This window comes from Triticum aestivum, chromosome 5B, assembly GCF_018294505.1.
Source record: "Triticum aestivum cultivar Chinese Spring chromosome 5B, IWGSC CS RefSeq v2.1, whole genome shotgun sequence".
Classification (NCBI taxonomy): Eukaryota; Viridiplantae; Streptophyta; class Magnoliopsida; order Poales; family Poaceae; genus Triticum; species Triticum aestivum.
Genome location: NC_057807.1, coordinates 312,832,081 through 312,904,169, shown reverse-complemented (window position 1 = coordinate 312,904,169; position 72,089 = coordinate 312,832,081). Strand labels below are relative to the sequence as shown.

Here is a 72,089-nt window from a genome sequence, read left to right as displayed (position 1 = left end):
TTGTTGTACACACCTTTTGGGAGAAGCTTATTTGATTAGAATTTGCTAGAATACTCTATGTGCTTCACTTATATCTTTTGAGCTTGATAGTTTTTGCTCTAGTGCTTCACTTATATGTTTTAGAGCACGGTGGTGTCTTAATTTTGAAGAAATTGTTAGTCTCTCATGCTTCACTTATTTCTTTTTGAGAGTCTTTTAGAACAGCATGGTATTTGCTATGGTCATAAAGTTGGTCCTAGAATGATGAGCATCCAAGTTGGGTATAATAAAAACTATCATAGAAAAAGAATTGGATGTTATAATCAACTTGATGCTTGATAATTGTGTTGAGATATAAAGGTAGTAATGTTATGGTAATGCTAGTGGGTAATTATGAAACTGAGAAATACTTTTGTTGAAGTTGGCAAGTCCCGTAGCGTGCACGTATGGTAAAAGTTGTGTGACAAATTTGTTGCATGAGGTGCTCTTTTGAGTGTCTTCCTTATGAGTGGCAGTCGGGGACGAGCGGTGGTCTTTTCCTACCAATCTATCCCTCTTGGGGCATGCGTAGTAGTACTTTGCTTCGAGGGCTAAGTAGGCTTTTGCAATAAGTATATGAGTTCTCTTTTGACTAATGTGAGTCCATGGACATAGGCACATTCATCCTTTTTACGTTGCAAGCCTTTATTATTACCACGCAACTTTCGCCGGTATCATAAACCCCTTATTTACCTTCCTCAAAACAGCCACCATACCTACCTATTATGGCATTTCCATAGCCATTTCGAAATATATTGCCATGCAACTTTTCACCGTTCCATTTATTATGACACGCTCCATTATTGTCATATTGCTCTTTGCATGATCATGTAGTTGACATCGTATTTGTGGCAAGGCCAGCTTCATAATTTTCATACGTGTCGCTCTTGATTTATTGCATATCCCGGTACACCGCTGAAGGCATTCATATAGAGTCATATCTTGTTCTAACTTTGAGTTGTAATTCTTGAGTTGTAAATCCATAAAAGTGTGATGATCTTCATTATTAGAGCATTGTCCTGGTGAGAAAAGGATGATGAAGGCTATGATTCCCCCACAAGTCGGGATGAGACTTTGGACTTTACAAAAAGGAAAAAAATGAGAAAAGAAAAAAATGAAAGAAAAACTGAGAAAGGCCATGAAAGAAAAAAAAGAAAGGCCAAAGAAAAAAAAGAAAAAATGAGAGAAAAAGAGAGAAGGGACAATGCTACTATCTCTTTTTCCACACTTGTGCTTCAAAGTAGCACCATGATCTTCATGATAGATAGTCTCCTATGTTGTCACTTTCATATACTTAGTGGGAATTTTTCATTATAGAACTTGGCTTGTATATTCCAATGATGGGCTTCCTCAAAATGCCCGAGGTCTTCGTGATCAAGCAAGTTGGATGCACACCCACTTAGTTTCTTTTGTTTAGCTTTCATATATTTATAGCTCTAGTGCATCCATTGCATGGCAATCCCTACTCACTCACATTGATATCTATTGATGGGCACCTCTATATAGCCCGTTGATACGCCTAGTTGATGTGAGATTATCTTCTCCCTTTTTGTCCTCACAACCACCACCATATACCACCATAGTGTTATGTCCATGGCTTACGCTCATGTATTGCGTAAGAGTTGAAAAAAGCTGAAGCGCGTTAAAAAGTATGAAACAATTGCTCGGCTCGTCGTCGGGGCTGTGCATAATGGGAGTACTTTGTGTAATGAAAATGAAACATGGCCTAACTATATGATTTTGTAGGGATAAGCTTTCTTTGGCTATGTTATTTTGATAGGACATGATTATTTGTTAGTATGCTTCGAAGCATTATTATTTTTATGTTTTATAAGCTTTTATTTTGAATCATTTGGATCTGAACATTCATGCCACAATAAAGAAAATTACATTGAGAATTATGCTAGGTAGCATTCCACATCAAAATTTTGTTTTTTATCATTTACCTACTCGAGGATGAGCAGGAATTAAGCTTGGGGATGCTTGATACGTCTCCAATGTATCTATAATTTTTGATTGTTTCATGCTATTATATTACCCCTTTTGGATGTTTATGGGCTTTATTTTACACATTTATATCATTTTTGGGACTAACCTACTAACCGGAGGCCCAGCCCATATTGCTGTTTTTTTTCCTATTTCAGTATTTCGAAGAAAAGGAATATCAAACGGAGTCCAGACGGAATGAAACCTTCGGGAGCGTGATTTTTGGAACGAATGTGATCCGGAGAGCTTGGAATGCAAGTAAAGAAGCTCCCGAGGACCCCACGAGATAGGGGGCCGCGCCCCCCTGTAGGGCGCGCCCCCTGTCTAATGGGCCCCTCAGGCGGCCACCGACGTACTTATTCCTCCTATATATACCTACGTACCCCAAAAACATCCAGGGGCACCACGAAACACAATTTCCACCGCCGTAACCTTCTGTATCCGCGAGATCTCATCTTGGAGCCTTCGTCGGCACTCTGCCGGAGGGGGAATCGACCATGGAGGGCCTCTACATCAACATCCTTGCCCCTCCGATGAGTTGTGAGTAGTTTACCACAGACCTATGGGTCCATAGTTATTAGCTAGATGGCTTCTTCTCTCTTTTTGGATCTCAATACAATGTTCTCCCCCTCTCTTGTGGAGATCTATCCGATGTAAACTCTTTTTGCGGTGTGTTTGTCGAGATCCGATGAATTGTGGGTTTATGATCAAGTTTATCTACGAATAATATTTGAATCTTCTCTGAATTCTTTTATGTATGATTGAGTTATCTTTGCAAGTCTCTTCGAATTATCAGTTTGGTTTGCCCTACTAGATTGGTTTTTCTTTCCATGGGAGAAGTTCTTAGCTTTGGGTTCAATCTTGTGGTGTCCTTACCCAGTGACAGAAAGGGTTGCAAGGCACGTATTGTATTGTTGCCATCGAGGATAACAAGATGGGGTTTATATCATATTGCGTGAGTTTATCCCTCTGCATCATGTCATCTTGCTTAATGCGTTGCTCTGTTCTTATGAACTTAATACTCTAGATGCAGGCAGGAGTCGGTCGATGTGTGGAGTAATAGTAGTAGATGCAGGCAGGAGTCGGTCTACTTGTTATGGACGTGATGCCTGTGTACATGATCATGCCTAGATAATCACATAACTATGCGCTTTTCTATAAATTGCTCGACAGTAATTTGTTCACCCACCGTAATACTTATGCTATCTTGAGAGAAGCCTCTAGTGAAACCTATGGCCCCTGGGTGTATCTCTTATCATATTTGCTTTCCATCTACTTTTATTTGCATCTTTACTTTTTGCATCTATATTATAAAATACCAAAAAAATATTTATCTTATCATACTATCTTTATTAGATCTCACTTTCGCAAGTGGCCGTGAAGGGATTGACAACCCCTTTATTGCGTTGGTTGCGAGTTCTCAGTTTGTTTGTGTTGGTGCATGGGACTTTTGAGGAGCCTCCTACTGGATTGATACCTTGGTTCTCAAAACTGAGGGAAATACTTACGCTACACTTGCTGCATCACCCTCTCCTCTTCGAGGAAAACCAACGCAAGCTCAAGACGTAGCACGCACCACCCTCTCAGAGTTCGCCTCCTTCTTGGGGTCCACTGCCTTCTAGGAGGCGGCCCTTTGGCACCAGCTGGCCCCAAGGGCCAGCCTTGCGACCAGTCGGGCTGAGGGGTTTGGCCAGCCCCGATGTCTTAAAAAGTCTTGAAGTGCTGGTGAGGCTACCCAGGGTGTATTCCGCTGTCAGTAGTCCCCGAAGCTGGTGAGGTTCTACGGCTTTGGGCAGCCGGAGAGCCTCAGTAGTTTCCCTCTCAAGTGGTCTTCCGCCTTCTGCTCCGTCCGGCTGGAAGGAGTCGGACGCCAGGAGCCAGACGTGGTTGTGGCCGCTTGGTGGAATTCGAACCGGCTGACGGGAGTCAAGGCGGTACCGCCCCCCAAGCACGCCACACATGGCGTCCGCAGGCCAGACCGGCCTGCCAGCCCACGCATGCGACGGGACATCGCTGCAGGATGGGGACCGCCGCTACAGGTCATCGGCCCGTGCGTGGATCCACTACGGCCAAGGCGGACGGTTGCCCTCCCATGGCGCCGTAACTGCGCCTTAACGCGCGGTAAACACGCGATCATGCGGGGTGTGGGGCGTAGTTAATCCCACGCTCGCACGTCGCCTAGGCTGGCTATAAAGAGGGGGGGAGGGAGAGGAGGAGGGGCATGATACGTCTCCAACGTATCTATAATTTTTGATTGCTCCATGCTACTTTATCTATTGTTTTGGACTATAATGGGCTTTATTTTCCACTTTTATATTATTTTTGGGACTAACCTATTAACCGGAGGCCCAACCCAGAATTGCTGTTTTTTTGCCTTTTTCAGTATTTTGAAGAAACAGAATATCAAACGAAGTCCAAACGGAATGAAACTTTTGGGAACGTGATCTTCTCACCGAACGTGATCCAAGAGACTTGGACCCTACTCCAAGAAGCGCCAGAGGCGGTCACGAGGGTGGAGGGCGCGCCCCCTGCCTCGTGGGCCCCCTGATGCTCCACCGACGTACTCCTTCCTCCTATATATATACCTACGTACCCCCAATAGACCAGATACGGAGCCAAAAACCTAATTCCACCGCCACAACTTCCTGTATCCACGAGATCCCATCTTGGGGCCTGTTCCAGAGCTCCGCCGGAGGGGGCATCTACCACGGAGGGCTTCTACATCAACACCATAGCCCTCCGATGAAGTCTGAGTAGTTTACTTCAGACCTTCGAATCCATAGCTAGTAGCTAGATGGCTTCTTCTCTCTTTTTGGATCTCAATACAATGTTCTCCCCCTCTCTCCTGGAGATCTATTCGATGTAATCTTCTTTTTGCGGTGTGTTTGTTGAGACCGATGAATTGTGGGTTTATGATCCAACTTATCTATGAATAATATTTGAATCTTCTCTGAATTCTTTTATGTATGATTGAGTTGTCTTTGCAAGTCTCTTCGAATTATCTGTTTGGTTTGGCCAACTAGATTGGTAGTTCTTGCAATGGGAGAAGTGCTTAGCTTTGGGTTCAATCTTGCGGTGTCCTTACCCAGTGACAGAAAGGGTTGCAAGGCACGTATTGTATTGTTGCCATCGAGGATAAAAATATGGGGTATTTATCATATTGCATGAATTTATTCCTCTACATCATGTCATCTTGCTTAAGGCGTTACTCTGTTTTTAACTTAATATTCTAGATGCATGCTGGATAGCGGTCGATGAGTGGAGTAATAGTAGTAGATGCAGAATCGTTTCAGTCTACTTGTCTCAGACGTGATGCCTATATACATGATCATACCTAGATAACCTCATAACTATGCTCAATTCTATCAATTGCTCAACAGTAATTTGTTCACCCATCGTAGAATATTTATGCTCTTGAGAGAAGCCACTAGTGAAACCTATGGCCCCCGGGTCTATTCTCATCATATCAATCTCCATCACTTTATTTATTTGCTTTGCTTTTACTTTTTACTTTGCATCTTTATACCAAAAATACCAAAAATATTATCTCTATCATATCTCACTCTCGTAAGTGACCGTGAAGGGATTGACAACCCCTAATCGCGTTGGTTGCGAGTAGCTATCGTTTTGTGCAGGTACGAGGGACTTGCGCGTGACCTCCTACTGGATTGATACCTTGGTTCTCAAAAACTGGGGAAATACTTACGCTACTGTGTTGCATCATCCTCTCCTCTTCAGGGAAAACCAACGCAAGCTCGAGACGTAGCAAGAAGGATTTTTGGCGCCGTTGCCGGGGAGGCTTACGCAAAAGTCAACATACCAAGTACCCATCACAATCCCTATCTCTCGCATTACATTATTTGCCATTTGCCTCTTGTTTTCCTCTCCCCCACTTCACCCTTGTCGTTTTATTCGCCCTCTGTTTCCCAATCTCCTCCTCTCTTTCCTTTGCCTTTTTCCTCGCCCTTTTGTTTGCTCGTGTGTTAGTTTGCTTGCTTGACGTGATGGCTCAAGATGCTACCAAATTGTGTGACTTCACCAATACCAATAATAATGATTTCCTTAGCACTCCGATTGCTCCTCTTGCCAATGCTGAATCTTGTGAAATCAATACTGCTTTGTTGAATCTTGTTATGGAAGCGCCGGCCTTCCTAGTGAAGATGTTGCTACTCATCTGAATAGCTTCGTTGATTTATGTGATATGCAAAAGAAAAAAGATGTCGATAATGATGTCGTTAAATTGAAGCTATTTCGTTTTTCACTTAGAGATCGTGCTAAAGCGTGGTTTTCATCTTTGCCTAAAAACAGTATTGATTCTTGGAACAAGTGCAAATATGCTTTTATCTCTAAGTATTTTCCTCCTGCTAAGATTATCTCTCTAGAAACGATATTATGAATTTTAAGCAACTTGATCATGAACATGTTGCACAAGCTTGGGAGAGAATGAAATTAATGCTACGTAATTGTCCTACTCATGGTTTGAAATTGTGGATGATTATACAAAATGTTTATGCTGGATTGAATTTTGCTTCTAGAAAGCTTTTAGATTCGGCCGCGGGAGGCGCTTTTATGGAATTCACTTTAGGAGATGCTACTAAACTCCTAGATAATATTATGGTTAAGTATTCTCAATGGCATACTGAAAGATCTACTAATAAAAAGGTGCATGCTATAGAAGAAATCAATGTTTTGAGTGAAAAGATGGATGAACTTAAGAATTTATTTGCTAAGAGTGTTTCTTCTGATCCCAATAATATGCCTTTATCTACTTTGCTTGAGAATAATAATGAATCTATGGATGTGAATTTTATTGGTAGGAATAGTTTTGGTAACAATGCGTATAGAGGGAATTTTAATTCTAGGCCTTATCCTAGTAATCCTTCTAACAATTATGGAAATTCCTACAACAACTCTTATGAAAATTTTAATAAGATGCCCTATGAATTTGAGAGTAGTGTTAAAGAGTTATGAATTCACAAAAGAATTTTAATGCTTTGCTTGAAGAGAAATTGCTTAAAGTTGATGATTTGGCTAGGAACGTTGATAGAATTTCTCTCGAGATTGATTCTTTAAAGCTTAGATCTATTCCTCCTAAGCATGATATCAATGAGTCTCTCAAAGCCATGAGAATTTCCATTGATGAGTGCAAGGAAAGAACCGCTAGGATGGGTGCTTCCAAAGATGCCTTTATTAAAGCGTGTTCTTCCAATTCCTATGAAAATCAAGATGAAGATCTAAAAGTTATTGATGTGTCCCCTATTAAATCTTTGTTTTGCAATATGAATCTTGATGAATCTGAATATGATCTTCCTTTACCTAGAAGGCGTTCTAAGAATTCGGAGTTTCTAGATCTTGATGATGAAATTGATGAAAGTGGGATTGAAATAAATAAAAACCGTGATGTTGCTAAACCCACTATTTTGGATCTCAAGGAATTTAATTATGAAAATTGCTCTTTGATTGGTTGTATCTCCTTGTTGCAATCCGTGCTAGATTCTCCTCATGCTTATAGTCAAAATAAGGCCTTTACCGAACACATTGTTGATGCGTTGATGCAATCTTATGAAGAAAAACTTGAGTTGAAAGTTTCTATCCCTAGGAAACTCTATGATGAGTGGGAACCTACTATAAAAATTAAAATTAAAAATTATGAGTTTCATGCTTTGTGTGATTTGGGTGCTAGTGTCTCTACTATTCCCAAAACTTTATGCAATTTGCTAGATTTCCGTGATTTTGATGATTGCTCTCTAAACTTGCATCTTGCAGATTCCACTATTAAAAAACCTATGGGAAGAATTAATGATGTTCTTATTGTTGCAAATAGGAATTATGTGCCCGTAGATTTTATCGTTCTTGATATAGATTGCAATCCTTCATGTCCTATTATTTTGGTAGACCTTTCCTTGGAACGATTGGTGCAATTATTGATATGAAGGAAGGGAATATTAGATTCCAATTTCCTTTAAAGAGAGGCATGGAACACTTCCCTAGAAAGAAAATAAAATTACCATATGAATCTATCATGAGAGCCACTTATGGATTGCCTACCAAAGATGGCAATACCTAGATCTATCCTTGCTTTTATGCCTAGCTAGGGGCGTTAAACGATAGCGCTTGTTGGGAGGCAACCCAATTTTATTTTGTGTTTTTTGTTTTTGCTTATGTTTAGGAATAAATAATCCATCTACCTTCTGTTTGGATGTGGTTTTATGTTTTAATTAGTGTTTGTGCCAAGTAGGACCTATAGGATAACCTACGATGATAGTTGATTTGATTCTGCTGAAAAACAGAAACTTTGAGCGCATGAATTTAGTTATGATAAATCACAGGAGCGTGCTTTTGCGTTGATTCTTTTTGCTTCTGATCAATAAAAAAAATTCCAGGATTTCCTATTTTGGTAGAATTTTTAGAGTTCGAGAAGTTTGCATTAGTTACAGATTACTAAAGACTATTCTGTTTTTGACAGATTCTGTTTTGCGTGTGTTGTTTGCTTATTTTGATGAATCTATGGCTAGTAAAATAGTTCATGATCCATAGAGAAGTTGGAATACAGTAGGTTTAACAACAATATAAATAAATAATGAGTTCATTACAGTATCTTGAAGTAGTCTTTTCTTTTCTTTCTCTAACAGAGCTCACGAGATTTCTGTTGAGTTTTGTGTTGTGAAGTTTTCAAGTTTTGGGTGAATTCTTTTGATGGATTATGGAACAAGGAGTGGCAAGAGCTTAAGCTTGGGGATGCCCATGGCACCCCCAAGATAATCCAAGGAAACCAAAAAGTCAAAGCTTGGGGATGCCCCGGAAGGCATCCCCTCTTTCGTCCGCTTCCATCGGTAATTTACTTGGAGCTATATTTTTATTCACCAACATGATATGTGTTTTGCTTGGAGCGTCTTGTATTATTTGTGTCTTTGCTTGTTAGTTTACCACAATCATCCTTGATGTACACACCTTTTGAGAGAGCCATACATGAATTGAAATTTGTTAGAATACTCTATGTGCTTCACTTATATCTTTTGAGCTTGATAGTTTGCTCATAGTGCTTCACTTATATCTTTTTGAGCGTGATCATTTTTGCTCTAGTGCTTCACTTAGATCTTTTAGAGCACGGTTGAGGGAGTCCTGGACTAGGGGGTGTCCGAATAGCCGAACTATCATCATCGGCCGGACTCCAAGACTATGAAGATACAAGATTGAAGACTCCGTCCCGTGTCCGGATGGGACTTTCCTTGGCGTGGAAGGCAAGCTTGGCAATACGGATATGGAGATCTCCTACCATTGTAACCGACTCTGTGTAACCCTAGCCCTCTCCGGTGTCTATATAAACCGGAGGGTTTTAGTCCGTAGGACGAACAACAATCATACCATAGGCTAGCTTCTAGGGTTTAGCCTCCTTGATCTCGTGGTAGATCCACTCTTGTACTACCCATATCATCAATATCAATCAAGCAGGAGTAGGGTTTTACCTCCATCGAGAGGGACCGAACCTGGGTAAAAACATCGTGTCCCTTGTCTCCTGTTACCATCCGCCTAGACGCACAGTTCGGGACCCCCTACCCAAGATCCGCTGGTTTTGACACCGACAACGGTGGTGGATTTGTTTTAAAGAAACTTGATCTCTCATGCTTCACTTAGATTATTTTGAGAGTCATTAATAGCATGGTAATTTGCTTAATGTTAATATACTTGGTATTCAAGATGTGTGAAACTTTCTTTTGAGTGCGTCGAATACTAAGATAAGTTTGATGCTTGATAATTGTTTTGAGATATGGAGGTGATAATATCAAAGTCGTGCTAGTTGAATAGTTGTGAATTTGAGAAATGCTTGTGTTGAAGTTAGCAAATCCCGCAGCATGCACGTATGGTTAAAGTTGTGTAACAAATTTGAAACATGAAGTGTACCTGGCTTGTGCATCCTTATGAATGACGGTCGGGGACGAGCGATGGTCTTTTCCTACCAATCTATCCCCCTAGAAGCATGCGCATAGTACTTGATTTTTGATGACTTCTAAATTTTTGCAATAAGTATATGAGTTCTTTTGACTAATGTTGAGTCCATGGATTATACGCACTTTTACCTTTCCGCCTTTGCTAGCCTCTTCGGTACCATGCATTGCACTTTCTCACATTGAGAGTTGGTGCAAACTTCGCCGGTGCATCCAAACCCCGTGATATGATACGCTCTTTCACACATAAACCTCCCTATATCTTCCTCAAAATCGCCACCATACCTACCTATTATGGCATTTCCATAGCCATTCCGATATATATTGCCATGCAACTTTCCACCGTTCCGTTCATCATCATCATGACATACTCTACTTTTGTCATATTGCCATTGCATGATCATGTAGTTGACATCGTATTTGTGGCAAAGCCACCATGCATTATTTTTCATACATGTCACTCTTGATTCGTTGCACCATCCCGGTACACCGCCGGAGGCATTTATATAGAATTATATCTTGTTCTAGTATCGAGTTGTAATCCTTATGTCGTAATCAATAGAAGTGTGATGATCACCATTATTAGAGCATTGCCCAAAAAAGGCCAAAAAGAAAAAAAGAAAGGCACATAAAAATATATATATAAAGGGCAATGCTACTATCTCTTTTTCCACACTTGTGCTTCAAAGTAGCACCTTGTTCTTCATGTAGTGATTCTCATATATTGTGCTTCAAAGTAGCACCATGTTTTTCATATAGTGAGTTTCATAAGTTGTCTTGTTCATACTAGTGGGAATTTTTCATTATAGAACTTGGCTTGTATATTCCTATGATGCGCTTCCTCAAAATGCCCTAGGTCTTCATGAGCAAGCAAGTTGGATGCACGCCCACTAGTTTTCTTTTGTTGAGCATTCATAGCTCTAGTGCATCCGTTGCATGGCAATCCCTACTCCTTGCATTAACATCAATCGATGGGCATCTCCATAGCTCATTGATTAGCCTCGTTGATGTGAGACTTTCTCCCTTTTTGTCTTCTCCACACAATCCCCATCATCATATTCTATTCCACCCATAGTGCTATATCCATGGCTCACGCTCATGTATTGCGTGAAGGTTGAAAAAGTTTGAGATTATTTAAGTATGAAACAATTGCTTGGCTTGTCATCGGGGGTATAGAAGTTGGGAACATCTTTGTGTGACGAAAATGAAGCATAGCCTAACTATATGATTTTGTAGGGATGAACTTTCTTTTGCGATGCTATTTTGAGAAGACATGATTACTTTGATTAGTATGCTTGAAGTATTATTATTTCTATGTCAATATGAACTTTTGTCTTGAATCTTTCGGATCTAAATATTCATACCATGATTAAGAAGATTTACATTGAAATTATGCCAAAGTATCACTCCGCATCAAAAATTCTCTTTTTATCATTTACCTACTCGAGGACGAGCAGGAATTAAGCTTGGGGATGCCTGATATGTCTCCAACGTATCTATAATTTTTGATTGCTCCATGCTACTTTATCTATTGTTTTGGACTATAATGGGCTTTATTTTCCACTTTTATATTATTTTTGGGACTAACCTGTTAACCGGAGGCCCAGCCCAGAATTGCTGTTTTTTGCCTTTTTCAGTATTTCGAAGAAACAGAATATCAAACGGAGTCCAAACGGAATGAAACCTTCGTAATGTGATCTTCTCACCGAACGTGATCCAGAAGACTTGGACCCTACTCCAAGAAGTGCCAGAGGCGGTCACGAGGGTGGAGGGCGCGCCCCCCTGCCTCGTGGGCCCCCTGACGCTCCACCGACGTACTCCTTCCTCCTATATATACCTACGTACCCCCAATAGACGAGATACGGAGCCAAAAACCTAATTCCACCGCCGTAACTTCCTGTATCCAAGAGATCCCATCTTGGGGCCTGTTCCGGAGCTCCGCCGAAGGGGGCATCTACCACGAAGGGATTCTACATCAACACCATAGCCCCTCCAATGAAGTGTGAGTAGTTTACTTCAGACCTTCGGGTCCATAGCTAGTAGCTAGATGGCTTCTTCTCTCTTTTTTGGATCTCAATACAATGTTCTCCCCCTCTCTCGTGGAGATCTATTCGATGTAATCTTCTTTTTGCGGTGTGTTTGTTGAGACCGATGAATTGTGGGTTTATGATCCAACTTATCTATGAATAATATTTGAATCTTCTCTGAATTCTTTTATGTATGATTGAGTTATCTTTGCAAGTCTCTTCGAATTATCCGTTTGGTTTGGCCAACTAGATTGGTAGTTCTTGCAATGGGAGAAGTGCTTAGCTTTGGGTTCAATCTTGCGGTGTCCTTACCCAGTGACAGAAAGGGTTGCAAGGCACGTATTGTATTGTTGCCATCGAGGATAACAAGATGGGGTATTTATCATATTGCATGAATTTATTCCTCTACATCATGTCATCTTGCTTAAGGCATTACTCTGTTTTTAACTTAATACTCTAGATGCATGCTGGGAAGATGAGTGGAGTAATAGTAGTAGATGCAGAATCGTTTCGGTCTACTTGTCTCGGACGTGATGCCTATATACATGATCATACCTAGATAACCTCATAACTATGCTCAATTCTATCAATTGCTCAACAGTAATTTGTTCACCCACCGTAGAATACTTATGCTCTTGAGAGAAGCCACTAGTGAAACATATGGCTCCCGGGTCTATTCTCATCATATCAATCTCCATGACTTTATTTATTTGCTTTGCTTTTACTTTTTACTTTGCATCTTTATACCAAAAATACCAAAAATATTATCTCTATCAGATCTCACTCTCGTAAGTGACCGTGAAGGGATTGACAACCCCTAATCGCGTTGGTTGCGAGTAGCTATCGTTTTGTGCAGGTACGAGGGACTTGCGCGTGACCTCCTACTGGATTGATACCTTGGTTCTCAAAAACTGAGAGAAATACTTACGCTACTGTGCTGCATCATCCTCTCCTCTTCGGGGAAAACCAACGCAAGCTCAAGACGTAGCAGGGCACAACGCTCACGCGCCCACTCCTCACTTTCTCCCTTTCTCCGTTGCCATTGTCGTGCTGCTCCGTTGTGCTGCCGTCAAAGCACCATCGCGGCTGCCCCTCTCGAGGTCGTCGCCTTGCCGCGATCGTTGCCCCGTCAAAGCGACCGCTCTGCCGCGACCACCACTGCAACTTTGCTACCGTGCGTCGCCGTCGTCATCATCCCCATCGCTGTGACGTCCTTCTCCCTTTCTTCTCTGATGAGCTCTCCCTTGCCGCCCGGCGTCATGGCAAAGAGTGGCTGGATGGGATCCACCATTCATCAAGACCACGTCGACTTCCTCCATGCGACGCAGAGGATACCTCGCTCCGACAACGTGGAGGTACGTGTGGCACCCCGGCTTAGAGCGACCGGTTTACCTCGCATTGCCAGCCCAGAGACCTTGTACTCTGGCAACACACAACAACTTGGTGCAGAAAAACAACCGCTTTATTCATGCTAGCGGAGCATAATTTATATTACAACAGTTAGCGAGGCCAAGCGGCACACACGGTGCGGCTGAACAATATGTACATTATTTAGTGAACATAAAGGGGGCCTCGATCATGACAACTACGCGGCAGCGAAACAACGTTGTAGCGGAACTCCATAGCACAGGGACACCGATGTGGACACGATCTAGACTCGGACAGCACTCCTTTCCAACTAAGACTTTCCTGAAATCTGGCATGACACGCCAGGTCAGTACATTGAATGTACTTGCAAGCTCACAACAAGCATAAACATAATGACAAACAATATCATGATATTTAACCATTTAACAACAATGCAACAATATATCCAACATGCTGTGAATATGCTCAACAGGTACTCGTCTCATGGACTGGCTTACCGAACGTGATCACTTCCAGACCACAAATGTGATGATCTCAAAAACAAACCCGTGATCCTTACGGCGATCACAACCCGACCAATACATGGCCCGTGATCCTTACGGCGATCACAACCCGACCAATACATGGCCCAACTCAACATGATGGCCTTACTGCCATCCTAAGTTCAAACTTAGTGTGCAAATTTATTAAGTGTTGACCCATGGTGTACCCTACTTTCGAGCGTGTCCGTAACCGTGGACTCGGCTATCGATAGATTAATACACTATGCAGAGGTTAGTACACTGTACCCACACTATGGAACCCCTGGCCTCGCACTCCCATTCGGGTGGACCAATGGCATTCCGACGAAACCACTTCATTGTCATGACACTCTCCCGGACACTCCGACTCAGTCCCCATCGGGCTAGTCCTGGGTGGCCCCGTGTCTACCTCCAGACACCTCGACCACCGTCGTGGCCACGATCCACTCTGGGACCCGGTACCAAAACTTAACTTAACAATGGGCTCACAAGGTTATGTCGGCTTACTGGGCCAGGGTACAGCACGCCCATAACCTTCCCTAGATGCAGGCACCGACCAGAGGCATGACAATGAAATGCATTAAGGCCGTCCCATACCAGCAAATGTGGTTGCACTGGGAAAGACTCGTTTTAGCGGCACCATGACCCGGTCAACAACATATTCAAGTTGAGTTACATCAGGTTCAACTTAAAGTGAAAATAACCGGTGTCATAATGCCATGCTATGCATCACTAACACAAGCATCACATAACCATGCAAATAACTAAATCAACCACGCTCCCACGGAGCCATCATCAACTCAAGATACTTCTCTGGTTAAGATCAAACCTCACTTAAACCAGAATCATTTCTAGCAATCTCATCATTTTTTATCATGCAAGAATAATAATTAAACTAATTATTAAACTCCATGACCATATCATTTATTCATTACTCATAACTAAGTTCTTCTTAGCTTATCAACAAGATTTACTTCAAACTTTCTGTAAATTAAGCATTTTAACATGACAAGCATCTAACAGAATATAATTATCATATAAATAATTTAAATGCATGAATATTCATAAGTTCAAGTAGGAAAATCACAAATATTGAAGTGGCACTATGAAAATGTTGTTGTGGCTTGCCTTAGTACTGATGAGGTTCACAAATCTCCTAGTGATCCTCAAGACAAGCTTGCTCTTCTGAAAATAATCAAAACCACAAAAAGAAAACATCAAGAAACCTTCTGAAAATTACCAGAAAATCTAGATAGCGAGGAAAAATCCCATCTTTTGGGTGCTGCTAGATTTTTGGACAGAGAACACAATGCAAAAAGAATCAATGCATTTGGACACGTAGATAAAAAGTTATGGCTGTTTGAAGTTTCCTGGATTTAAATGAATTTGAAATAAAAATAAACAAACTGGGGGGTAACGTCGAAGGCGTAAACGTCCAGGGCGCCGTCACTCATACCGCTTCACGCGCATAATGAGTGGCTGACTAGCGGGCCCCGCTAGTCAGGCCAGAAGGACGGGAGAGGGAAACAGAGGGAGGCGGCGCTTCGCCGGAGCACACGCCGGCGGCGTGGGTTCTTGGGGTCAAACGAGAGGGGGGATTGAAAGAGAAGAAGGTTGCGCACCTGCCCATACCCGTAGCATAGCTAGAGGTGACCGGACAGCGTCGGAATCGTCCTCTCCAGCGGAGGCAGAGGGCGGAGGTTGCCGGAGATGAAGACGACGGCGGCTCAGGGCGGCTCCAGGGGCTCCAGTGGGGTGGAACAGCCTCACCGAAGAGTGGCGGAGGCCCTGGTAAGGTCGCCCTGGCCTGGGAGGGGTCGAAGCTGCGGGGACGATCTGGAGGGGATCGCCGGCGAGCTCGGGCTTCGGGACGGCAGCCCGCGGCCTGCCCGACCGGGCTGTGGCTTCTACTGGCTCGAGGAGGGTGTGGGAGTAGTTGCGGGTGCTCCAAGAGGCTGGGGGTGGTGCCTTTTATAGGCGGGTGGCAAGGAGGGTTCGGGCTCCACCGGAGGACACCTGTCCCCGGCGCCCGGCGACGAACGGCACCAGAGAGAGAGGGGGAAGACGACAGAGGTCATGCAGGAATTGTTTGCGGGCGTGGGCGAGCACAGGAGCGAGGGGGAAAGCGACAAGCACAGTGCGCCGCGCACTGTGCCGTTGGCCAGACCGTGCCCGTGCTCGCTGCGGCGAGCTCCGGCGTCGGCGAGCGCCAGGGGGAGTTAAGGGGGTGGAGACGAGGATGGTGGCGAGGTGTGGCATGCTTGGGCCGGCTGGGCAGCGAGCACGCGCTCAACAGAGCGCTGGGCGGCACGCAGAGCACGTGTTTTGCATGCCAGCATGCTCGGACGAACGCGGTTACCGCGTGAACCGTGACATCAGGCCACCCTAAGCGCTAACCAAGATGTCTGGCGTGTAGTCCTTAGTAGATTGAAGTGTTACCACGTTTTGGCTTGAATCCAGGTGCAGTAGAAATGAATTTGTACTGCTGGCAAGTTTCTGGACAATAACTTTGGAGATTTACTGTGGTCAAACCATTGGGAGTTAAGGGCTGAGCTTTGGGGTTTCACTTACACTTACTAAGGTAAATAGGCACAGGAAAAACCAGCTACAATGGAGCTAGTAAAAAGGTAGTTGCTGTAGAAACTACCATTTCTGTCCAGAAATGAATTTATTTTCTGTAGCCAAAATATTCCAAAGAATGGTGAAATATTTTTGCTCAGAAAGGTGCCCTAGGGTCCAAAGAATAATTGGGATTTTTCTCAGGATTTTTGGGGCAAGAAAAATTAGGGTTGCTTTGGAGCACAAAGGGCTAACTAGGGTTTTGGAGGGCAAAATGAATATTTTTCATTTAAGAAAAATATTCCAAGAAATATTTTGAGATGATCCTGAGGTGAAATGATGGTTTTGAGGAGGAGAGGGAGCACTTGAGTGAAAATCAAGGGGTACCCAAGTGGTTTAGTCCAAATGAAATGATTCAAAAACTCCAAATTCAAAACCAACTCAACTGAAAACCAGGCAAAGAAAAGAGGGCAAAAACCAGGCTGTCACAGTACGCATCCCCGGGCCGGAGGTCTTGCTGCAGCTGAAGCCGGATGAGTGCGTGGTTTTCCACACCCACTTCATCCGTGGCTTCACGCTCCCGGCCTCCGTCTTCTTTCGGGAGTTTCTCCATCACTTCCAACTGCAGCCGCACCAGCTCACGCCCAACACGGTGGTGTGCATCTCCGCCTTCGTCTCCCTCTGCGAGGGATACCTCGGCGTGCAGCAGACTATCGACATGTGGGGTAGATTCTTCTACCTCAAGCTCGGTACGGCGGCGAAGGACGAGCCAGCTCCGTGCGGGGCATGCGCGGCCGTGAGGCGCTCAGGAATTGGCACATGCTTCCCCCTGATTCCTCTGCACGAGTCGGCCAAGCTCTGGCAGAGGTCGTTCTTCTATGTCCGGTATCTCTGGAATGTAGACTAGGGCAACTTGCTGCCTTACGTGCCAGGGCCGCCTGCTGGATCGCGCGGCAACTGGCAGCATCAGCCGCCCCAAGAAGCCACTGCCTCCGAACATCGTCAGCGTCCTTGTCCGGCTGGAGGAGATGACCAGTCGAGAGGGCCTTTAGTTGGCCGACCTGGTGGCCAACTTCATCATGTGGAGGGTGTCGCTGCTCCAGCTCCGACCGCACCTCATCTGCAAGATGAGCGGCCGCCCAGATCTATGCCGGATGTCAACGAAGGAGATGTCGAGGGGAGGTGGCCCTCCATGTCAACGACATAACCAACTGCAAGCCCTATAGCCGGGCCAACCCTCCTCCTGCGGTACGTGTCGGATCTGACTGCTCCATTCTTTACATTTCTTATTCTTCCGACTTGACCTGTCGGCTCTTGTGGCAGCGCTTCCTGGGCCAAGTCCCGCCGTCTCCTGGTCACGAGTGGATGTCAGACCGTGAGGACAGCGACATTGAGGACCCCGATCTAGGGGCGGCCGCCAGGGAGGAAGGCGGCGACAAAGAGGTCGCTGAAGGAGGCGGCAAAGGAGATGACGGTGCCGAGGCAGGTGGCTCCGTAGGAGGCGGAGGAGGATTGGGCGGCCCCGGAGCAGGTGGCTCCGGAGGAGGCGGAGGAGGAGTCGATGACGTCCGGTCTTGGCCGGACGATGATGAAGATGATGACAAGCAGCACGCGCCCGAGGGGTGAACAGAGAGAGGAGCCGACACTTCAGCGCCGCAGCCGGCGGCCGCACCTGTCAGGCACAAGTGCCGCTAGGGGGGCAGGTGCGGCAGACACCCGGCCAAGAAGACCAAGAGGGCGAACGACACCAAGCAGGCGGAGGCCGCCAAGCGACAGGAGGCCCAGAAGGCGGCGGCCAGCCGAAAGGGGCCCAAGCCCTTGCCGCTCACGTCCGGGTAAGTATGCCCGCCTTTTCTGACATTATACTTTTCTTCTTTCTTAGGGTATTTCTTGATTTTTGCTTTCCTGTTGAACAGCGCGGCCTGCACCACCTCGCGGGCTTCGTCCGCCTCGGTGATGGACCCGGTGGACGGCTCGGCGGACACTCGGCGTACGGATCTGGATGCCGCCCTCCGGGAGGCGCGGGAGAAGAATGCGCGGGTGGCGCGGGAGGTGCAGGAGGCGGAGGACAAAGCGCGGGCCGACGTGCAGGCAGAGGCGGCGGTATAGGCGAAGGCCTAGGCCGCGGCGGAGGCGGAGGTGGAGCGGAATGCCCAGGCGGAGGCGGAGGCAGAGGCGGCGAGGAGGGCCTAGGCGGATCCGGCTGGTGGCGGGGTCCCGGAGACCATTTCCCTCGACCGGCCGGAGGCGGAGGCGACGCAGAACCAAACACCGCCTGAAGCAGCCAGAGCTGATTAGTCGGCGCTAGAGCCGCAGGTCCTCGATATCGTAGTTCCTGAGGTGGAGGGGAACCAGCGCGAGCCGGCTGGTGGCGGGCGAGGAGACAGCGAACCTGTCCAGCCGGAGGTTCCACCAGCCAGCACTGACCAGCCGACAGGTTGGGCCTTGACGGTGCGCGCTCTTGCGCGCCGGCGCACAGTGCGGCCAGTGTCCGAGCCCAGGCAGTAGGTGGATGCCGCGTCCTCGAGCTCGCAGAGGGCCGGCGCCGGGGCTACCAGCGCCGTCTCATCGGTCCGGGTGGTGGAAGCCGGCCCCGCCGCCTTGAACTTGGCGGTGCGGGAAATGGAGGACCGGTTCCTTGCCCAGCACGCCTCCATCCTGAAGGTGAGGGACGATATGCTGGTGACGCGGACTGTCGTCCGGGTATGCATTTCTCCTTTTCGCTTCTTCTTCTTGTAGTTTTCCTTTTCGTGGGGGTGCGCTAGCGCACCCACTGGGTGTAGCCCCCCGAGTTCCGTGCCGACTGCTGAGCAGGCGGGTTGCAACTCTAAGGCGTTTTGTTCATTTGTTGAAATGCTTGCAACTGTTGCAGGACCTCCACAACATGCGGGTGACCGCGTACAACGCGCAGAAGCAAACGCTCGCCACCCGGACATTCGAGCTGGCTCAGAGCCGAAGTAAGTAGGCCATACTTTAGTGGGGGCGCGCCAGCGAACCCAATGGGTGTAGCCCCCGAGATTCGGGCCGACTCCTGAGCAGTAGTCGGGCCAGATCTTCTCTGGCAACTTGTTTTAGTTTCTGTTGACGTAGATAGTTGATGCCGCCTGCTAATTTTCTCTTTGCAGCGGCCAATGCCCAGCTGGTCTAGGGCGCGGCCGACCTTGAGGGCCAACTCCTGGCCATGAGGTAGGAGCGCGACCAGGCGGCTTCTGAGCGTGACTGGCTGGAGAAAGAGCTGGTGGAGCAGGCCCTGCGGCACATGGAGCGGGTCCAGAGGCTGGAGGCGGACGAGGCGGCACTCAAGGCCGAGTTCGAGACTAAGCGCTCGGGCTGGGTTGAGAGGGAGAAGCTCCTTGATGACGGCTACTCCGTGATCGAGGACATGCTGGACGGTGAGCCCTTTTTTGTTCCGCTCCGCCTTCTTTCCGCCGACTGCTACCGGGGGGCCATCTTCTAATGCCGCTATCTTCTTTTGCGCAGAGTTCCTTCCGGGTTACTCCATTGTCGTCTGCATGGCCATCGAGGCTGAGCGCGAGGCGAATCAGCGTGAGGGCAAGGAGATTCCTCAAAACCGGCCTCGGACCATGGGTGAGCAGCTCACGGCCATCAGGATGTGCCTGGAGCCAACGCGCCGCCTGCTCCACTGGCTTCAGCGCGCCGGGCCTCAGGTCTTTGAGGCCTTATGGCCGGGTAGTCCGATTCCACGGACTCCCAGTTGGACGGACGACTGGCTGGAGGTGGCGGTCCAGCGACTTGATGCCTCGAAGACCTTCGCTGCGGGTGCTGGCGCCGCCAAGGCGTTGGAGTTCGTCAGGGCCTGGTACCCTGGCGTGCGCATGGCACAGCTGATGACTTTCCGCCAGGAGGCGCTGCCGGAGCTGGCGGCGGAGAGCCAGAACATCACCATCCAGGCGTCTGCCATTGCCGACTACGCCGATGCCAACGCCTTCTTCCCGTAGCGGGCAGACGACGATGTTGTCGTTCCCCCTTCCTAGTTCGGTCTGGACCCCTCGGACGGAGAGGACTCGGCGGGGGAGATTGCCTCCAGCGACGAGGGCGACGAGGACGTCGAGGACGAGGACGACAACTACATTGCTCCAGATGGCGGAGCGACCGGCCGGAATTAGCCCGACCCGGCGCCGACTGGCGACCTACCGGAGACTTTGTCAGCCGCCGCTGACAGCCGAGCCGATCCCCAGCAGCCGGAGGCCCCACCAGCCGGAGCTACGCCCGCTTCCAACCAGCCCGTTCAGCCCTCGGGGCCGTCCGCCTAGACGACCTGTTTATCTTCTTTCAAGTTTTTTTTTCTGTCTTTGTGCTTGAAAATCAATGTTAATTATGCGCAGTTCCACCCACTGGGGGTGTACGTTTAAACTTGATGAATGCTGGCCTTTGCAATGTATATAAGTTTAAATCCTCACATTGTTGCATGTGTTGTCGGGTTCTTGTTCGAATTTGCTTTTGTCTCTTTGGATTTTTTTCTCTGTCGTGTTCTCTTGGCCGCCTCCCTGCCAGCCGGACAGCCGCTCTGTGGTCTGTGGCTGGGTCAGGGACTTGGTCGTTTTTCAGAATGGTCAAGTTACTTCAGCCGCGTAGAGCGTAGCTAATCGAGCAAGAAGCCGGCCTGCCGGCTACTGAGCAGCCGGACGAGGGTGGCGAGGAGCCGGCTAGGCCTAAGTTGGCGTTCTCCTTAGTCAGATTTCGTGTGGACAGCGTTTCTGGTCTCTAGCTCTACGCCAGCCGGACAGTCGCGCTGCGAGATATGACTTGGAGCGAAGAGAGAGCTTTGGCGTCGGCACACTACTAGTCGGCTCCGGCTGGTACAAACATAGGCCAAGGCGGCGCCCCCAGGCCGGCTGATCGGAACCCGGACGGGGCATGAATAGGAAAAACTGAAATCATGGCATAATCTTAACTCATAGATAAAAATGTAGCCCCCAAGTGCACCTCGGGGGACCTGAGGTCTTTTACTTAATACAAAAGTTATCGTGGTACATACGCTTGAATCAACTGTAAAATGGGCGGAGCAGATTTGCATTCCATGGCCGCTTCGTCTCCTCGCCGACTGTGCATCGCTTGCATGCCCTAGGCTTCTGAGCGTCAATGAGGTAGTACGAGTCGTTGCCCAGGGCCTTGCTGATGATGAAGGGGCCTTCCCAAGATGCCACGAGCTTGCGCTGTCCGGCTGATCGCTGGATCAGGCGGAGCACGATGTCGCCTTCGCGGAAAGAGCGTGGTCTGACCTTCTTGTTGTGGTAGCGGTGTAGGCTCTACTGGTAGATGGCGAACCGGCTGCACGCTAGCAGTCGGGCCTCTTCCAGCAGGTCGACACCGTCTTCTCGCGCCTCTTCTGCTTCCGCCTCCGTGTACATGGTGACCCGAGGAGAATCAAACTTGATATATGTGGGGATGATAGCCTCGGCACCATACACAAGGAAGAAGGGTGTGAAGCCGGTTGATCTGTTGGCGTGGTTCGAAGGCTCCAGAGGACGGCCGGCAGCTTGTCGATCCAGCAGCCAGCTGACCGCTCTAGCGACTCGATCAGGCGGGGCTTGATGCCAGACAAGATGAGGTCGTTCGCTCGCTCTACTTGGACATTTGACTGCGGGTGGGCAATGGACGCTAAGACCAGTCGGATGCCTTGGTTTGCGCAGAAACGGGCCAATGCGCCTTTGGCAAAGTTGGCGCCGTTGTCGATGATGATATTGTGGGGAATGCCATATCGGACGTTGATGTCGGCGATGAATGTGACAGCAGTTGGACCTTTCAGCTTCTTGATTGGCTTGGCCTCTATCCACTTGGTGAATTTGTCCACGGCAACCAGCAGATGGGTCATGCCATCTCGGGCTGTCTTGAACGGGCCCACCATATCCAAACCTCACACGGCGAATGGCCAGGTGATGGGGATGGTCTTGAGGGCGGAGGGCGGCAGTTATTGCTTGGTGCTGAACTTCTGGCACCCTTTGCACTTCTTGACCAACTCTTTGGTGTCGTCCAAAGCAGTCGGCCAGAAGAAGCCATGGCGGAAAGCTTTGGCTATAGGGGACCTGGAGGCAGCATGGTGGCCACATTCGCCTTGATGGATATCTCTGAGGATTTCCATGCCCTTCTCCGGTTCCATGCAGCGCTGATAGACGCCGGTCACGCTCCGCCTGGAGAGCTCTTGGTTGACGATGGTGTAGGCGCCTGCTCGGCGCTGGATCTGTCGGTCTAACACTTGGTCGGTTGGTAGCGTGCGGTTCACTAGATAGTCGCGGATGGGCTGCGCCCAAGATGGGGCCGCCACCACTATGAATACAGCGACTGGTACAAGGGAGGCCGGGTTGGGAGGTGGCGGGCTGGGGCCGACCGCTCTTAATGGTGCTGATGAAGTCCCCGGGGCCGGCTGCAACAGCCCCCAGGCCGCCTGCTCGGGCTTTTGGACCGGGTGCTAGTGCTGCAGCCCCCGGGGCGCCTGGTGAAGTCCCCGCGCCGACTGCTGAAGTCCTCGCGCCAGATCCGACTGCTCTGGGGGCAGCCGGCATGAAGATGGAGTCAAACTCCGGCGAGAGCTTGATAGACGGCTTGCGGAGGCACTCGAGGGAGACACCGGCTGGTATTGCTTGCCGGGTGGAGCCAATGCGGGCGAGGGTGTCCGCTGCATCGTTGTCGGCTCGTGGTATGTGAATGAACTCGCATCCATCGAAGTGCCCGCTCATATGTTGGACGAGGAAGCGGTAGCTCGCCATGTTGGCATCCTAGTCACCGGTGACTGCTCGACCACCAAGTCCGAGTCGCCGTAGCATAGGGTGCGGCGGATGCTGATTTCTTTGGCCAGTCGGAGCCCGAAGATGAGTTCCTCGTACTCGGCTACGTTGTTGGAGGCGGTGAAGTGGATCTGTAGTGTATACTTCAGCTTGTCGCCCTTGGGAGAAGTGAGGACGATGCCGGCTCCCAAGCCGGTGCGCATCTTTGAGCCATCAAAGTGCATCCGCCAATGCATAGAATCCGGCGCTGGTGGCAAGTACTAGGACTCGGCCCAGTCGACAAGGAAATTGGCCAGCGCTTGGGACTTGATGGCGATGGGGGGCTGGTAGAGGATGGTGTAGCGAGCCAACTCAATGGCCCACTTGGCCACCCAGCCCGAGGCGTCTCTGTTGCCCATGATCTCGGCAAGGGGGGCGATGCAGACAACCATGATGAAGTGCTCTTGGAAATATTGCTTCAACTTCTTTGTGGAAAAGTACACGCCGTAGCACATCTTCTCGTAATGGGGGTAGTTCTGCTTGGAGGCGGACAAGACCTTGCTCAAGTAGTACACCGGCCTCTGGACTGACTGGACCTTGTCGTCTTCTGGGCACTCGACGACGATCACCATGCTGATGACTCGGTTGGTGGCGGCGATGTAGAGGAGCATGGGCTCTATAGCAGCCGGAGCCGCCAAGATAGGTGGCGTGGGCATCATGCGCTTTAGCTGGAGGAAGGCGGCGTCCGCCTGGTCGTTCCACTTGAAGCAAGTGGTTTTCTTCATGAGCTGGTACAGAGGAAGTGCCTTCTCGCCCAGCCGACTGATGAAGCGGCTGAGGGATGCCAGGCACCCGGTGAACTTCTGGACATCACGCAGCTTGGTGGGTTTCTCCATCCGCTCGATGGCCTTGATCTTCACGGGTTGCACTCGATGCCGCGTTCTGAGACAAGGAAGCCAAGGAGCTGGCCGGCTAGTACACTGAAGACACATTTCTCCGGGTTGAGCTTGATGTTGAAACATCGCAGGTTCTCAAAGGTCTCCTTGAGGTCTTCCATCAGGGTGCCATGCTTCTCCGTCTTCACCACAATGTCGTCCACATAGACATGGGCATTGCGTCCGAGTTGCTTCAACAAGAACTTCTGCATACAACGTTGGAAGGTGGCGCCGACATTTCTCAAGCCGAATGTCATGGTAATGTAGCAGAAAGCGTCGAATGGTGTGATGAAGGCGGTCTTCAGGCGATCAGCCGGATCCAGCTTGATCTGGTGGTAGCCAGAATAGACGTCAAGGAAAGACAGCAGCTCGCATCCGGCTGTGGAGTCAATCACTTGATCTATCTGTGGCAGAGCAAACAGATCTTTGGGGAAGGCTTTGTTGAGACTGGTGTAATCAATGCACATATGCCAGTTGTTCTTCTTCTTCAAGACAAGAACCGGGTTGGCAAGCCAGTCCAGGTGGAACACTTCCATGATAAAGCCGGCTACCAGGAGCCGGGCAATCTCTTCTCCAACAATCCTTCTCTTCTCTTCTGACAGGCGGCGGAGGGTTTGCTTGACCGGCTTGGCATCCGGCCTCACATGCAGTTTGTGCTCGGCGAAATCCGTCGGGACACCCGGCATGTCTTTGGGGGACCATGCGAAGATGTCTTGATGCTCATGGAGGAATTCGACGAGCTCGCCTTCCTATTTGCTGTCGAGGTTGGTACCTATGACAGCAAACCTCTCTGGATGCGCCGGGTCTAGGGGGATCTGCTTGCTCTCTTTGGCTGGCTAGAAGGAGGCCCCTGCTTCCGCCTCCTTGGGATCAGTCGGCACGGCCGGCTTCTCGCTGGCCATGGCCACCATCCGGTCAAGGAGGCTCTTTTCTTGAGCGACGACGAGGGACTCGACCAGCCGGCTGGTGGCGGCGGCACAATCTTGCGACTTCTGGTAGTCGCCGGCAATGGTGATAATGCCCTTGGTGCCCGACATCTTGGCCTTCAGGTATGCATAGTGTGGGACCATCATGAACTTGGCCAGGGCGGGGCGGTCCAAGAGTGCGTGGTAGGGGTTGTCTAGGTCGACCACCTCGAACCAGACTGGCTCGCGGCGGAAGTGGTCCCTATCGCCAAAGAGGACATCAATCTTGATCTTGCCGATTGGAGAGAAGGAAAGACCAGGAACTATGCCATGGAAGACGGTTCGGCTTGGCTGAAGCTGCTTGGCCTTGATGCCCAAATGCTCCATGGTCTCGCGGTACACGATGTTGATGCTACTGCCGCCATCTATCAGAACTCAGCTGAAACGGTAGGTCCACCTCTCTGTTGCAAAGGTTGCTTCTAGCACCAGGGCATATGAACCCGGAATGGGCATCACGGCTGGATGGTCAGCTTGGCTCCAGGTGATGGGCCTCTCGGACCAGTGCATGCAGGTGGGAACCTCTGAGTTGACAGCGTTGACCTCTCGGTGCTGCTGCCGCTTGCTGTGCTTGTCGCCGGCTTCACTTGTGAAGACGATGCAGGTGGCGTGTTCGTCAGGGAACTCGTCTTGGATGGCCCTATCTAACATAGGCAACGTCATGGGCCACGTGGCTAGAGTAGCGCGTCTCCGTACTGTGGCCACGTTCCGCCCGGGATTTGGGGGTGGCAGGCCGCACTATAGCCTCGCCCTGTCTTGTCGTAGCAGGTGGGCGCAAACTTTGAAGGGGCAAAGGGCCTCCTGGTAGGAGTCGGCCCAGGCCCTCGCCGCCTTCTCGGGTGCGCTGCCTCTCGGAGTCCGCCTCCTTCTTGGGGTCCGCCGCCTTCTAGGAGGCGGCCCTTTGGCACCAGCCGGCCCCAAGGGCCGGCCTTGCGACCAGTCGGGCTGAGGGGCTTGGCCAGCCCCGATGTCTTAAAAAGTCTTGAAGTGCTGGTGAGGCTACCCAGGGTCTATTCCCCCATCATAATAGCTAAGGACACAAGATGTAAACAAACATGAACATGACATGGCAATGAAAATATGAGAGGTCATACCAAGTCACCCACGCCTAGGCCACTCATGGGACGGACTTCGACGCTCTCAAGCGCTGCACAATACTTGTTGCACTCTTGTTGAATGAACTCCCATCTCTTTTGGATTGAGTAGATGCCTCAGGTGCTCGCAAACTTGTAGGCGCAAACTTCCTTCGCTCATGGAAGGTTTTATGAACTCTCGTCCAAAAGACAATCCTTTTTGCTCGGCACCTTTCGTGGAATATTGTCCTATCTCCATTCAACTCTTGCAACTCAAAGTGTCCTCCTCTTTGGTGTATGACCCTGTGTGAATGCTTTGCTTCCTCCCTTGTGCGTCAGCCTTTTGGGTGAGCTCATCGATAAACATCAATGGCTCATCCGCAATGTCGACCTCTTCTTCCTCATATTCACAATACATGTCATCATCTTCATGCCATGAGTTGCCATGGTCGTTGACCTCCTCTTCTTCATGGGCACTGAATTGGTCGTCAGCATATTGGTCGCGGCCGTCTTGGCTTTGGATCTCGTCACAATTGAAAGCATGGCCATGGCCGTCGACGTGGAAGGCCTCGCCACGACCTTCGTAGATGACGTTCTCCAAGAATTGGGTGTAGTCAGGGTCGTCGACCGTCGGCGTCGGCGGTGGCATTTCATCGAACAACTTGTGGGCACCGGCAAGGTTGGCCGTAGGAATCGACCGGGGCTGCTTCCTTTGTATCCTATCAGACGACTGGCCAGCACCACTGAACCAAGGCGTCACGTTGAGGTTGATGACGGACACCACCGGGGTGGTGGGGTGGCCACTGGCCAGCATGATCACACTACTGTCTAGAGACATGGAGAACTAGGTCTCGCAATGTAGCAGCGGCGGATGAAACCCCTGTGCGTCTTCGGTGTGACAGACGTGCTCGGGGACTGGTACTGTGGAGGGCGGACGACCGACGAGCCTATGCTAGCCACGGCCATGGCAGCGACCGAGAGAATGGCCCTTTGACATAGGCATAAACATAGTGTCGGTCTCATAGGACTTTACGGTCGTCAATATGTTATTTTATTTATTTACTCTTTTTCCGAACTTGTTTCTGTTGGTTGTGTGCATCCTTACCTATGCAGAGGCCAGATGTCATTTCATATGAATGTGTTCATTTGATGCTACATTTTCAGTGGTGGTCCACCTCCTCCGTTTCAAAGGTCAAAAGAGTGAATTTGGCCACGACGAGGGATCACTCACCGTGCTCCTGCGTTTTTGTTCAGTTCTGCAGCGTGGGGACAAGAAATCCTTTCTTTTTCCTCAGCTTTGGCTACGTAAATTAGACTTACACCAAACTGGAAACTGCATTGCTGACCAACAACAGAAAGCGTCTCTACTCTGTACTCTACAATGTAAAGCAACGCTATGGGTAGAGAGCTTCAACTGCTCTGTCCGGCACCATCCTTTATCTTCGGTCAGCCCACTGTCCAGCCCTGCTGTATGTAGACAACAGACCCTTGCTTTTACTCAGCTTTTTTTTTTGAAGGGCTTTTACTCAGCTTTGGCTTACACTGTACTCCCTTTGGTCCCACAAATGGCTTGCCCCAGCCTGGGAAACAAATTGAGTTCAGCTTTAACGTGCCCTGTTTCCCGACGTCAAAGTTGGCTCGCCGCAGGGTGGTCCGTTTCCAGTCCAGCGAGCATCTGTAGCTAGTACGTATATGCTTCGCGTACAAAGCATACTACCTAATACCTATTGATCACTGATTAAACTTTTTTGTCTTCTGAATGCTCAAAACTATGTATGCACAAGATAAGCTACACAAATTCGCTCAAGAGCAGTGCTGAAAATAAGCTAGAACGTCGAACTACCTAGATTCAAGACTTGGACCTGTCCCTAGGGAGACGATTAAATCTGGTTGTGCGTCCACGATGCACAACCATGGAGTTCAACAAGTCAGGAGAACAGAATGTTAAGAGTCAAAAGTGCGATAAATATTACTGGCATGCTTAGATAAAACAGTCTTGAGAATATCAGGTCCAAATGATGCTTAGATAACTAAGTCTTGAGAATATCAAGTCCAAATGATGCTTAGATAAAATACAAATATAGGAGCTGGCGACATTGCTTAGATAGTCCAATAAATAAGGTAATGGGAGCTTCTTCCTCTTGCGTTGAGAGTGAAGGTGCACATGGCATTAGTGAGCCCAGAGGTGATAGGATTCCAGCTGACTTCAAACAAAAACTGTGCTGATTCCGCATCTCAGAAGTCAGGAACCTGATTCACATAAATTGCAGATATAAGCCACAAAAATTGCTGGGGATCAAACCATTATCACACCATGAACATATTGGAAGGCCATCAGACAAAAGCTAAACTCATAAGCATAAGGAAATTTTAAGCTTATATATGTAGATGGTGTTACACAAACTGAAATAGGCATGAGTTCTCACTTTTCCAATAAAAGATATTCTGAGAGTTTGCACGATTTCAGCTGAACTGAGAAGTGCTGAGTATTATGAGAAGACTATTGTATCAATTGGGCTGTCTGTTAAGCTGAAAAAACTACCGTGTACCAGTAGATTGCTATTCAGAAAATTAAGTCATGTCTATGTACAAGCAAAACTGCTTGATACTCCCTCCGTCCGAAAATACTTGTCCTCGAAATGAATGTATCTAGACTTACTTTTAGTTATAGATACATCTATTTTATCAATTTTTAGGACAAGTATTTCCGGACGGAGGGAGTAGCATTTAATGATTTCAAGCAACCAAAACTTCACAATATAAGGTACTTCCATGAAAAAAATACTATTTAAGCGCTAATGAGACGATGAACAAAGGTAAGATTTCTTGACTCTTCTAAGTGACCAAATTTTAGTCATTCAATAAAAGAATGACCAAATTTTAGGAAACACACCGTTATGGTTATTTCCAGCTCTATCCTTTTCCAGGCAGAGTTTAGCTAATGGTTAATGGCTGCGATCACTTGGCAGAACAAGTAGAAATGTTTATTTTATTCGTTCTTGTTAAGGACTGTAACAAATAGCAATATTTGATTCATTCAACAAATCAACCTGCATGCATCACATATGTTTTACAAATTATATCTATCTAACCCACAACTATCATGAGAAATTAAGAATAAATGCAAGCACAAGTATTGTTCAAAAATAGTTAGCAATCATGATGCAACCATAAAACATGCCGAGTTGTATAACTCTCAACGACTGGCAGATTTCATGCACATGAATCCCACTCCTACATACTAATTCGCTATGTATGTTGTAACTGTGCTAGGGCCATTAATGAAGTATTTGTTCGTACAATACCCATAACACACAAGGTCTATTCTTTTGGCACAAGGAAAACACAAATAAAAGGTCTAACTCCAAACAATCAACAAAGCATATAAAATTCATAAAATTCCCATTATGTAAACCCATTTTACCTTCAATTCACTTAACAATTAATGACCCCTCTTTTCAAAATAATAAAGCAACCAACCTGCATTTTAGAATTCTAGAGGTCGACTATAAGCCAACATCTAACAATGACAAGCGGCCTGCCCCAGCCACTGTAAGTAACTAAAAGAGTAAATAGCATAAAACTACCATAATTCATGTTAGCGTTCCGAAAAACTACCACTTTTTGGAAATTTCCCAAAACGTACCACAAAATTGGTTCTTGATTTCAAACTCCATCGAATTGCGAAAGCTTTGGCTACGAAATATGACAGACCAGGATAGCAATGAGCATGTGTACAGTGTAGCTAGATACTATGATCCATACAGAGAAAGAAAGTATACATATGCATTAGACCTTCTACGACCAGAATATATCGAAACCTAGAGGAATCGAGAAAGAGATCGTGGAGAAAGAGATTGTGACTAGAAATTCTAAAACAGACATGTATTTGGAATGATTGCTCTACAAGCGTTGCCACCAGCATATATCGAACAACTCAAGGCAGCCACATAGGAAATGATCTGAGGAAATAAGCACATGATGAAGCAACATCAATGAGTCGCATCTTGAAGAGGGAAGGAGGTTTTACCAATCACCAGAAAGTCGTCAGTATTCTGGAGCGAGGAAGGCAGGCGGCCACGCGAGGAAGTAGGCGTAGATCGGGTGGCCGTACTCCTTGCCATGTTTGGTGTGCAGGCGCTCGATCTTGGCGGTGTCCAGATGTAAGGAGTAGCGCCCATATCCTATGGTTCTGATGAACACCTTCCCGGTACGCCCCGCGTCCATGTCGCTGGGCCAAACACTGAAGATCCTGTGGGCAAGGTCATTGGGTAGGCCTGGCACTGCGTCCCACACCACACGCATGTTGAGCATCTCCCTCTCCAGAAACCACCCATTGTCGCTCCCTCTGGCCTCCCCGCGGACCCAGAGCTGCAGCTGCCTCGAACGACTCCCCACGGCCAGGAGGCAGAGCCGGCCGTCCTCCGGCGTCTCCCCGACGCGGTACGTGCAGAAATGGTCTGACAGTACAGCTGGCGCCAGCAGGTAGGACAAGTGCAGTGTCGCAGGGTCCAGCACGAGCATGCGGTAGGAGTTGCAGATGTGCCAGTAGATCTTTCCGGCGGCGTGCACGCAGCGCGACTCGAATAACCAGGGGTCGAAATCGACCTCTAGCTCCATGGTCCGCGGGTGGGCGCGCCAGCTGCATCGGCCGTCGTCGACGGACGCGACCCAGGCGCGCGGGTGCCCGCCGTCGATGGCGAAGCAGACGACCTCGAAGCAGAGCTTGCTTGGGTGCGCGCGGGAGAGAAGTGCGGAGCCGACGTAGTACCTGGAGCGGCGCCAGCGGTGGTCGTCGGGTACCGTGTCGCGCGGTGGCGGCGGGAGGAGCACGCGGCGGCGGGTGGCCGGGTCGAGGACGAGGAAGCGCGGGATGGTCCCCTTGGGGAGCGACGCGAACGGTTCGAGAAGCAGGAGGCCTTGGTGGCAGTCGTGGAGCACGTAGCGGGAGGCCCCCGGAGCGAAGTCGAGGGAGAGGTTCGGGGAGGAGGCGTCCAAGGGAGCGAAGACGGCGGGGGTGTCAATTTCCTTGGACGGCTTGGGCATGGGCGGCGGCGAACCGGTGGCGGTGGGGTGGAAGAAGTAGCCGAGGAGAGGAGCGGTGCGGGGGAGGCAGCGTGCGGCGACGCGGCGCCAGTGGTGGCAGACGAGGGCGGCACGGAGAAGGTCGGCGAGGGCGAGGCGACGGAGAATGTTGCGGAGGGTGTCCACGGTGAGGGCATCGACCGTCGTCCCCGACTTTGCAGCCCCCGTCTGTGGCTCCTCCACCGGCGGTGGCGTCGGGAGAGATGGTCCGGCCATGGTTTGGCTTTGCAAGGAAGGTGCAGTAGCAGGGACGGAGGGAGGTGTTTTGCTGTACCGACGAAAAGAGCGGAGTACATTTGGATCAGGCTTTGGGAAGGAAAAGCAGCCTACAGCTACAGTACTGTTGACCAGACCACTTACCTCTATATTTTGAACTTGACACAGCACTAACCTTGGGTAAACTCTCTTCGAAATATGAAATTTGAAATGCGCTGCTTAATTCTTGTGATAGCGTATATAGAATTATTCTGATTCAACCTAAAACAAGAATTGTTCTAGTTCACATCCATATCGCTAAGCTTTTTCGTTAGAATTCAATACAGCCTGTGACCAAAATTATTTACTGACACGAGGGTTTTTATCTATTTTACCGTTAGTTGTGTCCACACTCCTTCATTTTGCCACTACAAGTCTCAAACAACCAAAAGTGTCATCATTTCGTTAAATGTGCGCTAAAAATGCAACTCGCCCATCGGCCGCCAGATGATGGAGTGAAATGACCAAATACCCCAGGTCTTTAAACGGTAATAGCAACGACTTAACAGAGATGGCATTTTCAAGTACTTGAACTTCTAGTGCCAAAATTTAGCCATGCTATGGCACATAATAAAAACCCTAACATAACTGTGGCATTCAAAAACCTGCATTGACAAGTACATTTTGCTCAAAACTAATTTCATCATCATTTCAACGGAGCATGTGTTAATGATCCTGATTCAGTTAAACGATTCACTACATCATTGGACATTCCTTCCTATCACTAGATATATCGCTCTGCTTATATAGGAGGACCATGCAGCACATCAACCGACATAAAACCTGCGTTAGTTAGGTACGTCAGAATTATTATTACTAAACCGAATATCATAAAATCGGTCAATATAGAAAAAAGCTTTGCTGCAACTCGGGACTATTGGTTTTATACTCACTTTTCATATTACACCCCCAAGTACAAACAGTACAGACATGTCCTCGTAGCACCAAAATTTACTACTTTACATGTAAAGCAGCGGAAAGAATGAAAATCCCCCTAGCTCACTTCCATACCATGACTCCGAAGTCCAGAGCATCTATTACCTCAAGAGAGACGAAGCTCGGAACTTTTCTTGCAGCAAAACTTAAAATGATGTGGGGGTGCGAGGCAAAAGAACGGGTACCTGCGTAGACCCTCGTTGTCTAACATAATGGTCAGTTCCTGCTACAAATCAAACCAGTGACGAACGAACACTTAGACCATCTGGGAATCTGCAACCCTTCCCTGCAAATCACCCATGCTTGATGATATATACACTCTTGATCAGGCACCCCCTATGCTGAAAACTCTGGAAAACTTCCTTTACCAACACTTTGAGGTATCCAACAAATGACTGCTCTCTTTGTTCATCCTATGGTGGCTACTCGCAAGAATATACTGCCTGTGGTCAATAGTTAGCCCAGTTCATCTGAGCATGTTGCGGCTGCTGATAACCATTGGCAGGCGGCCCAACCATTTCAACAGCTCCAGCAATTGTCTGTGATGGCTGGAGAAGAGGATGAACGGCAGCTCCAGCAAGAGTCTGTGCTGGGTGGTACATCCCTCCGTAGGCACCATGACCAGCTTGGGCAGGGGCAAATGCCAGGTGCTGCCCCTGTGGAGGCAGGCCATAGAAGGAGCTAGATTGGAGAGCAGATAGGTCCCGTCCGGGTGCAGGAATCCAGACAGTGGAGCCTTCACTCTGTCAAGATGTACCAAGCAGTGAGAAACAAGTGTATTTGCTAAGTAACACTAAGAAGACAAAATGCCTACTGCATATGTTTATGAACTTTATCCTGGTTTTACAGTAGTACTAGCAAGTATTTGCAAGGAACTTAGTTATTGTGCAACTGCATCACAATTCAAGCTAATAAGCCATAAATTTAGGAAGTGAAGCCATTAAAAGGGCAAACATTAACAGCAGAATTGCTCTTAGCAGCCCAATATGCGAATAACCACACATGAAGTTTCCATATACTACATCTCCAAGCAGGTACTAACTAAAATAATCCCAAAACAGATCTTATATCTTCTACTCGTCAATGGCAAGGAAATTCCAAGAATTGAGATATTATAAAGAAAGTTAAGTGCGATTTCACAGACATGCATAAACGTTTACCTGCTGTCCGGCAATATATATGTTATTTTCTTTGAACTGTGATCCACTGACATCACCGTTCTCTGCCGAAGTTCCGCTTGGCACCACATTGTTATTTGTATAGACTGATGGATTAGAACCATATGTTCCATAGGCACCAGGCGTTACAGCATATGTCTGGCTTCCAGTGTTGGCACCAGGTTTGTATGCTGTGGCTGAGTATTTGACTGGGGGTGCAACAGCTGAACTTACAGGTGGATACATGCTTCCAGGTGAAGGAGCTTGAGGAAACGCAGCATTGCCCATGAAATGGTGAAGGGCATGTGGTGGAACATAGAAAGGAGAGATATACTGATTGTATGGGATAAAGCTAGGTTGATAATGGGGTACATGTACACCCACAGGCTGGCGGAACATTGGAAGAGGTTGTTGCGGAATAGAAATAGAGCTTGGAACAGCTCCAGGAGTTGGAGTGGCAAGTGGAGTGGGTCCAGACGAAGACAGCATCACTGAGTTGAGTTCCTGTGGTAGTTAAAAGAGAATAGTCAAAAGGATATACTGAAAAAGGAAACTATAGATGTTTAGAGGAAACATAAAAAAGCTGACAAGGAAATACTGGAAATTATTTACTGGGTTCAGCTGTTAAAAACAAACTGAAGTCTGCAGGTTGAGATTCGTTTTCAAATTTTGTCGCCATAGAGAAACAACATCAATATTTGACCTATCAAACTATTGAGGATGAAAAGCAATCAAGGAAATGGATGAAAAACATGGTGATGCACTGAACACAAAATATATTTAAATCAAATACATAGATTAATTAACATTGATTGGCAAAGGTTTCAACAGGCTCCACAACTGAGATGCAACAGAACAATTGAATAGGGAGTACCTAGAACTCATCTAGATGAGATATAATTTGGTCTCATTCACTTTGAAAACAAGAACAGATACAACCCACGTCAGCACACACGCACCTTATAGCATCACATCCAATGGCTATAGAAGGTGAATGAGACCAAATTATATCTCATCTAGATGAGTTCTAGCAAAACTGATTGAATATGTAGAAAGGTCTAGATGCAAACCTCTGGAGTCTGGCCAGTTTGAGAAGGCAGAACTGGCATGTTCCCAGACTTGATCGCAGCTCCAGGAGCAGTAAATGGTGAGATATGGCCATCGGCATCAGCCATTGGCCGGTAAATTTGTGTATAATAATTCGCTGAAAAATCGTTTGGTTGTTGCACCTGTATGCGCAATTTGGCAGTATTATATCAAAACAGCATTATACTTCAAAATTAGAGCAATTAGACAGGAGACAGGATAGTATGGGGTGGCAGGTTAGAAAGGGTAGTCTACTCTGAAGCACCTCATGTTGGGAAGCACACCATGAAAATAGAAGGTTGGCCAAGGCCAACAACAATCATATCAGCCCTTTGGGACAGAACAATTGGCTTGTAAACAAGTGCACTAAGGTTAAGAATGTAGGCCAGCTAGAAAGCCTACTGTTTGCTAGGGAATAATATTTCTAGTAAAGTAGAGCAATGTAAAGTGATGCAACATGCAACTTCAAACAGAGAAAATTACAATTAATCTAGTGGGATGAAGGTGACTTTGCAGTCATGCATCACACCACTTTCATATGAATGGAAAATATATGAACACAAGCATAGGTCAAATAAGTGTAGCACGTGCCTGATATTCAGATGTCTCTAGTAATGGAATCTGGTTCCCTTGCGATTGCGGTGGAACTGCAAATGTTGAGTACGCATTTTGGACAGAATCTTGGGGCATGTGTGAAGCTGCTGTGTCCTTCGATTCGTCAAACCCTGCAGTTTTAGGAGTACTGGACAAATTATCCACCTCTTGAGGTGAGATATTATCAGTCATTTCAGCAGTCAGCTGCTGCTGACCAGATTCAGCTGCCGCTTCAACAGTGGAGGATGCACTCTGGTGACTGCAATTCAGTTACCAAACAACTATTAAGGACTGAATTAAGTTACCAAACAACTATTAAGTACATGAAAAGTGAAAGGTACTAAACTTCCTAACAGCACACAGAAACTCATGACAAAAATGTCAGTTCGGACGCAGAAAATAACTTCAATCACAAGAAACACAAATGGTGCAAAAATAATATTGGTTTAGGACCACGATAGCTATTGTTATATGCTGAGATATATGTACTGCAAGAAAGCTACAAGAAAATATTGGGGAAAATGGCAAGCCCAACATGCAGAGAATTTGTACTACAAGAAAGCTCCATGACGGCATGACCTCTCAGAAGCAAATTTTTACTGAAAGGCCCCATTTTGTTCAAAGGACTTTTGGGGGGTCGCTACTCCACAGTAATTTCCCCCAGGCATCTGGATTGACAAATTGGGATTCATACACAACAATATCAAGGCATGGGTTGGCAAGAATGAAGCGCAGAACCAACTAAAATGTGGATAAAATATGCTAGCAAAATCCTAACACTACGGAAATGAAGTTAACAATTTAGATATAGAACCATAACAAACATCAATTGACTCAATCTAATGGAAACTCCTCGAAGCATAAGCAAGCAATTTTCTGCCACTGGGTCCATACCTTTACCATCAGGAAGGATTCTATGTACCAAAAATAAGGAGATTGCTGCTAAGAGCAAACATTTACTATCCACACACACTAAAAAAATCCATCATTAAGTATGGAAAGCATGGCATCTGGTTTACTAAGCATAAGCGTCTGGTTTACTAAACCTGACATTGCATAAGATGAAAGACCAGAACTAAAATACACACCTAGAGGCAGGTTCTTCCGCAACTTCCTCCAGATCTTGTGATGATTCATATTCATGCAGTATAGAGCTCTTCTCACTCCCATGGTCATTTGGAAAGCTCGGAGCTTGTTCAAAACTGGTGCCAAAGCTGCCAAAACTGAGTCCATATTTTTCTGACTCTGTGACCTGAAGATGATCCGGAATAATGACATGCTGCTTGTCGAATAACTGCATATCACCGAGTCTTTTATCCAATCCCGAAGAGATATCTTCCTTATTAATGGAAGTTGGTGCAGGAACTGACTGTGGAACAACCTCCACAGTAACAGCCACATCATCACGGGTAACATTTTCAGCTTGGGCGGGTTTGTTCGTTGGTTTTGGCTTCCACTCTTTATTTGGAACAGCTAGATAACAAAGTTTGTATTATGATTAGTAACACAAAGGAAAGATTTTCAATAATATATGACAGTTCCATTCAAATATAGAACAATGACCTACAAACATTGTAAGAACTACAAAAAACTAATAAGCTTTGTTATTTGTCTGAAAGGTAGCTGTCAGACATAAAGTATCTGTAAGTGCATGGTATAAAGCAAACATAGAAGAAATGAGTGTTGGGGTGAAACGAAGAATTGCATTAAGTGTTCAGGATTAATTGTTGAATGTTGTTATTTGCGGAAAGATGCCATCGCTTTCACAGTAGAATGAATTACGCTAATCAACTAAAAAGAATTTAATCATGCATCAATTAGAGAACAACTTGTTAATATCACAATCGCATCCTGGCTCACTCAACAGTTAGCAAGGAACGATGACAGCTTTTCATGTGCATTAGTAAACCATATGAACAAGGCATAAAAACTATGGTTAGTAAAACCGGTCCAGCTACTTTACTGGTCCAAGTAGAAGTTCTTTATTATGACACTAAGTTTATTTCAGTAGGTTTCAGTTTAGATCTAATCAGAGATCCATATAGAAGTCACGCCTTCCTGGACACAAAAGCCCAGTCTAGCAGATTTCCACCTCTCCTTGCATGGAGAGAGGAGAAACAAGGAGCCAGATAATCAAATCCAGACCTCCACATGTGAAACAGGAGGCACAAGAGGAGTGTTTGTTCCTGGGTTTCTTCAACTTCAACCACTTGCTTAGATATGCTTACAAAACTACGATAAGAACTAGCAACTGGGAGCATGCACAGTTGCCAATGGTGTCAAAAATATTTCTTTAAAACCTCCTTTTCTAGCAACAAAATAGTAAATCAAATATAGTGTACCATTACAAACAACAGTGTCTATTGAAGGAAAAAGGTTTAGGAGATAACTATGATAGTTCAGATGGCTTCGTATTATTTCCACTGATCCTTATACTGGGTCTTCTTAAGAGAACATGCAAAAGACATTTTCACATCTTTTCATCAACGGAGAAGCACAAATAATTACAGAAGTTTTGAGTCAAGACAACAAGTACTCAAGCCATATACCAACACAACACAGATCCCAGAATGATATTGGCCTGAAAGCCTAATTACATGCCCAATAAATAATCTACTAGAAATTATATGCAGCAACTGCTATTTCCACCATAACAGTGATTCAATAACTGCATGTGCTCTATGGTATGGCATCTGAAGTTAAAACAGTAATAGTGATACTAACCCACGACTTATAGAACTGGTTGCAAAATTTGCAATAGATGCATGCTGTTCTGCAATAAGAAATGCAGAGGAATGCTCATATATTAGAGTTCAAAAGTACCTTTCTGCGAGCCACTTGGCTGCTGTGAGCGACTACTGTAGCTAGAAGATGGCCTGCTACCAGATGGTACCACAGTAGAAGATGAACTAGAAGACTGTGGCGTGTCTAGACACATGAAAATGTGTTAATAGCATAACAACAGATAACCAAACCATGGGGATTACTGGTTCCAACTGGAGAAAGTGTCTGCATATATACATATACCTTTCGGAAGTGCTGATGCATCATCGGAAACCACCTTATATTCACCTGCTGACCGCTGACTTCTGACAGCATGTTTGTTGGCAACGATCTCACCACCATGACTGTGGGGTTGAAGGGGCGGCGTAAGCAGTGGGTCTGAAACAGAAGTACCCACTCCTAGCGCCTGAATTGATGAGTTGTTTACATGTGAACCTAAATCCAAGACAACCTCTTCTGGGGTACCTTTAACAACCGCCAGTCCTTTTGAATCTGAGGGTGACAAGTGACAAGTAGGCTGAGAATATTTCGCCCCGGGAGCAAGAGGTTGTGATGGACCATTGGATAAGCCACCTGACGAACTGTTAAAAAAGTCAGTTGTGTTTCTAAACAGCTGCAGCAGGACTCAGGTGCACATGCTCCGTTTGTAAAGCTACTTGTAAAATTTCAAAATAGGGAAAATGCACACATGTGCATTGTATGATTGATATTAGTCATTCTTATCTTGTTTCTTGTAGTACAATATAAATGTCCTACGCTTCTCTACAAGTCTACATACAAGGTCATCCAAGAAACCTTAGAGAATGATCAAGATACTAAGTTGCAACATCTAACCACACAGCCTGTACTAATGAATCCTCCGAGAACCAACATGTCATTTCAAAGAAGAAAATGAAAAGAAGCACAGTTCTGCCAAACATACATGTATTTATTGTATTAAATTCAGAATATTAACTGACCACACTAAGAAAAGAACAGAGCACCAATAAGATAACTAAACAATAATACAATATACAGGGCAAAAAAAATACAGAACTTGGTGAACAGTAAATGTTCAATGGTGTTCCTTTCCAACATAAATACCTTAAAATGGAAGTTGATAGCTTCATTTCTGTGCTTGGATTGACAGGTGAAGGGCTAGTACATTTATCCATGCTCGGATTCAGGTCATTTTCCTTTCCAGCAGGCGCATTTCTCCCAGTGCCATCTACAATAACAGGAAATTTGACTATTACGTAAAGGATTGCTTATTATAAATTAGTTTGCACTTCAGGGATACTTCGAAATGGATACAGGAAGATAGATGGGGTCATCGTGTATGAATATGTAACCCTACTAACTGTAAAATGCATATTGAAATTAAAGGGCAGCCCGGTGCACGTAGCTCCCGCTTGCGCAGGGTCCGGGGAAGGGTCCGACCACTTTGGGTCTATAGTACGCAGCCTTTCCCTACATTTCTGCAAGAGGATGTTTCCAGGACTCAAACCTCTGACCTCATGGTCACAAGGCTGTGCTTACAGCTGCGCCAAGGCTCCCCTTCTAAAATGCATATTCACATTGCACTGACAAAATGGAACGGCAATAACGATCATGTAACATCGATTACATGTCGTCATTCCCACCAATTGTAACTTCATCTAACTACCCATATGTTTCAAGATGAAATATAAAGGCAGACTTCTAAGAAAAATAGTTATCAGACTGGACATAAAGCAAAAACTGAATGCCACATATCTATACTTGCTACAGCACTTCACTCTCCAGAGTAATGCAAGCTTACCACTAGAGTTGCTTAATTGGCGTGAAGAATAGTTCCCACGGCCACCTTTTCCACCTCGCCCCTGTGTCCCAGGTCTCCATCGGGGGTCAACAGATTCTTTGTTGCTCTGTAAGATAAAGAAAAGGATATGTTAACCTTCGCAAAAGAAAAGGGTACTCATATAGTAACTATGTCAATATGTTATATGACATCTTATGCCCATCTTAGTAGCTGTTATAAACCAATACAGTTGACTTGGTCAAAGTTAAACAACTTTGACTTAGGACAAAGCTAGAACTTTGATTAATTTGAAATGGAGGGAGTATCACCGATGAAATGAGCCAAACGCCCCATGTTAGCTTATGCCACAATAATACTTACCCAAAACTATTTTTTATCATCATTATCTTGCAATGACATACCAACTAATGATGAAAGCTTGATTGTGCAAATAGATTAAAGACCAGATAAAGATGTGGGAAAGTATTGCACAGTAACAATATGAGCATCAAAATAGGGGGGGGGGGTCCCCTCTTACCTCCTTTTTCTTGTCACGCTTTCTTTTCACCTCATGGAAGGTATCTGAAATAATGAGAGATCTTGTTAAGCTACAATTATACCAAAAGATCTAGCATCAAATGTGCGACAATAAATACACACTGGTGATATGACATGCAGCGAAGCAAGAAAGGGATACCTCACACAAGCCATTACTTCCGTTTACCTCAACATATCTCCAGAGAATAAGATATAAGAGTGGTCCGTTCTCTACATACAAGAACATAAGCTTTTCTCACAGCGAAAAAAGGCTTTGAGTTTAATCTCTGGCAGTTCTAAATATAGAGTGAGGTTGAAACTCCACTAACTAGGATTGGGAGAAAGTGATGTTACGAGACATTCTCACATTCATCCTATCGATCAATCACAAACTGAAAAATCAAAATAATATGTTGCTTTAACTCAACATGATATCCACTCTCCAGCGAGTAAGATATTAGAATGATCTACTTTGCACATATAAGAACACACGCTTTTTCTAGAAGAAAAAATATTAGACTTAAGACTTTGCGGTTTACATAAAAGTTAAGTTGAAGCTAACTCCATTCAACAAGGTCTCAAACGAAGTTCATGTTACCACAAGTCCAACATATCCATCTTGAACATGAATCACAATTGATATCGGGAATCTTCAAAACCATCTCCCTTGGTTAAACTCCAGCATTTAAAGAGTTTCCCAATTAGCTGGAGTGTACACAATACTAGCTGTAATCCCAAAGACCTAAACCAACATAATCAAGAAGCACAAACACACACACACACACACACCTTTCATACAATAACAAAGGAAATGAAACAGAAGACTTATCCCTATTTGATTAGCCTTTGCTCAGACTTTCACAAAAAAAATGAAGCACAGACAAAGGGCTAGCTTTTATTGGCTGGCTGTGTGCAGCCGGACCCAAAAACTTATACAAAGGTGACAATTAATGTAGAAAGGCAATTTCAAATGGCACTAATATACAAAAGCAACCATAAAAGAACAGTAAGCAGTAGACATGCATAGTTGTGCAACCAGAGGCAGCCTCGTCAACTCACAGAAATATCTAGGATTCAACTCAAAGGCCTCAGACATACAGTAACCTTTGTGGCAACCAGAGGTTAATTAATCCAACTTTCAGGTCAAAAGATATTGTCTCATGTCACCAGCCTTGTCACTCTATGCATTTTACCTCGTATGACACAAGATTCTAACAAGGTTCCCAGCCTTGCCCCTTGAGGCATTTTGCCTAGTAAGATACCATAATTATTGCTTAGCAGTTTCTTTTCACCTTTGTCTAAATCCATTTTCAGCACGAAAATTCAAATGATATTTGTAACTTGTAGGTGAAACTGAACATAGAGAACGATGTCTAGCGTGTTTCACTGTTTCATACATATCTTATTTTAGTACAAATGCTTATGTATCCAAGTTTAATTTGCTTTGCTTGAACCAAATATTTACTTGAGTTCCTTCTACGCTTTGCTTCCCGACAAATTAAGGCAAGTCACAAACTACTCTTAAGGAGCCGCACCCAAACAGCACCCCCCCACACACACACACACACACCCCGCCACCCACACGATTGCAAGATCCAGGAAGCACCCCAAAACATACTAGTACTGCTATCCTTCAAAACAGGATACCATAAGTTTCCACTAATAAAATCAATACATGATGTAGTATCAACTACTCGGCTTTTCCCCTAAAGATATTGCAACCCTGCAGAACTAGCTAGCCGAATCCAACAGAAGAGAAAAAACAAAAGCATGATTTCACCAAGCTCTACTACTCTTCATTGGTTGTTGTACACTAAAACAGGATCTCGGGCACAGCAATCACCACGCATCAAACAACGAGAGGAAACGGCACAAACCCTAGAACACATAACCAACCAGGCTCGCATCAAATCGGGCGCCGTCAGAGGCGTACTAGGCATCGCGCGTCCTGCGTTCGTCTACCAGAGAGAAACCCTCATTTCTCGCTGCCGAGACCTAGCGCGCCAACGCCACGCGAGATGAGAGAGGCTGCCTGCTCCACGCGGAATCGAATCGAAGGGGGCCGAGATGGGGGAGTGGGGATACCTTGGTGGAGGAGCTTCTGCGCGGTCTCGTTGGGATCCATGTCGCATTCGCGGAGCGCGGCGTAGACCTCCTCGTCGGTGTGATTCCCCGCGATCTCCTTGATGTTCTGGATCGTCCGCCGCACCGCCGCCGGGATCGAAACCCTAGCCGCCGCCATCGCCTCCCTCTTCCTCCCGCCGCCGCCGCCGCTCCTCGCCGCCGCCCTTTCCCTGGTTTCCTGCCCCCGCACGAACGAACGCGAGAAAGGGACGGACGCGAATCCCGAGGCGGGGAGAGGTGAGCAGAGCGGAGGGAGAGAGGAGGGGGAAAGGAGGAGAGAGAAGCGGAGGTGGAAGGGGAGGGAGGGAGAGAGATTTGTGGGAGGGTTTTGCGGGGGAGCAAAGGAAAGGAATGTGCGTGTGACTCCGTTTGTGTTTGTGTTTGCGTTTGTGTGTGGGGCGGCGGCAGCTCACGAACAGGAACAGTGCGAGAACTGCTTTCTTTTCCCTCGGTGGAACAGTGGTACGAAATTTACTTTCCGCCTCCGGGGTCCGGACCTCTGTTTCCGATGGCATGCATGTAATTCCAACGCAATGCGTGTAAATTGCAGCGTAGGTGCCAATGAAGTGCATGTAAATTGCAGCTTACTATAGAATACCCGACACGTTGCGAGGATTGGTTGATGAAAATTTAGATTGGTTACGTGAGAATCGAAATTAAGGGTGCATTCGGATGCAAAGTGTTTTTGCATTTTTTTTCTATAATACCATGGTTTCTGAAGAAAAAAAATGTTATAAGATGCTTTGAGACATTTGGATGAAACAAATATTGTAGCTTAGAATACCCTGCTATCTCCTTACCGCAGTTTTTTTTTTTTTGCACTTTCTAGAAAACAGCCCTAATCTTTTTTTCCGAAACTGGGTCGTGAGAAATGGGAAGACCACACAACCCCCTCCGTCTCCTGCTCTGTATATATTTGTTAAATGAAGTTTAATCTACCTCCTAACTATTATAGGTGAACCCCGCAAAAAAAACTATTATAGGTGATTAGTTTTTCTAGGCCAACCGCAACAGGCCTATGTAGGAGATGCATAGCAACGAGAGGGGGAGAGTGTGTCCACGTACCCTCGTAGACCGAAAGCGGAAGCGTTGGCTTAACGCGGTTGATGTAGTCGAACGTCTTCTCGATTCAACCGATCAAGCACCGAACGTACGACACCTCCGATTTCTGCACACGTTCAACTCGATGACGTCCCTCGAACTCTTGATCCACTAGAGGTACGAAGGAGTAGATGAGTTCCATCAGCACGGCGTGGTGACGGTGATGGTGATGTGATCCGCGCAGGGCTTCGCCTAAACACTACGACAATATGACCGGAGGAGTAAATGGTGGAGGGGGCCACCGCACATGGCTAAGACAATTGATGTGCTTTAGGGTGCCTCCCTGCCCACGTATATAAAGGAGGAGAGGGGAGGAGGGTCGTCCTAGGGCGCGCCCAAGTGGGAGGGTCCTACTAGGACTCCTAGTCCTAGTCGCCCCCCCCCCCCCCCTTCTTTTCAACGGAGGGGGAAGAGGGAAGGAGAGGGAGAAGGAAAGGGGGGCGCGCCCCCTCCCCTAGTCCAATTCGGACTCCCCATGGGGGGGCACGCGCCACCTTCTCGTGGCCTGCCTCTCCTCTCCCCTATGGCCCATAAGGCCCATTACTTTCCCCGGGGGGGTCCGGTAACCCCTCGGTACCCCGATAAATATCTGAAACACTCTGGACCATTCCGGTGTCCGAATACCACCTTCCAATATATCAATCTTTATCTCTCGACCATTTTGAGATTCCTCGTTATGTCCGTGATCTCATCTGGGACTCCGAACAACCTTCGGTCACCCAAACACATAACTCATATATTACATATCGTCGTCGAAAGTTAAGCGTGCGGACCCTACGGGTTCGAGAACTATGTAAACATGATCGAGACACCTATCCGGTCAATAAAAAATAACGGAACCTGGATGCTCATATTGGTTCCCACATATTCTACGAAGATCTTTATCGGTCGAACCGCAATGTCAGCATACGTTATTCCCTTTGTCATCGATATGTTACTTGCCCGAGATTCGATCGTCGGTATCTTCATACCTAGTTCAATCTTGTTACCGGCAAGTCTCTTTACTCGTTCTGTAGTGCATCATCCCTCAAATAACTCATTAGTTACATTGCTTGCAAGGCTTCATATGATGTGCATTACCGAGAGGGCCCAGAGATACCTCTCCAATACTCGGAGTGACAAATCCTAATCTTGATCTGTTGGGAAACGCGGTAATTTAAAAAAAATCCTACGATCACGCAAGATCTATCTAGGTGATGCATAACAACGACAGGGGAGAGTGTGTCCACATACCCTCGTGGACCAAAATTAAGCAGAAGTGTTTCAATAACGCGGTTGATGTAGTCGAACTTGTTCGCGATCCAACCGATCAAGTACCGAACGTACGGCACCTCCGTGTTCAGCACACGTTTGGCTCGATGACGTCCCTCGTGCTCTTGATCCAGTTGAGGACGAGGGTGAGTTCCGTCAGCATGGTGGTGTGGTGACAGTGATGATGATGTTACCGGCGCAGGGCTTCGCCTAAGCTCTATGATGGTGTGATCGAGGCGTGTAACTGTGGAGGGGGGCACTGCACACGGCTAAAAGATCAACATGTGTGTCTATGGGGTGCCCCTGGCCACGTATATAAAGGAGGGGAGGGAAGAAGTGGCCGACCCAAGGGGGGCGCGCCAGGTGTGAGGAATCCTACTAGGACTCCCCAGTCCAAGTAGGATTCCCCTCCTCTTTCCTATTCCTAGTAGGAGAAGGAAGGAAGGAGGAGGAGGAGAGAAGGAAAAGGGGGTCGCGCTCCCAACCCTAGTCCAATTCGGTTTGGGCTAGGGGGGGGCATGCGCCACTCCTTGGCTTGCCTCCTTTCTTCCATCACTAGGCCCATGAGGCCCAATAACTTCATGGGGAGGGTTTCGGTAACCCCCGGTACTCCGAAACTTATCCGAAACGACCCGAACCATTCCGGTGTCCGAATGTAGCCTTCCAATATAGGAATCTTTATGTCTCAACCATTTCGAGACTGCTCGTCATGTCCGTGATCTCATCCGGGACTTTGAACAAACTTCGGTCATCAAAAACACATAACTCATAATACATATCAGCATCGAACGTTAAGCGTGCGGACCCTACGGGTTCGAGAACTATGTAGACATGACTGAGATACATCTCCGGTCAATAACCAATAGCGGAACCTGGATGCTCATATTGGCTACTACATATTCTACGAAGATCTTTACCGGTCAAACCGCATAACAATCATACGTTGTTCCCTTTGTCATCGGTATGTTATTTGCCCGAGATTCGATCGCCAGTATCATCATACCTAGTTCAATCTCGTTACCGGCAAGTCTCTTTACTCGTTCCGTAATACTTCATCCCGCAACTAACTCATTAGTCACAATGCTTGCAAGACTTATAGTGATGAGTATTACCGAGAGGGCCCAGAGATACCTCTCCAAAACACGGAGTGACAAATCCTAATCTCGATCTATGCCAACTCAACAAACACCTTCGGAGACACCTGTAGAGTATCTTTATAATCACCATTTATGTTGTGACATTTGATAGTACACAAAGTGTTCCTCCGGTATTCGGGAGTTGCATAATCTCATAGTCTGAGGAACTTGTATAAGTCATGAAGAAAGCAGTAGCAATGAAACTGCAGTGATCATAATGCTAAGATAACGGATGGGTCTTGTCCATCACATCATTCTCCTAATGATGTAATCCCGTTCATCAAATGACAACACATGCCTATGGTCAAAAAACATAACCATCTTTGATTAACGAGCTAGTCAACTAGAGGCATACTAGGGACACTTTGTTTTGTCTATGTATTCACAAATGTACTAAGTTTCCGGTTAATACAATTCTAGCATGAATAATAAACATTTATCATGATATAAGGAAATATAAATAACAACTTTATTATTGCCTCTAGGGCATAATTCCTTCAGTCTCCCACTTGCACTAGAGTCAATAATCTAGTTCACATCACCATGTGATTTAACACCAATAGTTCACATCTGTATGTGATTAACACCCATAGTTCACATCACCGTGTGACCAACACCCAAAGGGTTTACTAGAGTCAATAATCTAGTTCACATTGCTTTGTGATTAACACCCAAAGAGTAGTAAGGTGTGATCATGTTTTGCTCGTGAGAGAAGTTTAGTCAACGGGTCTGTCACATTCAGAGCCGTATGTATTTTGCAAATTTTCTATGTCTACAATGCTCTGCATGAGCTACTCTAGCTAATTTCTCCCACTTTCAATATGTATCCAGATTGAGACTTCGAGCCATCTGGATTGATGTAAAATCTTACATCGACGTAACTCTTTATGACAAACTCTTTTATCACCTTCATAACCAAGAAATATTTCCTTGGTCCTCTTTGAATGAAATATGCCCTAGAGGCAATAATAAAGTTATTATTTATTTCCTCATATCATGATAAATGTTTATTATTCATGCTAGAATTGTATTGACCGGAAACATGATACATGTGTGAATACATAGACAAACATAACGTCACTAGTATGCCTCTACTTGACTAGCTCATTAATCAAAGATAGTTATGTTTCCTAACCATAGACATGTGTTGTCATTTGATTAACAGGATCACATCATTAGGAGAATGATGTGATTGACATGACCCATTTTGTTAGCCTAGCACTTGATCGTTTAGTATGTTGCTATTGCTTTCTTCATGACTTATATATGTTCCTGTAACTATGAGATTATGCAACTCCCGTTTACCGGAGGAACACTTTGTGTGCTACCAAACATCACAACGTAACTGGGTGATTATAAAGGAGCTCTACAGGTGTCTCTGAAGGTACATGTTGGGTTGGCGTATTTCGAGATTAGGTTTTGTCATTCCGATTGTCGGAGAGGTATCTCTGGGCCCTCTCGGTAATTCACATCACTATAAGCCTTGCAAGCAATGTAGCTAATGAGTTAGTTACGGAATGATGCATTACATAATGAGTAAAGAGACTTGCCGGTAACGAGATTGAACTAGGTATTGGATACCGACGATCGAATCTCAGGCAAGTAACATACCGATGACAAAGGGAACAACGTATGTTGTTATGCGGTTCGACCGATAAAGATCTTCGTAGAATATGTAGGATCCAATATGAGCATCCAGGTTCCGCTATTGGTTATTGACCGAGAATAGTTCTAGGTCATGTCTACATAGTTCTCGAACCCGTAGGGTTCGAACGCTTAACATTACGATGACAGTTTTATTATGAGTTTATAAGTTTTGATGTGCCGAATATTGTTCAGAGTCCCGGATGTGATCACGGACATGACGAGGAGTCTCAAAATGGTCGAGACATAAAGATTGATATATTGGAAGCCTATATTTGGATATCGGAATGGTTCCGGGTGAAATCGGGATTTTACCGAAGCACCGGGGGGTTACCGGAACCCTCCCGGGGGTTAATGGGCCTTAGTGGGCCATGAGGGAGAAGAGGAGGGCCGGCCAGGGCAGGCCGCGCCCCCTCCCCCCTAGTCCAAATAGGACAAAGAAGGGGGGGCGGCGCCCTCCTTTCCTCTTTCCCCTCCCCCCTTTCCTTCTCCACCAAGGCAAGAGGGGGGAGTCCTACTCCCGGTGGGAGTAGGACTCCTCCAGGCGCACCCCTAGGAGGCCGGCCGCACCTCCCCCTCCCTCCTTTATATACGGGGGCAGGGGGGCACCCCATAACACACACAAGTTGATCTTCGTGATCGTTCCTTAGCCGTGTGCGGTGCCCCCCTCCACCATATTCCACCTCGGTCATATCGTTGCGGTGCTTAGGCGAAGCCCTGCGTCGGTAGAACATCATCATCGTCACCACGCCGTCGTGCTGACGGAACTCATCCCCGACACCCTGCTGGATCGGAGTCCGGGGATCGTCATCGAGCTGAACGTGCACTGAACTCGGAGGTGCCGTACGTTCGGTACTTGGATCGGTCGGATCGTGAAGACGTACGACTACATCAACCGCGTTGTCATAACGCTTCCGCTTACAGTCTACGAGGGTACATGGACAACACTCTCCCCTCTCGTTGCTATGCATCACCATGATCTTGCGTGTGCGTAGGAATTTTTTTGAAATTACTGCGTTCCCCAACAGTGGTATCCGAGCCTAGGTTTTATGCGTTGATGTTATATGCACGAGTAGAACACAAGTGAGTTGTGGGCGATACAAGTCATACTGCTTACCAGCATGTCATACTTTGGTTCAACGGTATTGTTGGATGAAGCGGCCCGGACCGACATTACGCGTACGCTTACGCGAGACTGGTTTTACCGCCGTGCTTTGCACACAGGTGACTAGCGGGTGTCTGTTTCTCCAACTTTAGTTGAACCGAGTATGGCTACGCCCGGTCCTTGCGAAGGTTAAAACAACACTAACTTGAAGAACTATCGTTGTGGTTTTGATGCATAGGTAAGAAGGGTTCTTGCTAAGCCCGTAGCAGCCACGTAAAATTTGCAACAACAAAGTAGAGGACGTCTAACTTGTTTTTGCAGGGCATGTTGTGATGTGATATGGTCAAGACGTGATGCTATATTTTATTGTATGAGATGATCATGTTTTGTAACCAAAGTTATCGGCAACTGGCAGGAGCCATATGGTTGTCGCTTTATTGTATGAAATGCAAACGCCATGTAATTGCTTTACTTTATCACTAAGCGGTAGCGATAGTCATAGAAGCAATAGATGGCGTAACGACAATGATGCTACGATGGAGATCAAGGTGTCGCGCCGGTGACGATGGTGATCACGATGGTGCTTCGGAGATGGAGATCACAAGCACAAGATGATGATGGCCATATCATATCACTTATATTGATTGCATGTGATGTTTATCCTTTATGCATCTTATCTTGCTTTGATTGACGGTAGCATTTTTAGATGATCTCTCACTAAAAATTATCAAGAAGTGTTCTCCCTGAGTATGCACCGTTGTGAAAGTTCTTCGTGCTGAGACACCACGTGATGATCGGGTGTGATAGGCTCTACGTTCAAATACAACGGGTGCAAAACATTTGCATACGCGGAATACTCAGATTAAACTTGACGAGCCTAGCATATAACAGATATGGCCTCGGAACACGGAGACCGAAAGGTCGAGCGTGAATCATATAGTAGATATGATCAACATATTGATGTTCACCGTTGAAACTACTCCATCTCACGTGGTGATCGAACATGGTGTAGTTGATATGGATCACGTAATCACTTAGAGGATTAGAGGGATGTCTATCTAAGTGGGAGTTCTTTAGTAATATGATTAATTGAACTTAAATTTATCATGAACTTAGTACCTGATAGTATTTTGCTTGTCTATGTTTGTGTAACGCCCCGGATACAATTTTCCATATTCGTAACTCCAACTCTTGCCTTTTCCGGAGATGTGATATGGTATTTCCTCTGTGGTTGGGTTTTGTCTTTTGTTTTGCATTTCATTCATGTCATGCATCTCATCTCATAGCATCATGCGCATTGCATCCGCATGTTTTCATAAAACTTGCACCCGTTCGTAGTTGCCGCGTCCCCCCCTGCCTTCGTTGACCGTTCCGAGACCAACCGTGTTTTCATTTCCCTCTTGTCAAACCACATATTCCCTCTTTGCACAGTGCATCAAACCCCCTTCGCAACCATGTCCGAAACTTCCCCGATCCCGACCCGGGCAGTCGTCACCGTTGGATCCGGATCATCCCCTAACGTCTATAAAACATCTCCGTTTTCTTATTTGGACTCCCTAACCTGTTTATTTTCGACCGTTCGATTCTAATCGGAGGGTCCATTTTCCCCTAAGCTAACCAACCTACCTATTTAAGTAACCAAACCCTAGCCCCTACCTGTCCAATCCACCAAATCCCGAGCAGCCGCCGCCGCTCCTCGTTTTCAGTTCCACCCCAACCAGCAGCCTCCACCTCCTTCTCCAGATCCGGCCAGTCAACTCTCCCTTTGGTATGTCGGATCGAGGATCCAACGACCCAGATCAGCCCCAGCCCTGCACGCCTCCACCTCCCGCAGCGCTCGATCCGATCTGGATCGAGGCAACCGCCTCCGCTCGAGTGCCTCGCTCAGCCCCGCGCGCCACCATCTGCCGGCGACCTCACCGGAGCTCTACCAGACCACTGCCAGGCCGCCCCTCTGCCCTTCCCTTTTCCTCTCCTTCTCCCCCTCGTTCGCACGATCTCTCTCTCACCTCACCCTCTCTGTCTTTTCACAGGGAACAAGTGGGAGACGCCATGGCCGCCCGCGGAAGCTCCGTCGTCACCGGGATCAAGTTCCTTCGGCCTCGGCCTCGGACCCGACCTCTTCAGCCTCCTCCCAACCCGCCGGCGACCGGAACCACGCCACGCCGTCCTGGTCACCTGCGACCTCGGATCGCCTCTGCTTCCTCTGCCTCCACGTGCCGGGTCCGCCCCATCCCCAAGTTCCGCCGTTGCCGTGCCTTCGTCGTCCCGCTTCGGGGGCCGTCGTGCCTGCTGCTTGCTTCGTCGACCCAGCTGCCAAGTCCAGTGCCGCTTGCGTCCTCTGCTTCTTCTAGAACGAGGCGCTCGCTCGCCCGCGCCTCGCGTTGACCGCGCCCCCCGCCTGCTTCCCCTTCGGCCTCCAAGGCCAGCTCAAGCCGGCCCAAGCCGGCCCAAGCCAGATCCGGCCTGCCCTGCCTCCTCCACCGACCGGGCCGAAGCCCATGGGTGAGCTGCCCCAACGCCTGCTTGTTTGGCCTATTAGCCAGATTAGGCCCGCATTGTATATTTTTTCCTGTTGCGAATTTAGACATTATCCAGGATTTACTGATTTGCAGAAAAACCCTCAAACATCATGCATTTAATAACTCACAAATGGTGCATCGGATTAAAATGATTTAAACATGTAAAATGCTTAGAATTTCATCTAGTTTCATAATATGCCACTTTCATCCATGTTTGAAATGCTTAAAATGTTGTTTGTTTAAATTTGTTCAAATGTCATGTTAAAATGATTTATTTCATAACTAAATAACCGTAGCTCCATTTTAAATAAACTTTATATGTATTTGGGGTGGAAAAATGCCTAGTTTAACATGGTCCACTTTATTTTCCTGTTTAACAACCTTAAAATATGTTTTAGGGCAGAACAGTACCAAATACATAATTTGCATATGAGGATTTTTCCGGAATTGTTGTTTGTTATTCCGGCCTCATTTAAACTTGCCTAGATAGGTTGTTTTATTATGCTTCACCTCTTGCCATGTTTAACAAGATTTAACATTGTTTGGTAGCTTAAACGAGAGAGAACAAAATATTTGATGTGGTGTTTTGTCAATATGCAACTCGTTGCATATTGAGCTCCGCTTAACTTGTAGCATTGTTTGTTGTACTTTGCCATGCCATGCCTCATTAAACCGGACATGCATCATACCTGATTGTGCATCATGCCATGATTATGCTTGTGTGTTTACCATGTTGTTTGTTTGTTTCCGGTGTTGCTTCTTAGTTTCGGTAATGTTGCGATTGTGAGGATTCGTTCGACTACTCCCATTCGTCTTCTTCATGGACTCGTTCTTCTTCCTAGCGGGATTTCAGGCAAGATGACCGCTACCCTGGATCTCACTACTATCATTGCTATGCTAGTTGCTTCGTTCTATCGCTATGCTGCGTTACCTATCATTTGCTCTTCAAGCCTCCCCAAATTGCCATGAACCTCTAACCTTTGACACCTTTCCTATGCAAACCACTGTTTGGCTATGTTACCGCTTTGCTCAGCCCCTCTTATAGCGTTGCTAGTTGCAGGTGAAGTTGAAGATTTCTCCATGGTGGACAGGGTTTATGTTGGGATATCACAATATCTCTTATATTATTAATGCATCTATATACTTGGTAAAGGGTGGAAGGCTCGGCCTTATGCCTGGTGTTTTGTTCCACTCTTGCCGCCCTAGTTTCCGTCATACCGGTGTTATGTTCCCGGATTTTATGTTCCTTACGCGGTCGGGTGATTTTATGGGACCCCCCTGACAGTTCGCTTTGAATAAAACTTGTCCAGCAAGGCCCAACCTTGGTTTTACCATTTGCCTCACCACCACCTATATCCTTCCCTTGGGTTGGCCAACCCAAGGGTCATCTTTATTTTAGCCCCCCCGGGCCAGTGCTTGTCTAAGTGTTGGTCCGAACTGAGCAGCCTGCGGGGCCACCTCGGGGAAACTCGAGGCCTGGTTTTACTCGTAGCTTGACTTATCCGGTGTTGCCCTGAGAACGAGATATGTGCAGCTCCTATCAGGATTGTCAGTGCATCGGGCGGCTTTGCTGGTCTTGTTTTACCATTGTCGAAATGTCTTGTAAACCGGGATTCCGAGACTGATCGGGTCTTCCTGGGAGAAGGAATATCCTTCATTGATCGCGAGAGCTTATCATGGGCTAAGTTGGGACACCCCTGCAGGGTATAAACTTTCGAGAGCCGTGCCCGCGGTTATGTGGCAGATGGGAATTTATTAATGTCCGGTTGTAGATAACTTGACACCAGATCCGAATTAAAACGCATCAACCGAGTGTGTAGCCGTGATGGTCTCTTCTCGGCGGAGTCCGGGAAGTGAACACGGTTTCTGTGTTATGTTTGGCATAAGTAGGAGCTCAGGATCACTTCTTGATCATTACTAGTTGACGACCGTTCCTTTGCTCCTCTTCTCGCTCTCATTTGTGTATGTTAGCCACCATATCATGCTTAGTCGCTGCTGCAACCTCACCACTTTACCCCTTCCTTTCCCATTAAGCTTTGCTAGTCTTGATACCCATGGTAATGGGATTGCTGAGTCCTCGTGGCTCACAGATTACTACAACAACAGTTGCAGGTACAGGTTTTGCGATGATCATGACGCGAGAGCGATGTTTGCTTGTTTTGGAGTTCTTCTTCTGCTTCTTCTTTGATCAGGGGATAGGTTCCAGGTCGCCAGCCTGGGCTAGCAGGGTGGATGTCGTTCGAGTTTCTGTTTGTGTTTCATCCGTAGTCGGATGTTGCTCTTATGTATGTTGTATTGATGTATTCGCGTGGCGTTGTATGCCTTATGTATGTATCCCCATCTATTATGTAATGTTGATGTAATGATATCCACCTTGCAAAAGCGTTTCAATATGCGGGTCTATCCTTGGTGGGACCTTCGAGTTCCTCTTGGATAGGGTCGCATATTGAGCGTGACAAGTTAGTATCAGAGCCTCGACTGACCATAGGAGCCCCCTTGTTTGTTGGCCGTTGTTGAGTCTAGAAAAAAAATGTTTTGAGTCTTAGGATTATATATATCGGAGAGTAGGATTCTTTTTACTCCTCAGTCCCCTTCGTCGCTCTGGTGAGGACTCCTGACGTAGATGTTTTGTCTTTCCTCTCCTCAAATTTCACTAATTTTTTTAGGATCACGCGGGTATCTTGGGATCGTCCCGATATTCTTATGACGAGAACATTGTTCTTGGTGCCTCCTGTCATTTAGGGGTTGTGGCAGTGTCCCAGGGAGTTGAGCTCCGAGGTGTTGTCGTCATAATTTTATCGTTGCAGTTCTGGAATACCTGAGTTTTGCCGACATCGAAAATCTCTTTTATGTAGTTGTTGGTGAGATAACCTCGACGTCACCCAGTACTGGGGAGTTCGGGAGTATTGCCATAGCTTGTATAACGGATGCTTTTCGAAGGTTGAGGTACACGATTTCTGGAGTTTTCTTGGTTATGTGTTGACGGATGGATACAGCTGGATGTAGGGATTGTTAGTTTGGGTGAGATATATTGCTTCCCCTGTATCCCCAACACCAGATTGCATAACCAGAAAGTTTCGGGAGTTTATAGGTGGGAATTCAAGTAGCTCCTAGAATATCTTTCCGACAAATGCATGATATGGGATTGGGTAAATCTCTATCATATGTATTTGTTCTGGCTTATTCTGCAAGCCAAATCCTTTGTTTTGTTTTATTTGTGGTATTCGAGTTGCTTCAATGTCAAGTGTTGATTCCATACCTTTCCTAAACGGTGTTCTCATATTGCTATGTGAATACTAATCCTTTTTGATCATTGATGTTGTCATGTTAATTCTTTTCCAACCGGTGCACTTCTCTTCGAGATGATCCCATCATCCTCCCAATCCGCAAGATCAATTCTAAGTTTTCTCAATGGTGTTTGTTTCGTTCATCCCAAGTTGTCTTTGTTTTTCCCCACCCTCCCACCCTTTTTTCTTCAAGGACTCATTTGTTTTAATCAAGTATCCATTTATTCATGTGAAGTCTCTTCGTTCTTTTCTTTCAATGTTCTTATCCGGTGATCCCTTGTGAAGATGCTCACGAGCTTCACGTTCATCATCCTTCATTGGTGTTTCTTCTCCGGTGGATCCAATTCAAGCTTTCGATATTCATCATATTTCTTTCCTCGATTCTAATGCTATCCCATGCCGGTGCATCTCATAATCATTCACCTCTCACTATTCATTTGTTCTGGAGTGCTGAAGATATCTCACAAGACTTGTGTTTCCATTCTCAATCCGTTCAAGATATTTTGAGGTTGTTATCTCATTCTAGCCATTTAATTCAACCGGTGCAACCTCTCTTTAAAATTGTTCAACGGTGTTTTCTTTTGAGTGGGCCCTAACCCACAGGTCTTTTCCCAGGATCTTACCTGACTCTTCGAATTATCAGGAGCGATTCTCAAATTCATTTCCAAGTTTGACGTAAGAATGAATTTTCATCAGTCGCATGCCTTCTCCAAGGTCGTTTTCAAATTCTTTTCATCTTTGGCTCAACCTTTCCTCTTTTAATTCTCCCGGAGTATATCAACAATTCATGGTGGTTCTCATCATCATTCTCAACATTTGAAGACCGAAGAAGTGTTTCCTCTTAAATCTTGGTCCATTCTCTTCAAGATTCATGGTTCTAGCTTCATGCCATCCTCTCATAATTGTTTTCGATTGTGAGAATTCTTTTCTTACCATCCGGAGTATTTCATGAGTTGTTTCCATTTCTTTCCTCCGAAGGCCATCATGTCATAATTCTTCATTCTCAGCGTGTAGCTATCGTTCTCCAAATCTTACCGGTGCATCGTTCAAATAACCTCTAACCAGTTCATGATCTCTTCGTTCTCATGTATCTAAATCCCCTCAAGTATCTTCATTCGTTTTCGAATTCTTCCCGGTGAATTGTGCCTTTGCTACTTTCATTTTCATCTTATGGTGGTTCATTCAAGATTTCACTTCCTTTGTTATCATATTAATTCACTCGTTGTTTCCAAATCCCATCGGCGGTTCCTTCAGATTCTTTTCCTTGTTTATCATATTAATCCATTCGTTCATTTCAATCCTACCGGTGGTTCATGAAGACCTTCTCAAGGTTGCGCTATATCTCTCTTAATCCTTTTTCAATGGGAATAAGTAGTATGCCAAATCCGTTGCTTGTCATCAATTAAAGTTGATGAAGGATAAGCATACAATAAATCTTATTCTTATTTCCTCGAGGTGACTAAATTCTTTTTACGAAGATTATTCATGGTGAATAAATTCTTGATTACAAGTGAGTCATCTTTCTTTCCGGAGTTGGTCATCATATCACATTCTCGGTTCGAGAGGCTTCATCTTTCTTTTCGGAGTTCCAAGCTCTCTCAATTATCTCGTCACGAAGCTCCATCTAAATAATTGCAAGGCTTCACCTTGTGTTTTCAACTTATCTTTCTTTCTATCATCCTTTTATTACCGGAGTTCTCCATGGAGGCTCTACATGGTGGTTTATCAAGGATTCTTTTCATTCTTCATTTGTTCTTCAAGATTTCTCTTGAAGTTATGAACCACCAAGCTATACTCAAAATTAAACATGGTGCTCAACACATGTTTTTGTTTTGAGGCGTTCAAGTATTCTTCATCTTGCATTCCTAAGTGCAATGCTCCTACCCTATATTTTGAGATGGTGTTATATCATTCTTGGCAATTTCCATTCATGTTTCGTGATTCACATGTTGTCAAGAATGAGGTATTTTAAATCCATCAATCTCTTCGTTGGAGTTATCTTGGTAAAGATTTCACCTTAAACCTTCCCTAAAGAATGTTGCTATTATGGTGCTTATCAATGATCCAATTTTCTCTTCTCATCTCGGTGAAGAAGTTTTTCATCTCTTCGGTGCTCTCAACCAATCAATGGTTTCCATTAGTGGCCGGTTGTCACCTCATAATTTTGAGATGTTTTTCATAAGCCCACTACAAGCTTATTCGTTTCGTTGTTGGTTTTCCAACAACTTCGTTCTAACCTTTTTGGAAGGATACTTTTCAAGTTCACTTGTGGCAAAAGTTGTCATTTTCTTCTTCGTCCATTTATCCCAACGATCTAACTTCTATTCTTTCGTTACGGAGGCATTGTGATGTTGTGCTCTTCACCCATCACCTCGTTTTTTTGAGGATCGTGTTCTTTTCTTGCTTATCCATTTAACTGGAGTGTTGTATCATCTGTTTAATATCTTTTCATCTCATCAAGTTTTCTTCTCTTTTCTACCGGAGTGCTGTCCAAATTCTGCCGTTCTTGTTCCTTGGCTATCTCATGATACCGAGGTGGTCATATTATTTTGTTCGTCAAGCTCTTATTTCCATGTCTTTCAACCTTCAAATTCTCGTAATACTCCTTGTTCCTCTTTTCTACCGGAATGTTTGCAATCTCGTTCATCTCTGTTGTACTCTTTCTTTTAAATTGCTCAACCTCTCAAAGTTCATGGTTTCACTCGTTCGTCAAAGAAGCAACTTAGTTTACCTCTTATATTCCTCTTCCTTTTCTCTCCGGTGCCATCCTAGATCTCGGGACGAGATCCTCTCGTAGTGGTGGAGTGTTGTAACGCTCCGGATACAATTTTCCATATTCGTAACTCCAACTCTTGCCTTTTCCGGAGATGTGATATGGTATTTCCTCCGTGGTTGGGTTTTATCTTTTGTTTTGCATTTCGTTCATGTCATGCATCTCATCTCATAGCATCATGCGCATTGCATCCGCATGTTTTCATAAAACTTGCACCCGTTCGTAGTTGCCGCGTCCCCCCCTGCCTTCGTTGACCGTTCCGAGACCAACCGTGTTTTCGTTTCCCTCTTGTCAAACCACATATTCCCTCTTTGCACAGTGCATCGAACCCCCTTCGCAACCATGTCCGAAACTTCCCCGATCCCGACCCGGGCAGTCGTCACCGTTGGATCCGGATCATCCCCTAACGTCTATAAAACATCTCCGTTTTCTTATTTGGACTCCCTAACATGTTTATTTTCGACCGTTCGATTCTAATCGGAGGGTCCATTTTCCCCTAAGCTAACCAACCTACCTATTTAAGTAACCAAACCCTAGCCCCTACCTGTCCAATCCACCAAATCCCGAGCAGCCGCCGCCGCTCCTCGTTTTCAGTTCCACCCCAACCAGCAGCCTCCACCTCCTCCTCCAGATCCGGCCAGTCAACTCTCCCTTTGGTCTGTCGGATCGAGGATCCAACGACCCAGATCAACCCCAGCCCCGCACGCCTCCACCTCCCGCAGCGCTCGATCCGATCTGGATCGAGGCAACCGCCTCCGCTCGAGTGCCTCGCTCAGCCCCGCGCGCCACCATCGGCCGGCGACCTCACCGGAGCTCTACCAGACCACTGCCAGGCCGCCCCTCTGCCCTTCCCTTTTCCTCTCCTTCTCCCCCTCGTTCGCACGATCACATGCTTAAAATGTTGTTTGTTTAAATTTGTTCAAATGTCATGTTAAAATGATTTATTTCATAACTAAATAACCGTAGCTCCATTTTAAATAAACTTTATATGTATTTGGGGTGGAAAAATGCCTAGTTTAACATGGTCCACTTTATTTTCCTGTTTAACAACCTTAAAATATGTTTTAGGGCAGAACAGTACCAAATACATAATTTGCATATGAGGATTTTTCCGGAATTGTTGTTTGTTATTCCGGCCTCATTTAAACTTGCCTAGATAGGTTGTTTTTATTATGCTTCACCTCTTGCCATGTTTAACAACATTTAACATTGTTTGGTAGCTTAAACGAGAGAGAACAAAATATTTGATGTGGTGTTTTGTCAATATGCAACTCGTTGCATATTGAGCTCCGCTTAACTTGTAGCATTGTTTGTTGTACTTTGCCATGCCATGCCTCATTAAACCGGACATGCATCATACCTGATTGTGCATCATGCCATGATTATGCTTGTGTGTTTACCATGTTGTTCGTTTGTTTCCGGTGTTGCTTCTTAGTTCCGGTAATGTTGCGATTGTGAGGATTCGTTCGACTACTCCCGTTCATCTTCTTCATGGACTCGTTCTTCTTCCTAGCGGGATTTCAGGCAAGATGACCGCTACCCTGGATCTCACTACTATCATTGCTATGCTAGTTGCTTCGTTCTATCGCTATGCTGCGTTACCTATCATTTGCTCTTCAAGCCTCCCCAAATTGCCATGAACCTCTAACCTTTGACACCTTTCCTATGCAAACCACTGTTTGGCTATGTTACCGCTTTGCTCAGCCCCTCTTATAGCATTGCTAGTTGCAGGTGAAGTTGAAGATTTCTCCATGGTGGACAGGGTTTATGTTGGGATATCACAATATCTCTTATATTATTAATGCATCTATATACTTGGTAAAGGGTGGAAGGCTCGGCCTTATGCCTGGTGTTTTGTTCCACTCTTGCCGCCCTAGTTCCTGTCATACCGGTGTTATGTTCCCGGATTTTGCGTTCCTTACGCGGTCGGGTGATTTATGGGACCCCCTAGCAGTTCGCTTTGAATAAAACTTGTCCAGCAAGGCCCAACCTTGGTTTTACCATTTGCCTCACCACCACCTATACCCTTCCCTTGGGTCGGCCAACCCAAGGGTCATCTTTATTTTAGCCCCCCCCGGGCCAGTGCTTGTCTAAGTGTTGGTCCGAACTGAGCAGCCTGCGGGGCCACCTCAGGGAAACTCAAGGCCTGGTTTTACTCGTAGCTTGACTTATCCGGTGTTGCCCTGAGAACGAGATATGTGCAGCTCCTATCGGGATTGTCGGTGCGTCGGGCGACTTTGCTGGTCTTGTTTTACCATTGTCGAAATGTCTTGTAAACCGGGATTCCGAGACTGATCGGGTCTTCCTGGGAGAAGGAATATCCTTCGTTGATCGCGAGAGCTTATCATGGGCTAAGTTGGGACACCCCTGCAGGGTATAAACTTTCGAGAGCCGTGCCCGCGGTTATGTGGCAGATGGGAATTTGTTAATGTCCGGTTGTAGATAACTTGACACCAGATCCGAATTAAAACGCATCAACCGAGTGTGTAGCCGTGATGGTCTCTTCTCGACGGAGTCCGGGAAGTGAACACGGTTTCTGTGTTATGTTTGACGTAAGTAGGAGCTAAGGATCACTTCTTGATCATTACTAGTTGACGACCGTTCCTTTGCTCCTCTTCTCGCTCTCATTTGCGTATGTTAGCCACCATATCATGCTTAGTCGCTGCTGCAACCTCACCACTTTACCCCTTCCTTTCCCATTAAGCTTTGCTAGTCTTGATACCCATGGTAATGGGATTGCTGAGTCCTCGTGGCTCACAGATTACTACAACAACAGTTGCATGTACAGGTTTTGCGATGATCATGATGTGAGAGTGATGTTTGCTTGTTTTGGAGTTCTTCTTCTGCTTCTTCTTCGATCAGGGGATAGGTTCCAGGTCGGCAGCCTGGGCTAGCAGGGTGGATGTCGTTCGAGTTTCTGTTTGTGTTTCATCCGTAGTCGGATGTTGCTCTTATGTATGTTGTATTGATGTATTCGTGTGGCATTGTATGCCTTGTATATGTATCCCCATCTATTATGTAATGTTGATGTAATGATATCCACCTTGCAAAAGCGTTTCAATATGCGGGTCTATCCTTGGTGGGACCTTTGAGTTCCTCTTGGATAGGGTCGCATATTGGGCGTGACAGTTTGTTGTAGATAGATGGCTCGTGTTGTTGTTCTGTTGAATTTTAATGCATTCCTTGAGAAAGCAAAGTTGAAAGATGATGGTAGAAACCGTAAACTGAGGATTATCCTCATTGCTGCACAGAAGAATTACGTCCTGGAAGCACTGCTGGGTGCCAGGCCTGCTGCTGATGCAACTGACGATGTTAAGAACGTCTGGCAGAGCAAAGCTGATGACTACTCGATAGTTCAGTGTGCCATGCTTTACGGCTTAGAACCGGGTCTTCAACGATGTTTTGAACATCATGGAGCATATGAGATGTTCCAGGAGTTGAAGTTAATATTTCAAGCAAATGCCCGGACTGAGAGATATGAAGTCTCCAATAAGTTCTATAGCTGCAAGATGGAGGAGAATAGTTCTGTCAGTGAACACATACTCAAGATGGAGGTAGAAATCAAGAAGGAGCATCAACTGTTGATGGTCAACAAGACCACCAGTTTCAAGAAAAAGGGCAAAGGGAAGAAGAAGGGGAACTTCAAGAAGAACAGCAAACAAGTTGCTACTCAAGAGAAGAAACCCAAGTCTGGACCTAAGCCTGAGACTGAGTGCTTCTACTGCAAGCAGACTGGACACTGGAAGCGGAACTGCCCCAAGTATTTGGCGGATAAGAAGGATGGCAAAGTGAACAAAGGTATATGTGATATACATGTTATTGATGTGTACCTTAGTAATTCTCGTAGTAGTACCTGGGTATTTGATACTGGTTCTGTTGCTAATATTTGCAACTCGAAACAGGGACTACGGATTAAGCGAAGATTGGCTAAGGACGAGGTGACGATGCGCGTGGGAAATGGTTCCAAAGTCGATGTGATCGCGGTCGGCATGCTACCTCTACATCTACCATCGGGATTAGTTTTAGACCTAAATAATTGTTATTTGGTGCCAGCGTTGAGCATGAACATTATATCTGGATCTTGTTTGATGCGAGACGGTTATTCATTTGAATCAGAGAATAATGGTTGTTCTATTTATATGAGTAATATCTTTTATGGTCATGCACCCTTGAAGAGTGGTCTATTTTTATTGAATCTCGATAGTAGTGATACACATATTCATAGTGTTGAAGCCAAAAGATGCAGAGTTGATAATGATAGTGCAACTTATTTGTGGCACTGCCGTTTAGGTCATATCGGTATAAAGCGCATGAAGAAACTCCATACTGATGGACTTTTGGAATCACTTGATTATGAATCACTTGGTACTTGCGAACCGTGCCTCATGGGCAAGATGACTAAAACGCCGTTCTCCAGAACTATGGAGCGAGCAACTGATTTATTGGAAATCATACATATTGATGTTTGTGGTCCAATGAATATTGAGGCTCGCGGCGGGTATTGTTAGTTTCTCACCTTCACAGATGATTTGAGCAGATATGGGTATATCTACTTAGTGAAACACAACTCTGAAACATTTGAAAAGTTCAAAGAATTTCAGAGTGAAGTTGAAGATCATCGTAACAAGAAAATAAAATTTCTACGATCTGATCGTGGAGGAGAATATTTGAGTTACGAGTTTGGTTTACATTTGAAACAATGCGAAATAGTTTCGCAACTCACGCCACCCGGAACACCACAACGAAATGGTGTGTCTGAATGTCGTAATCGTACTTTACTAGATATGGTGCGATCTATGATGTCTCTTACTGATTTGCCGCTATCATTTTGGGGTTATGCTTTAGAGACGGCCGCATTCACGTTAAATAGGGCACCATCAAAATCCGTTGAGACGACACCTCATGAACTATGATTTGGCAAGAAACCAAAGTTGTCGTTTCTTAAAGTTTGCGATGCTTATGTGAAGAAACTTCAACCAGATAAGCTCGAACCGAAATCGGAGAAATGTGTCTTCATAGGATACCCAAAAGAGACTGTTGGGTACACCTTCTATCACAAATCCGAGGGCAAGATTTTTGTTGCTAAATTCGGATCCTTTCTAGAGAAGGAGTTTCTCTCGAAAGAAGTGAGTGGGAGGAAAGTAGAACTTGATGAGGTAACTGTACCTGCTCCCTTATTGGAAAGTAGTCCATCACAAGAAGCGGTTCCTGTGACAACTACACCAATTAGTGAGGAAGCCAATGATATTGATCATGAAACTTCATATCAAATTTCTACTGAACCTCGTAGGTTTACCAGAGAAAGATCTGCACTAGAGTGGTACAGTAATCCTATTCTGGAAGTCATGTTACTTGACCATGGCGAACCTACGAACTATGAGGAAGCGATGATGAGCCCAGATTCCGCAAAATGGCTAGAAGCCATGAAATCTGAGATGGGATCCATGTATGAGAACAAAGTATGGAGTATGGTTAACTTGCCCGATGATCGGAAAGCCATTGAGAATAAATGGATCTTTAGGAAGAAGATTGACGCTGATGGTAATGTAACTGTCTATAAAGCTCAACTTGTTGCGAAAGAATTTCGACAAGTTCAAGGGTGTAGCGACCCGACCCGAATGGATCAAGTCTCTGTGCTTAAGTGTCATCCCTGGATCAGTATGCTGACACACACAGTACTCAAGGATTTATAACAGAGGTAAATCACATGTATAAAGTAACGTAAATACTATTACATCAATCCAAAATAGCGGAAGTAACAAGGTTGTGGATTCCCATCAACACCAACGGCAAAGTTGAGTATAGGAAATCGTAACCTTAACGTATCACTTACTCGTCGTAAGATCCTGCAACATGAGACGTTGCAGCCACAGAGGGTCAATACATTGAATGTACTGGCAAATTCACACCATAGAGCAATGATGAATAAAGGCTATCACTACATGCATATTTGGCTGGTGGAAAAGCTCTATGGTTACAGTTTTGCGTAAAGCCAATTTTTCCCTACTGCAAAGGAATAAATTTATTTAACTATCATGGTGGTTGTTAAACATTGAGAATGGTTGACAGCATTCTCAATCCCAATTAAAAGTACTCATTAAAACCCAACAATATTAATTAAAGTAATATGATGAGATTCACATGATATCCAAGTTCTAGATACTCAAAACGTCCATAACCGGGGACACGACTAACCATGATTAGTTTATACACTCTGCAGAGGTTTGCGCACTTTTCCACACAAGACTCGATCGCCTCCGTTGGATTTCTCGCACTACATGATGTTTGAGAAACGGATGACCGAGACATAGTCTTTCGGAAGCGCTAGCACCTTACATAGGGTAGACCGGTACACGTACTTTCCCCTACATCTGCTAGTCTACCCGTAAGAGTTCACACGACTTAATCAACTATGCCAGAGCCCATAATGGCTTGTGGCTGCACATGTAAGTTTCTAGTTTGAATAATCTCATGATCCCTTTGAGCCTGGGTGGCGGTCCGAAGAAAAACAGGCAAGTCCTGGAAACCCAGGTGCCTAGACAGGCAAGTCCTGGAGTAACCAGGTGCCTCAATCCACCCAGATGTGTGTTAAAGTTGCCACCTTAAATAAACCATTAAATAACAATCTCACATCTGTCATGGATACACTCACCCAATCCACGTCTACTAGCATAGCATGGCATAATAAGCAAACGTAGAAGTAACTCCCAAGGTTTTGAAAATAAAACAGGTAATAGGTGCTACCTCAATCTACTTCCCAAAACCCACAATTTAATTCAGATCCTAATCATGCAATTGTTTGGAGGATTGAACTAATGCATAAAACTGGGTATGAGAAAAGGAATGATCAAAGTGTGAACTTGCCTGCAACGTTGATGAAGATGCTTCGCACTCAAAACTCTTGATAGTTCTACTCGTCACACTTCGGTCAATCTATCGTGAGCAAGCAATGGTAAACCACACATAAGCAATCACTCAGAAGATCGGAAAGAACGAAGAGTACGATTCGGAAAACATCAAAACCAAACAAATGACTCTTGCAGCATAAAACAATTTCTAACAGTACCAAAACTATGTGTATTTTGGCCTTATCAGAAAGTTTAGCTCAAGAGCTTCGATTTGCAAAAAGAATCACTCAAATCAGAGTTATAAAACTCAAGTTATGATCGAACGAAGTTCAAATTCTAATCTGATCTAATTCAAATTTTAAACTTTCAAAAACATGTTTGAGGTGTTTTACTGGATAGAGGAGATCATAACGAAGAAGTAGGCCTTGGTTTCGTATAATTCCGACTAACGAGCAGAAAGTTGTGAGCGTTAGAAGTCCAGGGGCTAACCTGTAAATAAAAATATTCACAGATGGGTCCCTGGCCGAAATTAAAAAAAAGAAAAGAGGAAAATCTAAATAACGGACATTCGCTATCGAATGATAATGAATGAACTAGTTCACTGCAGAAGTTAACATAGCGAACGTTTACTAACTAAGGAAAACGTTTTTTAAAAAAAACAGAATTGATCTGGTCCATTGGATCCAGATCTGACGGCGAGGGAGGAGCGGGGAGTTACCACGGCGGCGGCGGCGGCGGCGGTCAACGGCGAGCCGGGATAGCGGCGGTGTCTCGGGTCCGGCCGGGGCGGCGGCTCCGGTCGTCCAGGAGGGCGGCGAAGCGGCCGGGGAGGGGCGGCGCGGCGAGGCGAGGAGGATGGCGGCGTCGGCGGTGGTCCGCGGGGACGGGACGAAGCGGGGCGGCAGCGGTGGATCTCGCCGTCGGCGGCGGATCCCGGTGATTGCGGGGGCGGGGGCTCGGCGAGATGCGGGAGGGGGCGACGCGGCGCAGCAGAGAGAGAGGGGCCCTGGGCGGCGCCCTTTATAGGAGGGGAGGGGAGACGCAAGGCGTGGAGGAAGGGGCAAGCAGAGGCGGCGGCGGGAGTCCGGGCGGCGTACGGCGGCGGGAGTCCTGCGGGAGCTCGGGGACGGGCGCGGACGCGCTGGGCTGGGCCTGGCAGGAGCTGGGCCGGCCCAGTTCGGCGGAAGGAAGATTTGTTTTTTTTTGTTTTTTAATAAAACGTTTTCTCAGACAAAATAAAAATAGAACAGAATAAATATATTATATAGGCATATAATATATCAAAATTTTCAGAAAAAGATTTTCTATAGCATGAACATTTTTCTAGAGTCAAAAAAATCCACACAAATTTATATAAATCAAACACTGGTGCTGCTCTAATAAAATCCAACGAAAATCATTTTAAAAATACCAAAATGAATTCAAATTATTTCTCTCCAATTTTCTATTGTAGGGAATCAGGTTACCCTAATTTCTGTATATTTTATTCGTGGAGAAAAATAATTCGAATAAAACTCCAATAACTCCAAATTGAAAAATAAATTCAAAAGAACTTTGAATTTAATTATTTGAAACTCCCAACTCATATTTCATATGTTTTGAAGAAGTCATTTTATCTTCGCTCGTGAAAATAATTGAGTTGCATAAAGTTCCAGAATTGGAAATATTTTCCAAATGAAATTCAAATATTTTCAACACCCCTTGTCATTTAAATAAATGGAAGAAGTCATGTCATCTTCTCTCCAGGGTTTTGTGGTGAAAAGAATTTGAATTCACGAAGATCACAAAAGCAAAAATGAAAGTTTGGGAAAGTCCTTTTATTCCCTCTCATTTAACTTTCAAAAAGTTTCAAATTCACTCACTTTCAGTCAATCAATCAAACAATCAATCAAAACTATCTATTTGTATAACATTCCAAAATTTAGAATTTTGGGATGTTACAAACCTACCACCCTTAAAATGAATCTCGTCCTCGAGATTCGGAGAGGCTAGAAAGAAATAGGTTAGGGTAGGGGTCTTCTCAAAATCCATCGATCATCTCCGGGGTCTGGGGTGCTACCACCCTTAGAAGCATAGTTACGGTTCCATCAAAACTCATATACTCCATCCTTAATGTTGACAGTGTCGGTCTTCCCAGATCTCGGGAAAATCCCATCTCTGGGCTCTTCCGGTAGCGGCATAACCTTTTCTTAATTCTTGTATCCATTTCATCTTGGTAAGGTTATTTCATGACTGGGTCTTCTTAGCTGACGGGTCTGGCGCCAATACTAAACAACTATCGATATCTCCTGGTGGTCAACAATTTATGGTTTCTCCTGCAGGAAATGGGTCTGGGCTAAACCTCACCGTATACCCTACGATTGGCAGCAGCTGCCTTGTACAAGGGAAAAATACTTATACCATTCTAAGGGTTAAACAAGGTTTTGATCGTCGTCTCTCTACTATAGGTAAGTCACTCAGATTTACCATCCCACATAGCAAGGCGAATAATAAGAGTAAGTCGTATGGTGATCAATCCATCCCGCACCCAAATCATTACCTTGTATACAGTTTAGCATATCTCGCATTCTAACACTCGGTCATCCTCACAAGCATTACATAATTTCTCTTGTCGACGAACCAAGTTCGGATAAATCCATTGATTCTGCAAGCCAAACAAATATCTATCGGTCATTCACAACTCTCAGGTTTTGCGTTACTCCTATAAAATCGTCGGTTGATAAAATCGTAACTTCTTCAGGGTTTTTCCTTCAGCAAGAGTGTGCTTGCTTCTTGGTAGGTCCTGGGGCCTGTGGGTTATGGCCCATCTCATCACTTGTAAACCTTGAACTCATCCTCTGGGCAACTGATCATTATTCCAACATTCAGCTTCCAACTTCCTAGCATACTTAAAATCCATCCAATTGTAATGTCTTTCTTCCTTCTATTTGTACCAAACTAAGACATGATTACTCAGACTCATCATGGAATTTCCATTGATCCATATTTCCAACATCATACCTCCTTTATATCCAATAGTAATACTTCTTTCCTTCATGCTCTTGGGGGTATCCAACATATCGAGATAAAACTCATGCTTGCTTAGTCCGAAATCCACTCCGTGGAATATCATTATCCTTTCCAGGGTCAAATCTCCTCACAGAGTACTACCACCCTTAAAATGCTCCAATCTCATCCATAGACCATATTTCTCATATCCTCGAAAATGGTCAAAATCTTTCTTCATAGAGTAACAACTCATAAAAATCCAAAACAGTACCAACGATGATAACTTTATTGATTCTCCAATTACTACAATCTCCTGTATTTCCATTACATGCCTCAACTCAACATCTCAACCCAGAAGAGATGTTCTCACTACTACTACTACATTTACATTGCTGTTAACTCAACTATTTAGCACAAGTCTCCTTCTTCTTGGGACAATCCCTGGCAGAGTGCCCTGCTTCATTACAACGAAAACATAACACTTCTGACAAGTCTCGAGGTTTCCTCATGATCACATAGCCTCCTTGGGTCCTCGGCTTCCTTTTTGGGCAAGTGTTGAGGTAGTGCCCTAACTCCTTGCATTTGTAACAGGTGATATGACTCGGGTCCTTCTTGGAATTCAATCTACTTCTCTTCATGGACTTTTCCGTTCCAATCAGGGCTTCTATTTCCTGTGGGTCATACTCTACTTCATCCATCGGGAATTCTACTAGATCCCCATTCATACAATTCTGGAGATGTGTCCTTCTTCTCCACATGAATAGCATGACTTGGTGCAGGGTTTAATTGGTTCTTCTTTGGGTGTGTCCTCCACCTCTTTCTTCAACACTGGTTCTTCTAGAATCTCCATGAGGGCTCCTTTTATTGCTTCTTTCTTCTAATGGATGGTTCTTTGTACCATGGGGTAAATGTGACACTGAGCAGGGTAGTGGGTAGTCCCTTAACACAAGAAACAAGTGATCTGCCTAGTTGGGCATTCTTCAGCTGGGTGACCTCCTTCACAATTTGGGCATTCATCCTTGTGTTCTTCATGGCTGTGTCCTATTTCTCCACAAAGCTTGCATGCACATGGTTTCTTCATATCCTTTCCCGAAGGCTTCAATTTCTGGGACACAAACCGAGATATTAGCAAAGTCAACTTAAATTCTCTCCAAGTGGTTACTCCTTGCCATCCATTGATGGTTTGATACATCCTCCACCAAGTAGCAGCACCTCTTTCAAAACACTGAAGAGCATGCTGGGTCATATCCTTTCCGGTTATAGGGTTATTCTCCATTTGATTCTTCCATGTTCTCAATCCATCGGTCTGTCTCCAATTGACCCATCGGTCCAGAAAATATGATTTCATCTCCATTCATCCTCTATTGGGTCCATGGGTTTGTGGTGGGATAAGAGAGATAGAGAGGGAATACACACAATACAAACAATGGTTTTTGAAAAGGGCATTTTATTTGGGGCTGTCGGAAAACATCAAACAAATTACAGCTCACAATCGTTGCATCTAACGTAGGTATAACAGGGTTTGGTCTTCTAATGGTCTATAGATCTCAACGTCATCAAACTCTTCAAGTCTTGGTCATGTCTCCAATAGCTTATTCCGATCATGCTTGTCCTTCTCAAGTTCTTTCGCCAGATCATCTCTATTGACGAGAAGTCTCTCGTGACGTCCTTTAATGTTCTCGAGTTGCACTCCAAACTTCTGGGTTACAACATCCTTGTCATGAACCATGGTACTACTGTTCTTCAGTTCCTGACGAATCTCCGGTATCTCGAGGTTTTGCTTCTCCAGCTTGGCTACTTTCGGTTTCTGGTCCCGAGTTCTTCTCAAAATACTTCCTTGTCAAAATACGGCTTCCTGAAGGTTCATCTTAAACTTCTTGATGTAACACTCCAGATCCTGGCGATAAACCAGCTCAGGTTAAAACTGCATCCTTTGCTGATGGGTGCTCCATTAGCCCTTTTGTCATCCAATCCTTCCATGCATCTACATGCTTAACTCCGCATGGTGACAATAGCATAACGGGTAATAACACCATGGTCAGCCGTGTCTATGCTCATGTTACTGCCATGAGCTTTGATTCTATAATTGGTATCTCCTGTCTTCGGGTTTTCCTGACAAAACTTTGAGTTCTAATGCTCCATGTTCCGATCTTTCTCCGATACACCTTGATCTCGGGTATTGACAACTTCCATAGTTTGCCAAGTTCCATAAGGGTAGCCTTTATAGGTCATACAAATCTAGAAATTCTTCATATTCTCCTAGTTTTCAGAGTCTTCAACTGTTGTAGTTCCATCATTATCATGCACGGTAAAATCCTCTTCATTCCAAAGTGGTCTTAGTTGTCCGATATCTGGTCCTTCTTGGAGTGGTCTCATCAGTCGAATCTCCATGTGATCAAAAAGGGAAAGGGGTATGGTCTCACTAAAAGGGAATATTTGAATAAGCTCAGAAGAGAAGAGAGGTAAAAGATTCTTTTGAAAAGAAAGTTGTAGAGAAAAAATCTTTCCTATGGGCTTGCCAGTTTCTAGGGTCACGTCCTACAGTCAACATGTGCTCTGATACCATCTTGTAGCGACCCGACCCGAATGGATCAAGTCTCCGTGCTTAAGTGTCATCCCTGGATCGGTATGCTGACACACATAGTACTCGAGGATTTATAACAGAGGTAAATCACATGTATAAAGTAACGTAAATACTATTACCTCAATCCAAAATAGCGGAAGTAACAAGGTTGTGGATTCCCATCAACACCAACGGCAATGTTGAGTATAGGAAATCGTAACCCTAACGTATCACTTACTCGTCGTAAGATCCTGCAACATGAGACGTTGCAGCCACAGAGGGTCAGTACAATGAATGTACTGGCAAATTCACACCATAGAGCAATGATGAATAAAGGCTATCACTACATGCATATTTGGCTGGTGGAAAAGCTCTATGGTTACAGTTTTGCGTAAAGCCAATTTTTCCCTACTGCAAAGGAATAAATTTATTTAACTATCACGGTGGTTGTTAAACATTGAGAATGGTTGATAGCATTCTCAATCCCAATTAAAAGTACTCATTAAAACCCAACAATATTAATTAAAGTAACATGATGAGATTCACATGATATCCAAGTTCTAGATACTCAAAATGTCCATAACCGGGGACACGGTTAACCATGATTAGTTTATACACTCTGCAGAGGTTTGCGCACTTTTCCCCACAAGACTCGATCGCCTCCGTTGGATTTCTCGCACTACATGATGTTTGAGAAACGGATGACCGAGACATAGTCTTTCGGAAGCGCTAGCACCTTACATAGGGTAGACCGGTACGCCTACTTTCCCCTACATTTGCTAGTCTACCCGTAAGAGTTCGCACGACTTAATCAACTATGCCAGAGCCCATAATGGCTTGTGGCTGCACACATAAGTTTCTAGTTTGAATAATCTCATGATCCCTTTGAGCCTGGGTGGCGGTCCGAAGAAAAACAGGCAAGTCCTGGAAACCCAGGTGCCTAGACAGACAAGTCTTGGAGTAACCAGGTGCCTCAATCCACCCAGATGTGTGTTAAAGTTGCCACCTTAAATAAACCATTAAATAACAATCTCACATCTGTCATTGATACACTCACCCAATCCACGTCTACTAGCATATCATGGCATAATAAGCAAACGTAGAAGTAACTCCCAAGGTTTTGAAAATAAAACAGGTAATAGGTGCTACCTCAATCTACTTCCCAAAACCCACAATTTAATTCAGATCCTAATCATGCAATTGTTTGGAGGATTGAACTAATGCATAAAACTGGGTATGAGAAAAGGTATGATCAAAGTGTGAACTTGCCTGCAACGTTGATGAAGATGCTTCGCACTCAAAACTCTTGATAGTTCTACTCGTCACACTCCGGTCAATCTATCGTGAGCAAGCAATGGTAACCACACATAAGCAATTACTCAGAAGATCGGAAAGAACGAAGAGTACGATTCGGAAAACATCAAAACCAAACAAATGACTCTTGCAGCATAAAACAATTTCTAACAGTACCAAAACTATGTGTATTTTGGCCTTATCAGAAAGTTTAGGTCAAGAGCTTCGATTTGCAAAAAGAATCACTCAAATCGGAGTTATAAAATCAAGTTATGATCGAACAAAGTTCAAATTCAAATCTGATCTAATTCAAATTTTAAACTTTCAAAAACATGTTTGAGGTGTTTTACTGGATAGAGGAGATCATAACGAAGAAGTAGGCCTTGGTTTCGTATAATTCCGACTAACAAGCAGAAAGTTGTGAGCGTTAGAAGTCCAGGGGCTAACCTATAAATAAAAATATTCACAGACGGTCCCTGGCTGAAATAAAAAAAAAGAAAAGAGAAAAATCTAAATAACGGACGTTCGCTATCGAATGATAATGAATGAACTAGTTCACTGCAGAAGTTAACATAGCGAACGTTTACTAACTAAGGAAAACATTAAAAAAACAGAATTTGTCTGGTCCATTGGATCCAGATCTAACGACGAGGGAGGAGCGGGGAGTTACCGCGGCGGCGGCGGCGGCGGTCAACGACGAGCCGGGACGGCGGCGGCGGCTCGGGTCCGGCCGGGGCGGCGGCTCCGGTCGTCCAGCAGGGCGGCGAAGCGGCTGGGGAGGGGCGGCGCGGCGAGGCGAGGAGGATGGCGGCGTCGGCGGTGGTCCGCGGGGACGGAACGAAGCGGGGCGGCGGCGGCGGATCTTGCCGGCGGCGGCGGATCCCGGCGAGTGCGGGGGCGGTGGCTCAGCGAGATGCGGGAGGGGGCGACGCGGCGCAGCAGAGAGAGAGGGGCCCGGGGCGGCGCCCTTTATAGGAGGGGAGGGGAGGCGCAAGGCGTGGAGGAGGGGCAAGCAGAGGCGGCGGCGGGAGTTCGGGCGGTGTACGGCGGCGGCGATGCCGTGCGGCGGCGGGAGTCCCGCGGGAGCTCGGGGACGGGCGCGGGCGCGCTGGGCTGGGCCTGGCAGGAGCTGGGCCGGCCC

General features: G+C 45.9%; 2 protein-coding genes across 2 annotated transcripts; both read right to left on the bottom strand.

The window, feature by feature from the left end:
* Positions 1–28,064: 28,064 nt before the first annotated feature.
* On the bottom strand, positions 28,065–31,768 carry LOC123111572 (uncharacterized). The gene is made up of 2 exons (XM_044532385.1): positions 30,151–31,768; positions 28,065–28,370 (listed from the first exon to the last, which is right to left on the bottom strand). The coding sequence occupies exon 1, from the start codon at positions 31,419–31,421 to the stop codon at positions 30,168–30,170; it is 1,254 nt and encodes a 417-aa protein (XP_044388320.1). The 5' UTR covers positions 31,422–31,768; the 3' UTR covers positions 28,065–28,370; positions 30,151–30,167.
* A 763-nt stretch (positions 31,769–32,531) lies between these two features.
* Positions 32,532–42,787, bottom strand: LOC123111571 (GBF-interacting protein 1-like). Its single transcript, XM_044532384.1, has 11 exons — positions 42,399–42,787; positions 40,315–40,358; positions 39,798–39,903; positions 39,101–39,224; positions 38,261–38,598; positions 38,057–38,161; positions 36,322–36,706; positions 35,231–35,492; positions 34,624–34,782; positions 33,557–34,057; positions 32,532–33,139 (listed from the first exon to the last, which is right to left on the bottom strand). Exons 1-11 carry the CDS (start codon positions 42,553–42,555, stop codon positions 32,846–32,848), a joined length of 2,475 nt encoding a protein of 824 aa, XP_044388319.1. The 5' UTR covers positions 42,556–42,787; the 3' UTR covers positions 32,532–32,845.
* Between the last annotated feature and the right edge of the window lie 29,302 nt (positions 42,788–72,089).

Coding starts and splice junctions, on each gene's coding strand:
- LOC123111572 (XM_044532385.1), bottom strand. CDS start 31,421: ATGGCCGGACCATCTCTCCCGACGCCACCGCCGGTGGAGGAGCCACAG.
- LOC123111571 (XM_044532384.1), bottom strand. CDS start 42,555: ATGGCGGCGGCTAGGGTTTCGATCCCGGCGGCGGTGCGGCGGACGATC. Junction 40,359..42,398: donor GCAGAAGCTCCTCCACCAAG/GTATCCCCACTC, acceptor TCATTATTTCAG/ATACCTTCCATGAGGTGAAA. Junction 39,904..40,314: donor AGCGTGACAAGAAAAAGGAG/GTAAGAGGGGAC, acceptor TTTATCTTACAG/AGCAACAAAGAATCTGTTGA.